The sequence below is a fragment of the Gossypium arboreum genome, chromosome 2, assembly GCF_025698485.1.
Source record: "Gossypium arboreum isolate Shixiya-1 chromosome 2, ASM2569848v2, whole genome shotgun sequence".
In the NCBI taxonomy this organism is placed as follows: domain Eukaryota; kingdom Viridiplantae; phylum Streptophyta; class Magnoliopsida; order Malvales; family Malvaceae; genus Gossypium; species Gossypium arboreum.
This window is the reverse complement of record NC_069071.1, coordinates 95,455,938-95,528,026: the sequence shown is the minus strand read 5'-3', so window position 1 is coordinate 95,528,026 and position 72,089 is coordinate 95,455,938. Positions and strand designations below refer to the sequence as shown.

Here is a 72,089-nt window from a genome sequence, read left to right as displayed (position 1 = left end):
GATTACGAGTAAGACCACATTTAATACGTTGGCATCGATATGTGATTTCGATGTGTGTGTGAGTAAGACCACGTTTAATACGTTGGCATCGATATCTGATTTCAATATGTGCGTACGAGTAAGACCACGTTTAATACATTGGCATCGATATGTGATTCCGATATGTGTGTGCGAGTAAGACCATGTTTAATACGTTGGCATCGATAGGTGATTTCGATATGTGTTTACGAGTAAGACCCTGTCTGGGACAGTGGCATCGATATGTAATTACATGTAAGACTACGTCTGGGATGTTGGCATTGTATGATATGTGTGACTATGTAAGTATCCTATTTAATTCCAAGTGATTCAATAGGCAATGTTAAGTAAAGACTGAATGCAAAATTGAATTAAAAGGTACAGATTTTGGAGACTAGTTACTGGCTCGGGGATTGTCAGCAAAGTCTATCACACTATCGTCTGTTTAGCGGTATTTTTAAAAGCTAAATTTTGAACCTATGGTATGTATAGGCTATACTAATTTTTGGATATGTTTGAAGTGTTGTATATAATATGCCATGCGAAAATGGCTAATTTGATATATAAGTATTTGTTATCTTGATCATGGTTCTTGTGTGTGCTAAGTTTGGTTTTATTTGGTTTGGTTGAATCTGCTATGATATACATATAAGTATGAATTATGCTTGATATGTTACCTATTATTTAATGATTTGGCTATGTCTTATATTTGATAGTAATGATTTAATTTGGTTGATGAGTGTATTCAGTTAAATGTTGAATTTAGGTAATGAAATTATTGAATTGATGATATGTGTATATATATATGTGAAACATGTTTTATTTAGTTTTGCGATGTATTTTGGTAACAAGGTGATTCGGTTATGGCATGTGATAAAAGTGAGTTCAATATGCTTTCTTTAAGTGAAGAAATGAATATGAATTATGTTAGTAAATTAATCATGATTCGGCACTTATATATATATATATATATATATATATATAAGCATATGATGTGTTGGTTTGATATATATATTTATACGTGCTTATCCAAATATGTAATCATTGAATTGGTATTGAATATAACCTTTGTTATTTTTCAAGATAACTAATAGTAACATGTTTAGATTCGATTTTGGTATTTGAAAGTATTAAACAAGTGTTTGCTATGTTACATGTATATATACACATATTTGTGATGTGTTTGATGTGAAATGCAAATTATGGTTAATATATGGATTTGATTCTATGAGAGATTACATGCATGTAATGTGATTGAGTAAAGTTGAAAGTGGACATTAAAATAAACATAAGTAATAAGCATGATTACATTCGGCTAAGGCTTTATAAAATGAGCAAATGAATAGTAATTTAAGTTATAAGGAATCATGATTGTTTTTATGCAAAATAGATGAATGTGAATGGTTATATGTACTTTGATGGTTAGACCATTCGATGTTCTTTTAATATATGTGTAAATTGATATAGGACCTTTTAGTCTTGCGCAATCTACTTAGATGAACTTATAAGTAGACTTGTTTATGATTTAGCCATTTGAAACCATATATATATATATATATAGTAATGTACTTATGCCTTGAATGATTTGGTTAAATTTATTATATCATTATTGTGCGAATAGAGTTTTGCTAAAAATGATATGTATTTAAAATGTATACTTTATATAATTCATGTTTGTAATAATTGATTGAATTATTTATAATATCTTTGATAAGCACATATGCTATGTGGTAAAATGATATATTTGGCACTATTTGCTTATGAATTATATAACTAGATATATGTTTGAAAAATGTTATGATATAATTAAGTAAAGAATTTAAATTAGTTATATATGTTAATATTTGATTGTTTTAAGAGTTTGAGCAAGTGTACGTATACGATTGTTCGAAATTTGTGTCTTGTCCGGTAATATCTCGTAACCCTATTCCGGTGACAGGTACAGGTTAGGGGTGTTACACTTTCTTTCACGTGCCATAACCCGGTTATGGTCTTATTAATCGATTGGCATATGTATATTTAGTTTGAACAACTATTATTCATAACTCACATAACATTCAATTTATACTTCATTATAGTCAAATAAACACATTTTGACATGAAACATACTTATACACAATTCTTTCTTATTTAATATACATAATACAATATGAACTCAACAATTTACATTCATTTGATTCTCACATAAGTTTTGTACGTACTTGTATTACTTATTCTGACCATACTGTAATTCTCATCTTGATTATGCCCATTGAACCATTTGGAATCGCTAAGGATACTTGGATATAACATAAAGCTCATACAATGCCATATACCAATTATGGTCTTACATGTTATCACATATTGATGTCACTGTCCCAGACAGGGTCTTACATGAAATTGATTAACGATGCCAATTTCCCAGACATGGTCTTACATGTAATCACATCTCAGTAACATAATGTCATGACATTTGTATCCTATGCTATTCCTAAGGTTCGTACGGGACTTTAGAACGTTGTAACTCAGTCAATTTTGGCTCGTAATCATGACCATTCAACATTCAATTCAATTCAATAATAAATAAGCATTTATAATACAATTTAAGTACGTTTATTAGCATACAAACGTACCTCGTTCGTTGTAACGACGAATTAAGTCAACTAATCCAATACTTTGTTTTCACCCATTCTAGATCCGAATCTCATTTTTTTCTCAATCTATATAATAACATAATTTACTTATTTAATCATTATGTTATTCAATTTAACATAATTTACATATTTTGTCAAAATTACTCTTTTGCCCCTATTATTTCATTTTTTTTCTGCAATTTAGACCTTAACACATAAAATATAAAATTTATGAAATTTAAACAATCCCATGCTTAGCCAAATATAACCCAATCATGTATCAGCCCATATTTTCATTTTATTCATACTTTTAACCACAATTTCATAATTTCAAAATTTCACAAATTAGCACATAATTTACATTTTTACACAAAATGACTTTGTAAAATATGTAAAACTATCATCTAACTTCCATATTTCATCATAAATCACCAAAAATCAAGAATATTCATCAATGGCATCTCATAAAATCTTTAACAGTTTCAAAAACGAAGACACGGGCTAGCTAGATTACGAAGCAACGATCTCAAAAACGTAAAAATCATCAAAAACGGAGCTAAAACCATACCTAATCAAGCATTTGAAGCTTGGCCAAACCAAAAGCTTCTCCTATGGCTGATTTGAGGTTGAATTTTCGGTGGGGATGATGATAGAAATAAAATATGGCTTTTTTTATATTAATTTTAACTTTAATTACTTATTTACCTATTAAACCATTTAAAACATTTCAAATTACACCAAATGCCACTCCACTATCATCCAATAACTCAAAAATCAGATATTTGCCACATAAAGACCTTCACTTTGAAGTTCTATAGCTATTTGACACGTTTAGCTTATAGAACATAACTTTTGCACTTTATGCAATTTAGTCCTTTTTACCGAATTAACCACTCAAACGGTAAAATTTCTTCACGAAAATTTCACACAACTCTAATATCATGCTGTAAATATTAAAATAATAATAAAATAAATTTTTTGATGTCGAATTTGTGGTCTTGAAACTACTTTTCTGATTAACCCTAAAAACGGGCTATTATAACTCTCCCCCTTTAGGGATTTTCGTCCCCGAAAATCTTATCAGAGAATAGATTAGTGATTTGCTTTCACTAGCCTCATCAATTTCTAACATAGCCTCATATTTCTCAACTTTTCAATTTCACGAGCTAAGATTCTGATCTGTTCTTCGCTATACGTCATAACAAGCTGCGTTCCTACTTCTGAAAGAGATACTATAGATAAAGGATCGTATTTGTATCATCACATCATATATATAAGAAACACATTATGGATCTTCGCAAGTTTTGACGGTAATATCATACAACCGGATAAATCACGAACTCAACTTCTCTTTATAGCTAAATCGAAAAAAATTATTCCCAGTATAATACTTTCACAAATACTCAATTTTCTAATTGAAAATCAATGCTTTTACGTATCAAGCCCACATATTTTTTTTGCCAATCTGAAACAATTTCTACTCAGATATCAACACATGCTGTAACAATTTCGAAGACACTTGATAATCAGCTTTAACCTGTTGAGTAATCAGACATTTGGATACAAAATTAGAAGTATCACTTTTAATACTCATTCACCAATAAAACTGTCTCAGATTATTGTACATCTTAATACTCCCCGAATGGACAGATAATAACCAATGTGTTAGATGTCACAATTGTTGTAAAATCAATGGGTTTCTCGGTACACGAACTCTATCTCGACACAACGAATAATTGTTGGTTCCAATCTGAAATTCTGAATCAGAAATCAATTTACGTTTTACCCTTTTTAACTTGTACTTCACTAACACACTTCTTAGCCTCACAAATTCGCTGATTAGACATCAATTTAGTTTCTAGCTCAGCCAATAACTACTCATCATCTGATAAGATCAATCGCATCTTTATCGTCATAAAACACAGAAAGATTTCTGGCTCAGAACATCAGAGACTATAATCATTTGCCTAGAGTGATAATCAATCACTGACTCACAATATTTCAACAGTTCAAGCCATCTTTACTATTTCAAATTTAGATCTCTTTGTAACATTAAATATTTTAAACTCTTGCAGTCTTCAAAAGGTTACATTACTCACTAAACAATTTATGTCATTAACTATTGAACACAAATACTATGTCAACCATCTCTAATTCTTGTGTCGAATAACTCTTTACCCAATGCAAGCTAAACTTGAACTGATGCAGTTAATGTTTTCAACTGTTTACCACTTTATTAATAAATATCATATCATGCAGACTTCACAAGCGCGATCTACAAAAACATTTCTCGATAAAACTATTCAGATGGATATAATTCTGTATAAAGTCTTCTAGAATATGAATTCTGCATTCAGAATATTCATCTATTTACCTGTGAACCTTCAAAGTCTATTTCCACCCTGTGGACAGATTCAGATACAAGTAACTTAATTAATTCTTCAAGCAATTAATCTAATCAAACTAGACAACTGAATAGATCTCGACTGTCAAGCAATAACTTGTCAACTATTAACCAACGAAGCTTTAGACCATACTGAAGCCACAACCATTTGATAAATTAAAATCATAGTACCATAATAAGGTCGACATCTCAACTATATAGATATATAATGTCCCAGTTATCAATAATACATTTTGAACACAAAAGAAATTTTGAATATGATTTCAGTAGCAACCAGTGTAGAAACACAACCTCTATAAATCTGATAAATATTCCACTGTACTTCCAGGATCAAGCCAAAAAATTTAAATCATATTAGATATGGTCATCTCCGTCAAAAGAATATCTCTTGCAGACAATCACATAGAACCATAAGAAAACCAAGATAGTTTAATACCAAATATAATACTATACTGAACTTTTTGAGAAAGCACCCATATCAAATGGTAAATATCTCGATGATGTCTCAAAGGAAATCTAGAAGTAAAGCATCATTCATATGCACTAGAATCAACGGTAACAGAAGCATTGTAATCTTCATGTATATTTAGCAGAACAATAACCAATAGAAACAAAATACTAACATCATACAGATTTTATCGTCGACCTTCTAACGACACAATGTAATAAAATACCAGAGAAAAATAGAATAATGCCGATCATAACCCGAACAACCCAACAATGCTTTAGTATAACAATATATATAACTAGCGTTCTCATACGATAAGAATTTCATCTGAAAATATACAGTTACACATACCTTTAAGGATAAATGTACACATAGAATTCCTAGAAAAAACCATAGTAACTGCCCGAATATAAACACTGCATTGAACTATCATTTCAATTCAAATATTATTCCACTGTCTAATTCTATCATCACTGATTTCACATTATCCCATTACTAATAGAAATCAATTCAGAAGAACTTCCAGTGGATACGTTCTTTAGACATCATACCTGAATACTTTCATCTCATCAAATTCAACTTCTTCTTGAACAGTGACATTGCATAATCCGAATGGCCTTCAGAATGATCCGATATCTCTTCTAGTACTATCTTTACTTGCTGACTCATTCTCTTAACTGATCACAGTATCAACCCTTCAATTACGGAACTTTGTAATTCCATACTTGCGAGCTTATTCAATCTAATATTACAGATTTCATTGTAATACTTTACTGGTAAGGGGGTAAGGGTCGTAAAGCTTCAAACTTAACTCTCACATATACATACCCATAACATAACATTTATAGTTAACATACTTTTACAATCTATCATTCATACTTTTATGGGTTTCAACTCATCACCAACACATTTTCACTCAAACGTTTGAGTATAACATTCTGTACTGTTGGAAAGTATATCTGTCTAATTCAAACAATTCTCGTTAGAATCGGGAGATATCACACTATCAAGGGTTAAATATGGCATGTATAGCTAGACTCTCACTTGCTACGTTAGTTCTAAAATTGACTAAACCGTAGCTCTAATACCAATAAATGTAACACCCTTAAACTGTATCCAATGCCAAAATAGGGTTACGAGGCATTACTGATCAAAACACAACATATAATATACATTTCTCATACCTGATTCAATTTCACATAAATTGTAACACCCCTTGCCCGTGCTCGACGCTAGGACAGGATACGAGGCATTACCGGATTTAAACGTACATATACATGTAAAACCAGGCCATAAAATTTCAACCAATTTAAAAACATTCAAACACATGCATATTGTCCCTTATGTATGCCTACGAGGCCCAAAAGACACATCGGGGATGATTTGAGAATAAACCAAGAACTTACGAACCCTTTACAACACTTAAAAAATTTTCTAGTTTTGGGGATTCATACGCATGCGTGGGTAGGCCGTGTGGTCACACATGCCCATGTGGTCACACACGCCCGTGTGGCTCGGACACGCCTGTGTCCTCAGCCCGTGTAACTCTCTGTTTATGACGTCATCAACAAATAAGGGTCACATGGCCAAGTCACACGCCCGTATGCTAGGTCGTGTCCACCATATGGTTGAGACACACGGCCATGTCTCTGCCTGCGTGGCCGACACTTTGGATATTTTCCAAGCCTTTTTGTTGCCTTAACCCTTCACACACTTAAACACTTCATAAAAATTTGCTATAACACCGATTTAATGATTACAAATCCTTTATTAAAACTCAAAAATAGAATTTGCATGGCTACATACATGTGAATCACATACTCGTATAATACCAAGTTTAAACACATCTATTCATATTCTTTTTGCTTTGCCCTTTCAATCACTCCTTATATTCTTATACTATGTTCAATGGTATACCATTTAAATCTCAACATAACCATCAAGCATGCATATCCTGATCCATCTAATCATAGCAATCAAACCAAAACATATAACCAATTTACTGGGTAATAACACATAACTTGGATAATTAGGCTTACAAGCCATAATTATTATAAGCCATATCTCATGGCTATACAAAAATGATCTAACGCAAACCAATATTTTGACCAAGTCATAAGAACACATATCAATAACTAAGTCCCTGTACATGCCACTCAGTTGAAGACGTTTAAGATTCATCAATACCCCAAAGGTGATATCTTGATAGTGTAATGCTGCCTCCGACGATCTCCAACCCCGAGCTGACCTAAAAACACTAAAGAAATGGAGAGGAAAGAGTAAGCTTAAAGCTTAGTAAGTCCATGTGAAGATAATAAGCAATATGTTATTATGTTTCTCAAGGTAATACAACCATAACCATACTTTTACTTATATTCTAGTCATGCTATTTTCTTAAGTCATAGTTACTAAATCATTTAAATCTGGAGCTACAGAACTCCAAATTTAAATTTGTTAATTTTCCCTAACACTAGACTCATATATCTTCTTACCATAAAATTTTTAGAATTTTTTGTCTAGCCAATAAGTATATTTTATTCTTTAAATTATCCCCTATTTTGCGGTTTGGTAGTTCCAACCTCTCTTCACTAAAAGTTAATTATCTCTTAACACGGGGTTCAGATAATGTTCTATCTGATTTTATTGAAAATAAACTCATTTAGGGATTATTAATATAAATATTAACCCATAATTATTTTTGTACAATTTCTGGTAATTTTTCAAAGTTGAGACAGGGGAGCTAGAAAGCACTCTGACTCTATCTCACAAAAGTTAAAATATCTCATAATCTGAAACTCTTTTTCTTACAACATTTCCTCTATGTGAAACTAGACTCAATAAGCTTTAATCTCATATCTTATTAAATTTCTAATTCAATTTCCACAATTTTTTGTGGATTTTTAAAGTCACATAAGTGTTGTTGTCCAACATTGTTATAGTGCAAATTCATAATATCTAACATAAGTTCATTGTCACATTGATCATGAACTCATCATTTCATGGATCCCCTATTCAATTACACAATGCAAGTTAACATGATATTGCAACAATCTCATAATCATAGGCATAAGGATGGTTCACCATTCAACCCTTTTCACTTGTTTATCATATATATACACATACATATGCTTCCTTATCACAAGTCATCATTCACCGAAGTATTACTCATGAATTTAGTGTACATACCTGTGCTCATTGTAGTACATCATATAACCATACCTCTTAAAATGCTCTTCTTGGGACTTTCATCACATTCATTACATGTCAATACTCGTTGAACACTTGGAATACTATTAGATACATGGAACCTTGCACATATAGTAACTGATCTAGGTGTAACTACACGGGTTGCTCACAAATGGTGATAGGTATCCGACCGCTCAAGGATTACCTAGCCACTGGTAGAACACACAAGACTATTACCCAGAACTCAGTCACAGGCATCACATCCATAATGAACTCGGACCACTCAATGAGCTCGGATGCTCACATCCATAATGAACTCGGACCACTCAACGAGCCCGGATGCCACATATCTCATGAACTTGGACCACTCAACAAGTTCGAAATCTCATACATATCACGAACAAGGACCACTCAACAAGCTCAGATTGCTTAATTCCTAGTGACATGTCACTTGTATCCTAAACTATTCCTAAGGTTCAAACGGGATTCTTTCTCAGTTGCACATGGCATACTTGCTCGTGATGTCGTATTTAATGGCCATATGTCATTCAGGCTTACAATAGTACCAATTGCCCATTCATAGCATCAACCTCATATTCATGGGATAATCAAAACACATTCCATAATAAAATTTAAGCATTAAACACATGGTACAACATTACATTAATTATGTATACTCACCATAGTAAAAGCTTTCATTTCATTTCACTTTTTCATATTCTACTCAATTCATCACAACTAAGTTAACATACCAATTTAGATTTCAGCCATAAACAACAAGAACATTAACAACTTCCTTATTTCATCATATGAACTTACCTCAGGTTCGAGTACAACTACTTATTCCGAATTAGTCCATAACCTGGTTCAACTTCGTTCTAAGCCCGAATCTTATTTTCCTTGATTATTGAGCTTGAAAGCTTGAAAACCCTAGCCATGGCTTCCCCTTTTCTACATTTTGCCAAAAAAGAAGATGGACAAGGGGTTTTGGCTTGATTTTTCCCTTTTTAATCTTTTAATTACAAAATGACTAAAATGCCCTTTTTACTATTCTTTCAAATTTTAACATACAACCCCATTTTTGTCCAAATTTTTAAAACTTGGTCATATCACTCTTTAAGGACCTATAATTAATAGTTCAATTCAATTTCATGCATGAAGCTTCTAGAACTCAAGTTTTACAATTTATTCAATTTAGTCCTTAAAGCCAAATTAAGCACTTTAGACATAAAATTTCCAAATGAAATTTTTACAAAAACATATAAACATATCATACGCCTTATAATAATCATAAAATAATTATTTCCAATTCAAATTTGTGGTCTCAAAACCACTGTTCTGATTAGGCCCTAATTGGGGATGTTACATAAATATCAATCTAATAGATTCACATTGTTCCTTATAAGGATCCACGAGACTTTAAAACATGCTTAGAAAAGGTTCGAGACTAAGCTAATAACATTTGAAAACTTTGGGAAACATAAAAAATTTTCTAACATTTAAGGGCCACACGCCCGTGTGAGGGACACGACCACCAGACACGCCTGTGTCACAGGCCGTATGAAAATAGGGCATACATACTGACTTACACCACACGACCGAGGACACGTCCATGTGCCATTACCGTGGGAAAATTGAAGGGGTTACTGACATAGGTCACACGCCCGTGTGCCAACCCGTGTCCCACACACGGTTAGTAGACACGCTTGTGTGTCTAAGTCGTGTAACTCACTAACTTTTTTTAATTAAGCATCATGGGTCACACGGTCGAGTCACATGCCCGTGTGCTCAACCGTGTGGCACGAAAATAGGCTTGCTATAAGCTACTTTTCCCGCTTAAGTCACATGCATCCTAAGACATCCAAATGGTACCAAATATACAACCAAATAAGCAACCAAAAGTGACCGTTTCCAGCATAAATCATACCATATTGAATTATTACATTTCACTTCTCAAATCTCAACCATTTCTTAACCAAAACACATACCAAAACTAGCATGAATCATTTATCATCTTTAACATTTTTCATATGTCTCAAATTCTGACTAAATAACCGAACCAAAGCTTATCAATGCATCATCTCAAACTCATACCAATACATGCCATTTCTTAAACCACATTATTACCACATTTGCATTCCAAGCCAAAACATAAACACATAACATAAGTCAAATACACATTTTATACCGATTATGCCAAATCATAAGGCCACATAATAACCATCAACCAAAATTATTAATAAGCCATTTCAATTGACCATATACATTTCTGGCAACCATATCAAAAGACCATAGCTTATACATGCCATAAAACCAAGCCACACGGTGTAAAATACCAAAAATAAATAGTTGGATAGTGTGATGTGATCTCTGTTGACTCTCAACCCGAGCGAACATCTGGGACACTATAAAACATAGAAAAATAACACAAAGTAAGCTTCACAACTTAGTAAGTTCGTATGTGAGCCAAAAATGATGACAAAATTCATATAGAAATTTGAAATAGATAAATCATTAACATTTAAAGCATCAATTGATGAGCTAACATCAATTTATTCATGTCCTCCTTCGTAAGTTCTTAACTTCATATAACTCGATACTTGAGTATTTTTTCGTACATACCTGTATTCATACCTTTCTATTTATCACCTCTACTCTTATCAAACCTTTCTGGTTTATAAGTGCTTATAATATAAATTTATCGATTTTTCGATTCCATAGACCAACTATAGTCTTACACATACATTGCCAAGGCCCTGTCGTGGTCTTTTTGTAACAGCCTAATTTAGACCCTATTCGGAATGGTGGTTTTGGGACCACGAATCCGAGTCAAAAAAAGTTTTAGAAATTATTTTTTTATTTATTATGTGTTAATTTATATTCATGAAATTTTCATGTTTTAATTTTGTTGTTTGACTGCCCGATTTAATAAAAGGGCTTAATCGTGTAAAATAAAAATTTGATGGTTAAATGTGAAAGGGTCGAATTGTTGTTGTATTTTTAATTTGAGGTATTTATAATGAAACATTACCATAGTTAAAGTGATGGACGGTTTAATACATGGTTTATAATGGTTTATTATTTTATAAGAAAGGTTAAATAGGTAAAATGATAATAATTTTCTAATAATAAAACATAAAAAAATCAAAACCATGTGTTTGTCTTTCCTACTTGACCGAATATGCATAAGAAAGAAAGAAAAATAATGCTTTAAGTTAGACCATCGTTGAAGCTTGATTAAGGTATATAACTAGCTTGGTTTTTGATAATTTTTACGTTTTTAAGATCGTTGCAGTGTAATGTACAAAGCCCATGCTTGTGTTTCTGATTTTGATGAATATTTTGAGTTATGCCATTGATGAATAATTGCGCTTTGTGACGTTAGATGATGAATTATGAAAGATATGTTTTGGATTAATATATTTTGTATTGGAATTTTTGATGAATTTGAGTAATTAGGGTTGAATTGCAAAAATAATAAATTGAGGGACTAAAATGTGAAATAAATAAAATGTATGGACTTGTATGAGCACGGGTAACATTTGGCCTACGCATGGTGTGTGCAAATTTTTCATATTTTGTGTTTTGTGCAATTTGGACTAAATTGTAAAAAGTGTAAAATGTTAGGGGAAAAATGGTAATTTACCCATTTATGTGTTTTTGGACTAAATTGAATGAAATTATGTTTGAATGAGTTTAATTTGAATATGTTTAGATCAAGAACCAAAGAAATCAGATATGGATCAGGGGAAAACCAAAGTTGTCGAATAATCGTTCTGTTCCGATTATCGTTGTCCGAGGTAAGTTTATAAGCAAATAGATGTTGTAAATTTTAAATAAATACGAGTTATATATGCTGAAATGAATTATGTGAAAGTATATATGTGGTAGCCGAATGTGTATATGCTTGGAAGCTATGTTTATGAACTCGATTAGATCGAGATATGACGTCCAAAAGGCCCGTACGAACCTTAGGAATAGCTAGAATATGTATGTCATGACATAGGATTTCTTATATGTGATTACGTGTAAGACCACGTCTGGGACGTTGGCATCGATATGTGATTACGACTAAGACCACATTTAATATGTTGGCATCGATATGTGATTCTAATATGTGTGTGCGATTAAGACCATGTTTAATGCGTTGGCATTGATATGTGATTCCGATATGTGTGTGTGAGTAAGACCACGTTTAATACGTTGGCATCGATATGTGATTTCGATATGTATGTACGAGTAAGACCACGTTTAATACGTTGGCATCTGTGACACCCCTAATTTGACCCTAGTCGAAAGTGGTTTTGGAACCCCAAAACCGAGTCACAAAAATAATTAGATGTTATATTCTGTGCTTATTGTATGTGGAATTTGTATGTGTGAATATTTCGTGCCTTGATTTTATCAAGGCGGTGTTAATTTATAAGAAAGGACCCATGTGATAAGATTTGAAAATGTGATAGGTGAAATTTAAAGTGGCCAAATAATGCATGAGTTATTGACATGAGGGACTTGCATGTCAAATGGACCACTTTTAATTAGTGGCCGGCCATAATGATAGTTGATAGATATTATATGCATTTTATTTTAGCATGATAATAGTTAATGGCTTTATATTATGAAAGAAAGAATAATTAAAAGAAGGAAAGAGTGATAGAAACAAGGTATGTTCATCTTTCTTTTCCCCATTGCCGTAACTAGTGAAAGAAAAAAAGAGAAGAAGAAGCCAAGGCATTCGCCATGGTTATTTCATAAATCAAAGGTATGTTAATGTGATTTTTATGTAATTGTTTATGAAATTAAATTGATAAGTGTATTGTATAGTTAACCCATGGTTTAAATTCATGAATTATTGAACATATGTGCATTCGGCAATTTCTTAAATTGTGATAATTTGATAGCTTTTGGAAGGTGTTGTTTAGATGTTAAATTTGCTTGTATAATGGCGAATGAGTGTAATGTTAATGAATTGATGGAGTTGTGAGTGTATTAATTTCCTTAGTTGAGGCAAAGCATGTATTCGCCATGTGAGTAAAATGTTAGATTTTGAACTTTTGAAGTTTTAAATTATAAATGGTTATTAGATGAGCACTAAGCTTGTTAATCTTTGTTTGTGAAGTTGTCAATTGATATCTTAATTAGGGAATTGAATATTGTTTATAATTTGAGGTTATTGAAAGTCGAATTAGATGATAAATAACGATCGGCTATTGTGTTTATGTGAATATATATATATGCTGAATGTAGTCTTGGATAAGTAAATTTTGATGTATTAGATTGGTAACATGGTTTTGCCGATTGTGAAAATGTGATAAAGGTGCCAAGAAATAATTTAGTAAAGTAAATTGAAATGAAGTTTTCTTGAATGTGTTTATTGGTGTGTGAAAATTTGAATTGTAACGTTAAATCGTTAGTATGTGTTCTATGATTTCCGAATGTGAATTAAGGTAAATAATGTGGAGAAGGATGAGTTGAGTTGTAAAATTTATGTATATGGATTAGTGGTTAATGGACAATCGGTCAAAGTGGTTAATATGCATTTGTATATGTTATAATGGCCGATTGTAATCAAGAATAAAGATGTGAATGAATGGTTGTTAATGAGTTGTCGATGTTTCTTATTAAGAAAAACTATTAATGTTTGAATCTAAATAAATTAGTTAAGTAATTAAACAAACCAATTTATTTTACCTAGCTCAAGAGCGAAAGGAACTTAACTCGGAAAAAGGGAAAAGCGAAACAAATGGAATAGTCGATTCGTAGTTGTCCGACGACATTTAAGGTAAGTTCTTAAGTATTTGAGTTTGATTCCTTTGTAAGTCTTAAGTTTTAAAACGGGATGAATATGAATTATGTATATCGTTAAGGTCAATGACTTTTCTAAATGACGGCATATATGATATTATGTTTTAAATATGTGAATGAGAACTTTCTGAGTAAATTGTATAAATCTGCAAGGGACAGCAGCAGTAGCGTGTTTTGGAAAAATTACCATAAATTGTGGGAGTTGATTTAAAAGCTGGATAAATTATGTAATTAAAGCTTGACGCGTCTAGTTTCGTATAAAAGAAATCGTGTAAGTAAAGGGGTTGCCGATAATGAGATTTTCAAAGTTGTGTGAGACAGAGTCAAAATGGCTCCGAAATCCTCTGTTCAGTATTTGGAAAATCATTATAAATCGTACAAAAATGATTATAAGATAAAATTTTATGCTTAGACTCCTTAATGAGTATAGTTTCAAAAAAAATAAACCAAAACATATTTTGAATTCTGTACAATGAGAAATTGAATTCTTAGTGAAGAGTAGTCAGAGTAGTCAAGCAGTAAAATAGGGGAAACTTTAAGAAAAATCTGGTATTGATTGGCCAAACCAAAAATTCTGAAAATTTTGTGGATAGAGGGTATACGAGTCTATTTTCAGGGAAAATTAACGGCACATAATTTGGAATTTCGTAGCCCTAGTTACAAATAATTTAACGACTATTGCTTAGGAAAACAGCTTGTAGAGAAATTGTGGTCATGTTGTAAACATGGATAAAACTTGTTTTAGTTGCTCATAAGCTATTGATTAAACCCATACGTGAATTCTAAATTGTGATGTTATAAAATGATATATGAGTGTTAGATGGATCTTTGATATTCAAATTTGTGAAATTGTAAGTTTATAAGTATTCGAATATGAAATGATAGTATGGCTTGAAATTAAATTATTCATCGGAAAATGATAGATGTAGATTCAGCCAAGACAAAGTGTATACATGAAAGTATATGTGGTATGTGAAGTATATTTGGATAATTGTGATGTGAATACATGAAAATTTATATTTTGATTTAGGATTTTATGTGATGAATGTGAACATGCGTATGTGTGATAAGGCCGAATGGCCAATGTGATGAATGTGAAAGTGTATGTATATGTGATAAGGCCGAATGGCAAATGTGATGAATGTGAAAGTGTATGTATATGTGATAAGGCCGAATGGCCAATGTGATGAATGTAAAAGTATATATATATGATAAGGCCGAATGGCCAATGTGATGGAAGTGGAAGTGTATAACTGTGATAAGTCCCGAAGAACATTTGTGTCAAGATCAGATCAGGGTTAAAACCCATGAGCTTTATGCGAGAATATTATCTGATTAATGTCCGTAGGCTTTGTGCTCATACTATATCCGAGCTTTAAAGACCCGACGGCTAAATGCTAGGATTCAAGTAAGACTTTGATTTTGAGTATCTGCAATAAGTTACTATCAAATAAGTATTATGTATTTAAGATGTTCAGGTACGTATTACTTACTCATCGGTGGAGTGATTTCGAGGTGAATTATCAGTATCAAAGAGGTAGGTAAATGTGATTAATATTATAACTCCAAATATGAGAATGATCTAATTGGTAATGGTATGCTTGTATAATGAAGTATGCGATGAAATATTCTTATGTATTAGTGCATATTCTGCCCAAAAGCCTTATGATTTGAGTATGGGTTGGGTTCAGCTAGATGTACCAGTACAAGGTAAGGATTATGTTTTGTAAGCTTATGTATATGTGATAAGGAATATGTTTGGTTCTTTATGTGCCTACGGTAATTTAGTACTTGTCATGTTGAAATACTTAATAATATGGATGTGATTATGAACAAGTGGAAAGGATTATTGAAATTTGAAAATTGATGAAGAATGTGCTTTGGAAATATTTGACCATCTAGGTCATTATTATTCGAAAGTATATATGTGACAGCCAAGTGATGTGTTTATTGATATTATAGTTCGAGATGAAGCTCTAGATTAACTTCATCGAACAGTTGAAATGAATGACCAATGATAGTGAATGAGAACACTTTGTTTTGCTTAAAACTTACTAAGCTTACAAAAGCTTACTCTGTTCGATCATGTTTTGGTTTATAGTTGTGGATTCTGACTACCAGTTCGGGGATCATCAGCACTTCGTCACACTATCTACCATTACGGCAACTATGTAATTAGACTTAGCTTATGGCATGTATAGGATAGACAATATAGTAGAATGATATTTTGACTATTGTATATAAGCCATATGAAAATGGCATCTTTTGAATGTTTACTTATAGAATTTTATTCTTCTGATCTGATTCCTAATTTCTGGTAACGCCTCATCCTATTCCGGCGACGGTTACGGGATAGGGGTGTTACAGCATCGATATGAGATTCCGATATGTATGTGCGAGTAAGGCCACATTTAATACGTTGGTATCGATAGGTGATTCCGATATATGTTTACGAGTAAGACCTTGTCTGGGACAGTGGTATCGATATGTAATTACATGTAAGACCACGTCTGGGACGTTGGCATTGTACGATATGTGTGACTATCCGAGTATCCAATTTAATTTCGAATGATTCAACGGACAATGTTAAGTAAAGACCAAATGCGAAATCGAATTAAAAGGTACAGATTTTGGAGACTAGTTACGGGCTCGGGGATCGTAAGCGAACTCTATCACACTATCGTCTATTTATCAGTATTTTTAGAAGCTAAATTTTGAACCTATGGCATGTATAGGCTATACTACTTTTCAGATATGTTTGAAGTCTTGTATATAATATGCCATGCGAAAATCGCTAATTTGATATATAAGTATTTGCTATCTTGATCATAGTTCTTGTGTGTGCTAAGTTTGGTTTGTATGCTATGCTCAAATGATGATTTTATTTGGTTTGGTTGAATCAGATATGATATATATATAAGTATGAATTATGGTTGATATGTTACCTATTGTTTAATGATTTGGCTATGTCTTGTAGTTGATAGTAATGATTTAATTTGGTTGATGAGTGTATTCAGTTAAATGTTGAATTTAGGTAATGAAATTATTGAATTGATAATTCAGCAATGTTATGTATATATATATATATATATGTATATGTGAAACATGTTTTATTTAGCTTTTCCATGTATTTTGGTAACAAGGTGATTCGGTTATGGCATATGATAAAAGTGAGTTCAATATGCTTTCATTAAGTGAAGAAATGAATATGAATTATTTTAGTAAATTAATCATGATTCGGCACTTATATATGTAAGCATATGATGTGTTGGTTTGATATATATATTTATATGTGCTTATTCAAATATGTAATCATTGAATTGGTATTGAATATGACCTTTGTTATTTTGCAAAATAAGTGATATTAAAATGTTTAGATTCGGTTTTGGTCTTTTAAAGTATTAAACAAGTGTTTGCTATGTTATATGTATATATATATACATATTTGTCATGTGTTTGATGTGATGCAAATTATGGTTAATATATGGATTTGATTCTATGAGAGATTACATGCACGTAATGTGATTGAGTAGAGTTGAAAGTGGACATTAAAATAAACATAAGTAATAAGCATGATTACATTCGGCTAAGGCTTTGTCAAATGACCAAATAAATAGTAATTTAAGTTATAAGGAATCATGATTGTTTTTATGCAAAATAGATGAATGTGAATGGTTATATGTACTTTGATGGTTAGACCATTCGGTATTCTTTTAATATATGTGTAAATTGATACAGGACCTTTTAGTCTTGCGCAATCTACTTAGATGAACTTATAAGTAGACTTGTTTATGATTTAGCCATTTGAAACTATATATAGCAATGTACTTATGCCATGAATGATTTGGTTAAATTTATTATATCATTATTGTGCCGAATAGAGTTTTGCTGAAAACAATATGTACTTAAATATGTTTACTTTATATAATTCTTGTTTGTAATTGAATTATTTATAATATCTTAGATATGCATTTGCTATGTGGTAAAATGATATATTTGGCACTATTTACTTATGAATTTTATAACTGGATATATATTTGAAAAATGTTATGATATGATTGTAAAGAATTTAAGTTGGTTATATATGTTAATATTTGATTGTTTTAAGAGTTTGAGCAAGTGTACGCATACTATATTTCAGAATTTGTGTCTTGTCCGGTAATACCTCGTAACCTTATTCCAATAACAGATACGGGTTAGGGGTGTTACACTTTCTTCCACGTGCCATAACCCGGTTATGGTCTTATTAGTCGATTGCCATATGTATATTTAGTTAAAACAACTATTATTCATAACTCACATAACATTCAATATATACTTCATTATAGTCAAATAAACACATTTTGACATGAAACATACTTATACACAATTCTTTCTTATTTAATATACATAATACAATATGAACTCAACAATTTACATTCATTTGATTCTCACATAAGTTTTGTACGTACTTGTATTACTTATTTTGACCATACTGTAATTCTCATCTTATTATGCCCATTGAACCGTTTGGAATCGCTAAGGATACTTGGATATAACATAAAGCTCATACAATGCCATATACCAAATATGGTCTTACATGTTATCACATATTGATGTCACTGTCCCAGACAGGGTCTTACATGAAATTGATTAACGATGTCAATTTCCCAGACATGGTCTTACACGTAATCACAATACAATGCCAATGTCCCAGACATGGTCTTACATGTAATCACATCTCGGTAACATAATGTCCTTACATTTGTATCCTATACTATTCCTAAGGTTCGTACGGGACTTTCGGACGTTGTAACTCTGTCGCTTTTGGCTCGTAATCATGACCATTCAACATTCAATTCAATTCAATAGTAAATAAGCATTTATAACGCAATTTATATATGTTTATTAGCATATGAACTTACCTCGTTCGCTATAACGACGAATTAGGTTTACTAATCTGATACTTTGTTTTCCCCTGTTTTAGATCCGAATCTCATTTTTTGTCAATCTATATAATAACAAAATTTACTTATTTAATCATTAATTCATTCAATTTAACATAATTTACATATTTTGGCAAAATTACACTTTTGACCCTATTATTTCACATTTTTGCAATATAGTCCTTAACACATAAAATATAATATTCATGAAATTTAAATAATCCCATGCTTAGCTGAATATTACCCAATCATATATCAGCCCATATTTTTACTTTATTCATACTTTTAAGCACATAATTTCATAATTTCACAAATTAGTCCATAATTTTCATTTTTACACAAAATCACTTTGTACAATATGTAAAACTGTCATCTAACTTCCATATTTCATCATCAATCATCAAAAAGCATGAACATTCATCAATGGCATCTCACAAAATCTTTAACAGTTTCAAAAGCGGAGATACGGGCTAGCCAGATTACGAAGCAACGATCCCAAAAACGTAAAAATCATCAAAAACGGAGCTAAAACCTTACCTAATCAAGAATTTGAAGCTTAGCTAAACCAAAAGCTTCTCCCATAGCTAATTTTCGATTGAATGTTCGGTGGGGATGATGATAAAAATAAAATATGGCTTTTGGTTTTATTAATTTTAACTTTAATTGTAACGCCCCAATTTTCGATTTTTCTGTGTTTCTGTGTTTTTTAAAATTTGTGTGTGTTCTGGTTGGTTAAAATATATATTTTAGTAGGTTAGTGGGCCTTTGGAAGGCCCAAACTTAAGTTAAATCCGTGGTAGTCTTCGAAATTTTAATTTTATGAACAGGTGATGCAATTGGCGTTTGGGCATTTAAGAGTAAAGGGGTAAAAGATGACACAAAAGGGAGTGTGGTGTAGTGGCAAGGTGGTGCCACTTAGGGGACAAGGATGTGACACCATAGAGGAAGCAAGGGGTCCAAGGTTCAAGTCTTAGCTCTTGCAATATATTTTGGTTTTTCTTTTCAATAAATCTAGAAGCAAGTAGGTGCGCTTTAAAGTTTAATGTGTTGGATTTATGACACAAATGAGTTGATGGCCTAGTGGTGGTGGCGTAAGAGGACTTTGGTTTGAATCCCTTGGCACGCAAAAGTTGATTATTTTGCTATGTTCGGATGGCAAGAGTTGGTGTTGGTTTTAAACTCTGGTGATGGAGGGATCCCACATCGAGAAGCTAACATAAGAATAGATGGAGAGCTGGCTTTAAATAGAGCAAACCATGAGGAGAGTAGGCATACCCTTCTTGGCTGATCCCTTTCGCTTTGTGACGTGCTCGTTTCGGTTGGGCGTCAGTTAAGAGTGTTTGGAGCGCGGATTAACTGCAGTCTCCTAAAAGGTGTGTATATCTCATTACTCTAGCAGTAGGACGGCTATTTCAGGCCGCGATGGGCTGAAATGGGCCATGTGGTCCCAATGGGTTCGTAGGCCCAAGTGGATAAGTTGTAGAATTACTAAAATACCCCTGTAGGGTAGGACTACCGATTTACCCCTGGAGGGTAAAATGACTATTTTGCCCCTCGTGCGTAAATGATTAACTTGTGTGATGATTGGGTTAGTTGACGTGGATTTATGTTAGTTATCGTTAATTTGTAAGTCTAATGTGTTAGTGATCGATTGTAGGATTATCGCGTAGGAGATATCGTCATTAATCGTCATCAACCAAGTGTGTAAACGACACCCTCCCTTAGACTGAATCGATAAAAGTCGAAATACCGAAACGTTGATATTTTGTGAACTCATGACGTCGCGGCTAGCCGTGAGACGCTTGTTAATGAATATGGTGCATTTGGATGATTAGAGTGCAGAGTGTGCATTTTCATGCACAACGGTATTTTTGGGCTTAATGGGCCGAAAACGGGCCAATGGGCCAACGGGCCCACTTTGGTAAAAAGACGAGGTAAGTACTTCTGATTATTTGGTAAACTTTAGAATGAGCATGAAACCTTAGCAATAGGTAATAATTCTTGAAATACCCTTATGCCCGCAAAATTACGATTTTACCCTAGGGTTATTTTTTTTCGAAAAGCATGATGTTACATTTACGTATCGTATGCCATGACATATTATTTTGTTGCATTGGACATGGGTTTATATTGATGGAGGAAGTGTTACGCGACTCTCATTGCAATCTAGTGGCCTCGCCACATATATCTGATACAGTGACTTCGTCACAATATCCGGCAACCTCATTAATCGGTGGTTTCGCCACATATATATATATATATATATCTTTTGGTGGCCTAGCCACAATATTCATATCTGGTGACTTCGTCACAATATCCGCACCTCATTGCAATTTTTGTGGTGTGTAGCGGTTGGGTGGGTCGAGTATTCTTCCCACATAGTGTAAGGCTGGTACGGGGGTGTTATGGATGGCTCTGTGTTGGGATTTCGCATTAATGATATATTTGTTCAGATCCGCTATGGGCCTATGGGTTTAATTCGATTTCATCGACCAAGGCCCGATAAGTCGACTTTGAGGTTTGATCTGTTTTGGGCTATGGTTGGGTTATGTTACACATCGAGTTTACCGAACTCACCCTTTATTTTCATCTCTGCAGAAATCTCCAACCATAGTGGGCTTGGAGCCGTGAGGATTCGAGCGCCACATCATCTCGCAAAGTTGGTTTTCTAAGTTAGTTTATTTTATTATTTTTATATTCGATTTAATTTTGGGTTGTAAGTTGTAATAAGGCCGCTATTTAAATTTCTTTTTTCCGCTATGATTTTATTTTCTAACTATATTTATACTATGACGAAACTGCTAGTGTTAGGCTGCGCGGGTTTTCAAAATTAATGAACGTTTTCAAGACTTAACAAGCACAACAAATGGATAGCCTAAAGATTGATAAACCGGCTTTTCATTCAACCGCTGTTTTTACAAAGACCACCCCAATCACTTAAACCAGCGAATGCATACTAAGTCGTAAGTCTATGTGACAAGTCAGATCTGGCCATAACGTCTGGGCCGGGTTTAAGGTGTTACATTTAGTGGTATCAGAGCCAAGTTGCAACAACTCGGCTGTAGAACGAGTCTAAATATGGAAGTTTGTAAAGAAACACTGAATAAAGGTTTTCAAAAATCATTTTTTTTTGGAACTTGATTATAAATTGTTTTCGAGAATGTTTCCAATATTTTTTCTTTACAAATAGATGATTTTAAAGATTAAAATAGGTTTTCTAAAAATTAGGTTTTTTAGAAGGTGGCACACCGAATCTCCAGCCCAAGTTTATAAGTTTTCTGAGCCTTTCTAATTGTTTCTGAAATATCTGTTATATGCTTGTACAAAACCTTATCATGGTACTTTAGTTAGGGTAACACCGAACTATAGAAACTCGATAAGTAGATCGAGATCGTAGCTAGGCTACCGCAAAAGGAAACAAACTCAAACTCTGAATTACTGTTATTCATAAGACATCTGTAATAAACACTGAAATGTTAAACTGATTCATAAAATTCTTAATCAGATAATATGAAATGAGTACACGAGTAGCTCGTGAAGAGGCCGTGGACGTGGCTGAGGTAATGCTCAGGCTGAATCTTCGTCTTCAGGACATGTACCGACAGCAAATGCACCGGTACCACCAGCAACAGAGGTAGAGTCTCATGATCGAGGTGCCGGGGACGATGCTCTGTCCCAGGCAATGCTCCAAGTTTTGGAAAGGGTTGCTGAGGTAAGTACGGGAAACGAAATTCGGGGGTTTATTTTTGAGCGACTCCGGGCCAATGGAGTAGAGATATTTAGGGGCGTATTTGGTGTAGCTCTGAATGTGGCTGAGTATTGGTTAGAAGCCACAGAGCGGGTTATGGATGATCTGGACTGCTCTGTGGAGCAGAAGCTGAAGGGAGCCATATCGTTACTCAGGGATGAGGCTTATCAGTGGTGGCTCACGGTGCGAGATGGAACTCCTGCTGACAGTGTGACTTGGGAGCTGTTTAAGACAGAGGCTTATCAGTGGTGGCTCACGGTGAGAGATGGAACTCCTGCTGACAGTGTGACTTGGGAGCTATTTAAGACAGCCTTCAAAGGAAAGTATGTTGGGGCTAGTTACGTGGACGCTCGCCGGAAAGAATTTCTGAACCTGGTCCAAGGGAGTAAGTCAGTGGCTGAGTATGAGTCTGAGTTTCTAAGACTGAACCGGTATGCTTCTGGGATTGTCGCTACAGAGTATAAGCATAGCATATGCTTTGAAGATGGTCTGGGTGATGAACTTAGGGTGTTGATTGCTCCGCAGAGGGAGCGTAACTTTGCTGCTTTAGTGGAGAAAGCTAAGATAGCTGAGGAAGTGAAGCATGCAGAAAGACAGAATCGTGAGAAAGATCAGAATCGTTTTAGGAGAGATTCAGGACTTTCAGGTGGTATAAACAGGAATGTTAAGATTGCAAGGGTAATGGAGCCAATTCGAGCAGTACGATGAATGCTGTTAGACCGCAGGGTTGTAGGAATTGTGGGAAGATGCATATGGGCAAGTGTCGGAAATGTTCTGGTGCTTGTTTTTTATGTGGATCTATGGAGCATAGGGTTAAGGATTGTCCCTAGGAACCAGATCAGGTTCAAGTTTTAGAGCAGAGGGTCACTCAACCAGTAAGGGGTGGACCACAGTTTCCGAGAGGATGTGGGCAAGGTAGATGTGGTAATGGAAATGGTCGAGGACGAGGAGCGCCTGGCAGGGGTGCTGGATTTGCTGAAGCTCGTCAGCCGGCGTTGGTGTATGAAGCTCGTTGCCGAGAGGAGGGTGATGCATCTGACGTCATAACTGGTACATTTCTAATTTCTAGTATGCCATACACTGCATTGATAGATGTTGGATCTACCAATTCATATGTTGTATGTGCTATATCTGGGTCGTTGGGTGTGTGCTCTGAGGAGATCGTGAGTGGGGTATCTGTACAAAGTCCTTTGGGTTATTCGGTTAGGGTAGATAAACTGTATAGAGATGTGCCTATAGAGAGTCAAGGAAATGTTTTCTATGGAGATCTGATGGAGCTACCTTTCGGAGAATTCGATCTTATTTTGGGAATGGATTGGCTTGTTAAGCATAGGGCTACTCTGGATTGTGCTGCTGAGCAAATAATGTTAAAGACCACAAAGGATGAGGACGTTTTTGTGATAGGCGAGTGTAGGGATTATCTGTCTAATGTGGTATCTGAATTGAGAGCCGAGAAGTGGATTCGAAAGGGATGTGAGGCTTATTTGGCATTTGTAAGCCAATCGAAAACTAAGGATCTGACAGTGGATAAAGTTAGAACCGTCAAGGATTTTCAAGATGTTTTTCCAGAGGAGCTTTCGGTTTTGCCCCCGAACCGAGAGGTTGAGTTTGGAATTGGCTTGTTTGCTGGAACGACACCGGTGTCCATTGCACCTTATAGGATGGCACCGAAGGAGTTGGTGGAGCTAAAAGCCCAAATTCAAGAGTTATTGGATAGAGGCTTCATTAGACCAAGTGTGTCTCCGTGGGGAGCACCAGTGTTGTTCGTAAAGAAGAAAGATGGGTCAATGTGGATGTGCATCGATTATCGGCAGTTGAACAAACTGATGATTAAGAACAAGTACCCACTGCCAAGAATCGATGATTTATTCGACCAACTTAGAAGAGCTTCAGTATTTTCCAAGATTGACCTTTGATCTGGGTATCATCAGTTGAGGGTTAAGAAGGTGGATATTCATAAGATGGCATTCAGAACTCGGTATGGTCACTATGAGTTCTTGGTTATGCCATTTGGGTTGACGAACGCACCTGCGGCATTTATGGATCTGATGAATCGAGTGTTCCAGCCATACTTGGATCGATTCGTGGTCGTCTTTATCGACGATATTCTAGTTTATTCTGAAACTGAGGAGAAGCATGATGAGCATCTTCGTATTGTACTGCAAGTGTTGAGGGAGAAGAAGCTTTATGCGAAATTCAGTAAGTGTGAGTTCTGGTTGAGAGAGGTAACTTTCTTCGGGCATGTTGTCTCTGTTGAAGGGATTAAGGTGGACCCTCGAAAGATTGAAGCGATTCTAGAATGGAAGCCATCGAGGTCAGTGTCGAAAATTAGAAGTTTTCTGGGTTTAGCTGGGTACTATAGAAGGTTTGTGGAAGGATTTCTGTGATGGCAGCGCCTTTGACAAAGCTTATAAGGAAGGGAGTGCCGTTAGTTTGGACTGAGAAATAACAGGAATCTTTTGAGAAGCTAAAGAAAGTTTTGACCGAGGCACCTGTACTGATTCAGCCGGAGTCTGGAAAAGATTTTACCGTATGCAGTGATGCATCACATGTAGGGTTGGGTTGTGTGCTGATGCAAGAGGGTAAAGTGGTTGCTTATGCATCGCGACAGCGTAAACCACATGAAGTTAACTATCCTACTCATGATCTAGAGTTGGCAGCGGTAATCTTTGCGCCTAAGATTTGGAGACATTACCTATACGGAGAAAGGTGTATTATATACACAGATCATAAGAGTCTTAAGTACTTGCTGACTCATAAGGAGCTGAACCTTAGGCAGCGGAGATGGATAGAGTTGCTTAAGGATTATGACTGGGTGATTGAGTATCACCTAGGGAAAGCTAATGTGGTGGCTGATGCCCTAAGTCGTAGAACTGTATCTGATCTGAGAGCTATGTCTGCTCGTTTGAGTCTGTATGATGACGGTAGTTTGTAGCAGAACTGCAAGTTAGGCCGACCTGGGTGGATGAGATTAAGGAAAAAAAGTCGAGGGATAAGTCCCTGGTTTCTCGATTCCGATAGGTTAAGAATGGGGATACTTCTGAGTTCAGACTGAACAGTGAGGGAGTTCTATGTTACCAAGGTAGAGATTGTATTCTGAAGGACTTTGACTTGAGGCAAGCAATTCTGAAAGAAGCTCATGAAGGTCTTTGTGCTATGCATCCTGGAGGGAGTAAAATGTATTGCGACTTAAAGGAGTTGTATTGGTGGCCTGGATTGAAGCGAAAGGTAATGGAAGTTGTGGGAAAATGTCTAACTTGTCAGCAAGTGAAAGCTGAACATCAATTACCTTCCGGACTTTTGCAACCAGTGAAAGTACCACTTTGGAAGTGGGAGAGGGTAACCATGGATTTTGTGAGTGGGTTACCCTTGACACCGTCGAAAAAGGACTCGATTTGGGTAATTGTGGATAGGTTGACCAAATCTGCTCATTTCATACCTGTCCACACTGATTATTCACTTCAGAAGTTAGCCAAATTGTATGTTGCAGAAATAGTGCGACTTCACAGAGTGCCAGTGTCGATTATTTCTGGTCGAAATCCTAGATTCACATCTCGGTTTTGGCAAAAGTTGAATGAGGCATTGGGTACGTGGTTGAACTTTAGTACAGCCTTTCATTCTCAGATTGATGGTCAGTTGGAAAGGGTTATTCAGATTCTGCAAGACATGTTGAGGGGATGCGTTATCAGCTTTCGAGGCAGTTGGGAGGATTACTTACCGTTGGCAGAGTTTGCATACAATAACAGTTATCAGGCAAGTATTCGAATGGCTCCTTATGAAGCACTGTATAACCGAAGATTTCGTACACCTAGTTGTTGGACCGAGTTGGGTGAACGACAGGTTCTTGGACCTAAGTTAGTGGCAGATACTGAGGAGAAGGTCAAGTTGATTAGAGACCGATTGAAGGAAGCATCTGATAGACAGAAGTCATATGTAGATTTGAAGCGCAAGGAAATTGAGTACTCTGTGGGTGATATGGTCTTCTTGAAGGTTTCACCTTGGAAGAAAATATTAAGGTTTGGGAGGAAAGGCAAGTTAAGTCCGCGGTTCATTGGGCCTTATCGGATTCTTAAGCGAGTGGGTCCAGTGGCTTATCAGTTGGAGCTACCTCCAGAGTTGAATAGGATTCATGATGTCTTTCACTTCTCCATGTTAAGGCGGTATCGTTACGCCCTACTCAAAGTTGTGCTTGGTTGCAGAGATCGAGGTCCAAACAGACTTGACTTTTGAGGAAGAGCTGTGCAGATTTTGGATCGAGATGTTAAGATTTTGAGGAGGAAATCGGCCCGCTAGTAAAGGTCTTGTGGGCGTAATCATGGCGAGAGGAAGCTACTTGGGAGCGAAGTGGCGATCGTCAACAATATCCTCATCTGTTTTATTCGTGTAAAATTTCGAGGACGAAATTTCTTTAAGGAGGGTAGAGTTGTAACGCCCCAATTTTTGGGTTTTCTGTGTTTCTGTGTTTTTTAAAATTTGTGTGTGTTCTGGTTGGTTAAAATATATATTTTAGTAGATTAGTGGGCCTTTGGAAGGCCCAAACTTAAGTTAAATCCCTGGTAGTCTTCGGAATTTTAATTTTATGAACAGGTGATGCAATTGGCGTTTGGGCTTTTAAGAGTAAAGGGGTAAAAGATGACACAAAAAGGAGTGTGGTGTAGTGGCAAGGTGGCACCACTTAGGGGACAAGGAAGTGACACCATAGAGGAAGCAAGGGGTCCAAGGTTCAAGTCTTGGCTCTTGTAATATATTTTAGTTTTTCTTTTCAATAAATCTGGAAGCAAGTAGGTGCACTTTAAAGTTTAATGTGTTGGATTTATGACACAAATGAGTTGATGGCCTAGTGGTGGTGGCGTAAGAGGACTTTGGTTCGAATCCCTTGGCACGCAAAGGTTGATTATTTTGCTATGTTGGGATGGCAAGAGTTGGTGTTGGTTTTAAACTCTGGTGATGGAGGGATCCCACATCGGGAAGCTAACATAAGAGTAGATTGAGAGCTGGCTTTAAATAGAGCAAACCATGAGGAGAGTAGGCATACCCTTCTTGGCTGATCCCTTTCGCTTTGTGACGTGCTCGTTTGGGTTGGGTGTCAGTTAAGAGAGCGCGGATTAACTGCAGTCTCCTAACAGGTGTGTATATCTCATTACTCTAGCAGTAGGACGGCTATTTCGGGCCGCGATAGGCTGAAATGGGCCATTTGGTCCCAATGGGTCCGTAGGCCTAAGTGGATAAGTTGTAGAATTACTAAAATACCCCTGTATGGCAGGACTATCGATTTATCCCTCAAGGGTAAAATGACTATTTTGCCCCTCGTGCGTAAATGACTAACTTGTGTGATGATTGGGTTAGTTGACGTGGATTTATATTAGTTACTGTTAATTTGTAAGTCTAATGTGTTAGTGATCGATTGTAGGATTATCGCGTAGGAGATATCGTCATCAATCGTCATCAACCAGGTGTGTAAACGACACCCTCCCTTAGACTAAATTGGTAAAAGCTGAAATACCGAAACGTTGGTATTTTAGAATGGGCGGCGTCTGGCGCTTCGTGAGACAGTTGTTAATGAATATGGTGCATTTGGATGATTAGAGTGCAGAGTGTGCATTTTTGTGCACAACGGTATTTTTGGGCTTAATGGGTCGAAAACAGGCCAATGGGCCAACGGGCCCACTTTGGTAAAAAGACGAGGTAAGTACTTCTGATTACTTGGTAAACGTTAGAATGAGCATGAAACCTTAGCAATCGGTAATAATTACTGAAATACCCTTATCTATGCAAAATTATGATTTTACCCCTAGGGTTATTTTTTTTCTGAAAAGCATGATGTTTTGTTTCTGTATACGTATGCCATGACATATTATTTCTGTTGCATAGGACATGGGTTTATATTGATGGAGGAAGCGTTCTACCAGCCTCGCTACAATCTGGTGGCCTCGCCACATATATCTGTTCTGGTGACTTCGTCACAATATTTGGCAGCCTCGCTGCAATCTAGTGGCTTCGCCACATATATATATCTGTTCTGGTGGCCTTGCCACAATATCTGTATTGTGACACCCCTAATGTGACCCTAGTCGGAGAGTGGTTTCGGGACCACGAAACCGAGTCACAAGAATAATTAGGTGTTATATTCTGTGCTTATTGTATGTGGAATTTGTATGCGTAAATATTTCGTGTCTTGATTTTTATTAATTAGGTGCAAATTTATAAGAAAGGACCCATGTGCTAGGACTTGAAAATGTGATAGGTGTATTTTTAAGTGGCCTAATAATGCATGAAGTGAAATAAATGGAGTTGCATGTCAATTATCCCATTTCCTAAGGTGGATGGCCGGCCATGACAAATTATGGGCAAGGGAAAACATGTTTCCAACATGTTTGGCTAGTGAGTTATGTAGGAAGTATTATAATAAAAATAAGCATAAAAAATGAAAAAAAAGAGAAAGATGAGCTTGGATGCCCTTGTTGCCGTGAGTAGAGGAAAAGAGAGGAGAAATTTTGTCCATCCATTTTCACTTCTTGGCCGAAAATACTAAGGAAAAAGGGGGAGGATTTTTGCTTCATGCTTGGTTTAGAAGAGATCTAGAAGGAGATTTGGCTAAATTGCATCAAGATTAAGGTATGTATGAGGTTGTGTTGGGAGTTTCATGCATGTTTTGGTTGCTAACTTGATGTGCATGTTAGCCATGGCTCAAATCTTTGTTATGCCATGGAAATGGTATTTGGCCAAAGTTGTTATGGTGATAAAGCCATTGCATGCTAAGTGTGAAGCTTGATGATGATGCATGCAATGATGGATTGTCTACTCTTGAGTAAGATTTTGAGTTTTCTTTTGTTCAACCATGATTGAAGTTAAAAGGGCATGATTGTCATATTCGCCATGATGCATTCATGAGCATGATTCATGCTTCTTGCATGTTAGTTAAAATTTGTGTTTTGGATGGCTATGGACACCTTGAAATTCGCCATGCTCATATATGTATATATATGTTTGCACATGATGTTTTGGTTATGAAGGAAGTGATGAATATGTTTGTTTAAAGAAGAAGATGTTGAAGAATAATTGTGAAATTGCAAGCACATTCGCCTAGCACACATATGAGTGCTTGATGCTATATTATAAGTTTTGAGCTACAATATGCAAAGCATTAACTAGTAAAATGCATGCTGTTTTTGTGAGGTATTAAGTGCATAATTGGCCTCAACATGTACATGAATATTCGGCCTTGGGTAGCCTATTGAAGGCCTTAGCTTTTCCTTGATGCTCGAATAAATTGTATTGAATTGCTTGATGTAGTATAGAATGTGCATGACCATTGTGTATTCAAGCTAAAGGGTGGCCATATGACCATTTAAACTCCTTGTCATATTCGCCATAAGCTAGCACAATGAGGTTTTAATAAATTGAATTTGTTTGAATTAGCTCAAGAGCTTAGAGGGCCACAATTGGACAAGGGAAGGAGAAAGTGATCGAATAGCCGTAAAAGCCGCTCGACAACATCCGAGGTAAGTCCTCAAGAAGTGACCCTACTTGAATTATGTGAAATGATGTATGGATGTGTATTGATTATTGATTATGTGTGTATGAGTATTTGAATGATACCCGGCTAAGTCCCAAGGCGATTATGCTAGTGATCATAATTGTGTTTGAGCCTTAGTAACTGAAAATGAAATATGTATGTCCAATGATTATTGATGTATGCGCATGAGAAATTGAATGATATCCGGCTAAGCCCAAGACGTTAATGTTGGAAATTATATCCGGTTAAGACCAAGGCAATTGTGCTAGTGGCTACATCCGGCTAAGACCAAGGCATTCGTGCGAAGTCATTCTATCCGGCTAAGACCAAGGCATTTGTGCACGTGGTTATATCCGGTTATATTCAAGAATCTTGGGCTGGAGGTGAGTGTTGGTTGCTGTAATGAATTCAATTAGTACGCTCGAAAAGCCCAAAGAATAAGGTACGTTTATATGTGCATTGGAAAGTCGACATGTTTGAGCAACATTCGCTCAATCGCCTAACAATTTCAGCTATTGAATTGATCGATACTTTGTGAAAGTATATAATGATGAAGTGTGAAGTAAGAATGACTATGTGAATGTGTATTAATGGAATGATGCATTTGGTTATGTGAATGTATTGCTTTAATTAAAGCTGATTATATTCCTTGAGACTTACTAAGCATAAAAATGCTTACCCGCTGCTTTGGCTCTCTGTTTTATAGATTTCGCTCGATAGCAATCGGATTCGGGATCAATAAAGTCGAAGTCATCCACACTATCAACGCCTCTATTTTGGTATAAATTTTGTTTGAACTTTGAAATGACATGTATAGGACTATCCCTTGTTGGTTTAAAAATGTGGTGATGTATATGTATACGGCCATGCGAAAATGGCTCGTAAAAGGAAGCATGAACTTAGACTATTTTTGGTTTGTATGTATATATATGGTGTCATGATGTGATTATGGATTGGAAATGGGAATGTTGGTCACATGATCAGCCATTGGTATGGTTAAAATGATCATATATGAACCTATGTATGGCAAGACTAGTTGGTTCATGGAGACTACAAAATAGGTAAGACCTACCTTAAAAACAGAAGCTGCCAGCTGCAGTGATGTGAATGTGAAAAATCACCAAAATTTGTAGGAATGGTATTAAATAGTGAATAAGCTATGTAAATGAACCTTGATGAGTCTATTTTCATATGGAAGAAACGAAATGGTCAAAGGAGTTACAGGTTAAGAGATATGAAAGCTATTGTGAGACAGGGCCAGAACAGTTTCTGGGTCCCCTGTCGCAAATTTAAAAATTTACTATAAATTATCCAGAAAGAATTAGGAGTCATGCCTTATATGTACAGATTCCATTTTGAGTCTAGTTTCATTAGAAACAAACGACACCAGTATTAAAGTCCTGTACAGAGAGATATTCAAGTTATAGCGCGTGAAGGTCAGAGCAGTCGATCCCTGTAACATGGGCGACTTTAACTAATAAACTGTACCAATTGGCCCAACCAAAAATTCTAGAAATAAATCCATGGATGGATATATGAGTCTAAATTCAGGGAAAATTTACAAAACCAGTTTCCGAGTTTTGAAACTCGAGATATGATTTTTAAGGCGACGGTGACGCAGTTTTCCAGCCTGACTGGAAATGTCAAATTGGTGGCAAAACATGTGAACTTGGCTTGTTAACCCCTCGTGTCCGACACCGGCGATGGTCTCGGGTTCGGGGTGTTACATGTATCTGGTGACTTTGTCAGAATATCTGGCAGCCTCGCTGCAATTTCTATGGCGTGTAGCGGTTGGGTAGGTCGAATAGTCTCCCCACATGGTGTAAGGCTGGTACGGGGGTGTTATGGATGGCTCTGGGTTGGGATTTCTACATTCATGATAAATTTGTTCTGTATCTGCTATGGGCCTATGGGTTTCATTCTGATTTACATGACTAGGCCAAGGCCCAGATAAGTCTGACTCGAGGTTTGATCTGTTTTGGGCTATGGTTGGGTTATGTTACACACCGAGTTCTTGAACTCACCCTTTATTTTCATCTCTGCAGAAATCCCCAACCATAGTGGGCTTGGAGCCGTGAGGGATTGAGTGGCCACATCATCTCGCAAAGTTGGTTTTTCTAAGTTAGTTTATTTTATTATTTTTATATTCTGATTTAATTTTGGGTTTTAAGTTGTAATAAGGTCGCTATTTAAATTTCTTTTTTCCGCTATGGTTTTATTTTCTGATTATATTTATACTATGACGAAACTACTAGTGTTAGGCTGCGCGGGTTTTCAAAATTAATGAACGTTTTCAAGACTCAACAAGCACAACAAATGGATAGCCTAAAGATTGATAAACCGACTTTTCATTCAACTGTTGTTTTTACAAAGACCACTCCAATCACTTAAACCAGCGAATGCATACTAAGTCGTAAGTCCATGTGACACGTCAGATCTGGCCATAACATTTGGGCCGGGTTTGAGGTGTTACATTAATTACTTATTTACCTGTTAAACCATTTAAAACGTTTGAAATTACACCAAATGCCACTCTACTATCATCCAATAACTCAAAAATAGACTATTTGCCACATAAGGACCTTCACTTTAAAGTTCTATAGCTATTTGACACCTTTAGCTTATAAAACACAACTTTTGCAATCTACGCAATTTAGTCCTTTTTACCGAATTAACCATTCAAATGGTAAAATTTCTTCACGAACATTTCACACAACTCTAATATCATGCTGTGAATATTAAAATAATAATAAAATAAACTTTCTGATGTTAGATTTGTGGTCCCAAAACCACTGTTCTGATTAACTCTAAAAATGGGCTGTTATACACAGCTCATGTGAGCAAGCCCATTTTCATAGCTTGTGTGAGCATACATGTATAGGAATCGATGGATTACAGTTATATGAGTTAGCACACTATGTGTGAGCTATCCTGGGTATCCAATGGTATTCTAAATGGTTCAACAGCATTATTCAGATAACAAACAATATGATATGTTCTATGACATGTACATATATGAACATCCTTGATATGATTATACATGAAAATTTTATAGGTTGAGATCAGTTGTAAACTCATGAGATACATGTTGTGGCTAAATGGCTATTAATGTTAATGTGCTTACAATTTATATCTTGTATGCTAACATGTTTGGTGTAAATGTTTAGGCTTTGGCCAAGTTGTGGTTGGATTAGGCAATGTTAAACTTATAAGTTATGCATTGATATGGTAAGTGCCTAAATGGAAATATGCTAGTGATCATGAAAGAGTGGTAAGGTTCAAAATATGTAATTTTTATTGAAATGGTTATCATGTGGTTAATTCCAAAAGAACTATGTTTAAATGCACTAGCTTGTGGCTATGGCTAAATGATATGATTATATCTTGTGTGATATGCAAATGAAACGGGTGTGGAAAGATAATGAAATAGTAAGTTCATATTTGAAGTGTAAAATGATGAAAAAGGGAATGATGAGTTGACTTGGTGTTGTTAATTAAGTTAAAGAAAGTAATTGCAATGGAAAGTAATGAAATACAAATGAAAATAAGAAAATTTGAAAGGGTTTAAAGTTTTATAAATTCTACTATGCTAGGAATGATATGTATATGTGATGCGGTGATTTTACTCACTTTGTGAGTTATTAAATATGGTTTCATGAATCTTGCGGTATTGGTATAGGATTATTTTTTATAAGTATAAATTTCATATTTGGAATGGATTGATATGACTAAAGTTTATACGAGCTTACTAAGCATTCATTTCTTACATAGTTATCTTTCTATTAATTTACAGATTATCAAAAGTTCGATCAGGTTGAAAGCTCGTCGAAGATCTATCAAACTATCCAACGATTATATCGATAGAGTCTGATGTCTTGGTTAAGGTTATAATGGCATGTATAGGTGGACTTATGATTGTTGATTTGTTGAATGTTAGTTGATGAGTTTGGCATGTATATGTCATTTTAGCTGATGTAGCCTTGGTACATTTGTGCCTTATTGATATGTGTTAATTTGATAATGTGTTATAGCATGTTTGAATGGCCCAAGTGATATATGATGAATTAACCTCAACATGGTCTAGATATGGTATGCTTTGGAAAGGTTTTGAATAGATGTGCATGATGGAAATATGGTTTATATACATGTTGATTATTGGAACCATCTGGGTATGGTTAGAGTTGTGTCAGTTAGATGGACTTGATGATTGGAGTTGATATGGTCATTTGAAGTTGTGTTTTGAATAACCAAATTTGTATGTTTGAATGTAATTTTGGCATGTGGTCAATTATGGTATACCTTGAAATGGAATTAAACTATATATATGGATAATTTATGGTCAAATATATATAAGTTAGACATATGTATATTTGGGATGCATGATAACTATATGATGGAAGTTCAAATGGTGGATAAAAATGTATATTACAAATGGCCTTTTGATATGTTTGAATGTGGTGAATTTGTATAATTGATATAGATGACATGTATTGCTATTGGTGCTAGATTTAAAATGGCATATTTGGTACTTTTGGTGTGAAATTTGATAGGTAAACAAAGTGGTAAGTTATGATATAAGTTTAGTTATAAGTTAGTTGAACTTTTGGCCAATTTATGTATATGGATATACATGTTTAACGGTTGTGATTGAGGTGTCTTTTGGGCACATTGGTTGTATGCTTATGTACCTTAATTGGATAGTTTATTATAGTATGGTTTGTTGCACTTTGTAATACTTGATTATATGTGGAAAACTGGTTGTAGGTGGATGCATGTTTGGGTGAGAAAAGTGACTTGAAAGTGGCCTATTTTCGTCCACACGGGCAGAGACACGAGTGTGACTCAGCCATGTGTGACACATGGCTAGGCGGCACGGTCGTGTGTCCTCTGTACCTTTCAAAGGGTTTCAAGTCAAGCTATTACACGACCTAGCACACAGTCTGGCACATGGGCGTTTGAGGCCATTTTGAAGGGTACACGGCCTAGCACACAAGCGTGTGGCTTTGTCGTGTGACCTAAGTTAGTGAGTTACAGGGCACAAACACAAGCTGGAACACAGCCGTGTGTCCCTATTTTGAATGCCCACATGGCCTGAGACACGAGCGTGTGTCTCATCCGTGTGTGTCACATGGCCGTGTGACCCCTGTAGTTTGAAAATTTTCATATTTTCCCGAAAAATTCTAAATGTTTCCAATATTGTCCCAATTGGTTTCTAATGTCTTTTTAGGGCCTCGAGAGCTCGTATAAGGGAAAATATGTATGTTATTGATGGAATTTTCTATACTTGATGTTGTGAATTAAATGATTTATATTTTTCATAGTTTTGAAATGTAAACTCTAGTAATGCACTATAACCCTATTTCAGTGATGAATACGGGGTAGGGGTGTTACATATATCATATTAGATTCTTATTGATAAACCGTAATTTATACATATTTTTACCCATGCTTAACGCATTTTATGGATGATTTTCCTTAGAATTGGTGAATCTGATGCTCCTAATGCCTTAATTTCATGTTTTATACTTAGGTGAGCATAGAAGAGCGAAAGGAACGAGAAATGAGCCAAAAATGGAGAAAATGGGCCAAAGTACGAAATCAACATGGCCTGGACCTCCTCACATGGGCATACCACACTGCCGTGTCAATCTGGAAGAATCGAAGCATGACTCACACGAGCATGTCATACGGGCGTGTCCCTGTCGAGCCATAGTTGAGTCCAATTCAGAAAAGGCCAATTTTGAGGGTTTTTAGGCATTCCAAAGCCTATAAATACACCCTAGAGGAGGAGGAAAAGGGGGAGGCACGAAGAGGAATGAAGGAATTACTCGAAGGAAGTCGATTGATCCATCTCAGAAGCCGGTCTCATCATCAAGACTGAAGATCCCCCCTCAACTTTCCTCAAGAGTTTTGGGTTTTCTTTATGTTTGTTATTTGTTATTCTTCTGAGATGTTTTCCTTTTTAGTTATGAACTAAATCCCCTAAATACCCAAGGGGAATGAAACCTAAGACGAATCTTGTTATTATTTTCTGAATTGTATGATAAATATTTAACTTGTTTTTAATTATGTGTTCTTAATTCTTATTTTGATATCCCAGGATACTGATTCAAGATAAGCTTTTATTCAGAGGAGGAATAGACCGTATCTAATAGTACATTTGTCATAATTAAGCGGAGTTGATTGTGCGCCTAGACATAGGGTGACAACATTTTGCCAGATTAGGGAGAAACCTAATAGGGGGATCCATAGATCGAGTTAATGCAACCTTAAAGTGTTAATTAGAGAAAAGTCTCAATTATTCAATCTAGGGATTAGATGTTATTAGTATTGAATAGGGATAATAACATAACTTAGGGATCTCTACGGAGCAAGTTAAATGAATAAATCATTCGATTTGGAGCCTGAATAACAAATACAGTCTAGGTAGATTTTTCCTTAGGTATTGTCTTAATTCAATCGTTTTCCAAAAGTAATCCCCCAATTCCATTCTCTGTGAATTCTTAGATTAGTATTAGTTAGTTAAAACCAAACCACCTTATTTTTAGGCTAGATAACAAAAAGACAGTTGTTACTAGTACTTTTAGTTCCTTTGGGTTCGACAACTCGGTCTTGCTAAAACTATACTACTGTTCGATAGGTACACTTGCCTACATCACGATAATAGTTAGTTTCAAGAACGATTAATTATAAATATTTAAAACTTACCTATCACAAAAATCGCGATCAAGTTTTTGGCAACATTGCCGTGGAACTAAGATATTAGGTACGCTCAATTTTTATTACTTTAGTCATTTATTCTTATTGCAATTTAATTTAATTTAATTTAATTATTATTATTTATTAATTTACTTTTTCTTTCTCTTGTCAGGTTTCTATAGTTTATGACTAGAAGAAACCCGTCAGGACCACTACTTTTTTATAAGAAATCGATCACACAGTTCGCAGAAACCAAAGAGAAATAAGGCGAAGCTTAAGATACACAGAGAACGAGCAAGAGGACGATACTCAACCCCCAACCGAAGAGATGGCTGAAAACCAAGACAATCAGCTACCTCCTATAATTGCGGTTAATCAAAATCCTGCTCCACGCACTGTGTATGATTATGCTAAACCTTCTTTAACAGGAACTGAATCGAGCATAGTTAGACCTACTGTAGCTGCAAATACTTTTGAACTAAAACCTAACACTATTCGAATGATACAACAATTTGTTCAATTTGATAGTTTGCAGGATGAGGATCCCAACGCTCACTCAACAAACTTTTTGGAACTACTCATACATTTAAAATTAATGGTGTTTTTGATGATGCCATTCATCTTCGGTTATTCCCTTTTTCATTGAGGAACAAAGCTAAACAGTGGTTGAACTCATTACCACGAGGGTCAATCACTACTTGGGAACAAATGACCGAAAAATTTCTATTAAAATATTTCTCGCCGTCTAAAACGGCTAAATTACGTAATGATATCTCTTCGTTTGTGCAGATGGACTTAGAAACTCTTTACGATGCATGAGAAAGATACAAGGACTTATTGAGAAGGTGCCCTCACCATGGGTTACCGCTTTGGTTTCAGGTTCAAACTTTCCATAATGGCCTGAATCCTTCGACTCGGCAAATGGTTGATGCAGCTTCTGGCGGAACCATCAATAATAAAACACCTGAAGATGCTTATGAGTTTATAGAGGAGATGTCATTGAATAACTATCAGTGGCAAGTCATGAGGACAAAGCCAACAAAAACAGACCGTGTTTATAACGTCGATTCGGTCACCATGCGCTCTAATTAGGTAGAACTATTGAATAAAAAAATTGATGGTTTTCTTAGTTCTTCACTGGTTCACCCAGTAATGTAGTGCGAAGCAAGTGGAGGTGGATCAAGCAATTCAGAATACCAACCTTATGGCCACAACATGGATAACGAGCAGTTAAATTAAATGGTTAATAATTCTCGATCTCAAAACAATCCATATAGTAACACTTACAATGCAGGTTGGAGAAACCACCCAAATTTCTCATAGGGAGGCCAAGGAAATTAGAGACCAACTCCAGGCTACCAACAACCACCGTACTAATAGGAAAAGAAGCCGAACCTTGAAGAGATGCTCTCAAATTTTATATCGGTGTCAGAAACTCATTTCCAGAATACAGAGACAGCACTTAAAAATCAACAACTATCGATCCAAGGGCTCGAAACTCAGATCGACTAGCTTTCCAAACTAATCTCCGAATGACCACAAGGTAGCTTCCCAAGTAATACTGAACCAAACCCAAGGGAATAGCTCAACACGATTAATGTTCAAGATGAAGAAAGATTCGTTGAGCCTGAGCCAGAACCAAAGCAATAAACTGTGGTGAGCAAAGATCAAGATGAGCTAGGTCATAATAAAAACAAATCAGTGAATGTCGAATATAAACCTCGTGTGCGATACCCCAACGGGACAAGGAAAGACCGCTTAGATGAACAATTTGGTAAATTCCTTAAACTTTTAAAAAAATTACACATTAACTTACCGTTTATTGAAGCTCTATCGCATATGCAAAACGCAATGAAATTTTTAAAGGAGCTTTTAGCAAATAAGCGGAAGTTGGACGAGGCGTCGTATGTGGAGCTAAACGCAGTTTGCTCGGCTATTCTACAGAATAAACTACCCAACAAACTAAAAGATCCAGGGAGTTTTACGATTTCTTGCTTAATTGGTAGTTTAGATGTTAATAATGCATTAGCTAATTTAGGGGCTAGTATTAACGTCATGCCCTACAAAATGTTCAAACAATTAGGTCTTGGGAAACCCAAACAGACTAGGATGAGCATTCAATTAGCAAATAAAACTATAAGATTCCCTAGGGGTATTATTGAAGATGTGCTAGTTAAAGTCGATAAATTTATATTTCCCGTTGACTTCATGGTTTTAGACATAGAGGAAGATAGCAACACTCCTTTGATTTTGGGACGGCCCTTTTTAGCAACTGCTAAAATGATTATTGATGTTGGCATAGGTGAACTCACACTCCGTGTGGGAGATGAAACAATCACCCTTCAAGCTCGCAATTCTAGCGCCATATCAGAAATTGAAGGTGATCATCTAAACCATTCTACTAAAACTGACAATATGGTACAACCTACTTTTGCAGGAAATGACTCTGAAGGAAGCACATGAGTCATTCTCAAGCAGTAGCAGAGGCCCTATTCATGAATATCAAAGGCTACAAATCGAAGAGCTAGATGAATGGCGGACGCATAAACCGAGAACATATGATAAACCAAAACTATGTCGGAACGAGCTCAACACCTTTCCACGTCAACTTAAGGTTGGAGATAGAGTCTTATTAGATGCCGCAGACCCCCACATTGTCACTACCACATAGCATTTTCCTATTCGATACAGTTGAGGTAAGTCATCCCAAGTTTGGCACTTTTAAGGTAAATAACACTGGTCTAAAACCTTATTTTGATGAGAATGATAGTAGGAATGAGGAGTATAAACTCTTTGAACCCCCATGACCATTCAATGGAGAGGTAAGTCGAGCTTAGACTATATATAAGCGCTTCTCGGGAGGTAACCCGAGCACAAACAATATTAATTTCTTTAAATTTTAGTATTTAACAGCTAACTTACTAATAGAGATCTTGAATATAGGTTTTTCCACACAGACACGGCCAAGCACACGGGCATGCTTAGGGCCGTGTGAAAACAGGGGAAAGATTTCCCCAACACGGGCTATGATAAATTGCAAATTAAGTACTTGTTGAAGGAAATCCCAAATTATATTTGTCATCATGGCAAAGTACTCATCTTCTTCAACATCCAATAGGTTAAACAAATCATTAATGGACTTATTAGTTAGGGGTGCCTTCTTTTTGCCAACAAGAACTTCAGTAGCATATGGCTTAGTCAAATTGGCGTAGAACTCTTGAACTAACTTCTCATCAGGTAATAATCCTACATTACAAAAATAATTCCAATTGAGAGCATCAATTACAAAAATAATTCCAATTGAGAGCATCAATTGTCTTTCAAATCGGCAAGGCACAACCATCTTATCATTACTTTCCAAGTTGAAACCTTTTTCCGGCATCATAGGTTGATTCTTAAAGATTGATTCAGACCTCTTTTCACTTCTTCATCTTGAATCACAATGCTATCTTCGGAAGAGGTCTTAGAAGTTAGGGGTACTTTTTTCTTGCTAACAAGAACTTTAGTAGCATCTGGCTTAGTAAAATTGGCATAGAACTCTCAAACTAATTCCTTATCGGGTAATCATTGTGTACCGCAAAAATAATTCCAATTGAGGGCATCAATCATCTTTCGAATTGGCAAAGGCACAACTTATTAGTGCTTTCGAAGTTGAAATCTTTTTCTGGCATCATAGGTTGATTCTTTAAGATTGAATCAAACCTCTCTTTCACTTCTTCATCTTGAATCACAATGGTATTTTTGGCATAGGCTTGGAAGAAATAGTTCTTTTGCGAGATGTGGACATTTTTCCTAAAAATTAAACAAATTTTTGATACAAGGAAGCGAGAAGAATCAACAATGGGTTGAGAGCAAGTTTTTAAGGTGGCAACCAGTTTACAGTGACGATAGACGTGCGGCAGCAATAAGAATGCAACAACAGAACGATTGCTTCGGGAAAATTCGTGTAGCAACAGTACTAGGGGTTTGCGATAAGGAAGAAATTTGGGGAGAAATTTTGTGATTTAGGCCCATGACTAAGAGGGAAAAGAAGGAGTGGTTTAGGGTTTAAGTTAATGGCTTAAAGGGCTGTGAAAATTATGAAGGTAGAGAGGGTTATATATAGTGGTCAATTAGAGTAATTTTGTAGCTAAAATTTAGCTAATTTAAGGTGACTTGGGCGGCAAGTATAGTTGGTGGCGGCAAAATTAAGGTTTTGTAGAACCTTATCGATGACAAAAATGGGTAAATTTCTCATCTTTACTGTTCTGGCCTTAAGCCTAAACTGTATTTTTAAACAAGACTGCTTAAAATAAATAAATTGGTTAGTACTTGGGCCAATTTGACCCCTTTTATTAAACATAAACAAATTAAAATTAAAGACAAAGACAAAGATAAAAATTAAAATAAAATAAAATAAAAAACTAAAAATTAAAAATTTTAAATTAATTTTAAATTTTCTTCTAGAAAAATTGCATTAAATTAATTCCTAGGAAAGGTTGGAGGGGTCACAACGGTCCTACTTAAGTTCCAATCTCCTTAGATAGAATTAATTAAATCTACTAATTTAAGAAAATGATTTCTAACTTTTTATTAAAAAGTAAAATCATGAAAAATTAAGAGTCTAATAATTTGAACGAGGTTTTAATTCGCAAAACTTCACCATCCCAATAGTGCTTGAGACGTTGACCATTAACTTTAAACGTACCTCCATAGTTTTTGTACAATTCTATAGCTCCATATGAATAAACTTTGTGGATGGTATAATGTCCTTTCAATCGAGATTTGAGCTTTCTCAAAAATAACCTTAGCCTTAAATCAAACAACAACACTTTCTAATCTTCTCTGAACTCACACTATCATGCCGTCTCTTATATTTTTCTTTACACATCATGGCATTCTCGTACGAAAATAACCTCAACTCCTCCAATTCATCGAGTTGTGGCATTCTTCTTTCACTAGCTTACTTAAGATCAAAATTCAATCACTTCAAAGCTTAGTATGTTTTATTCTCTAATTCAAGCGGTGAATGACATGCCTTTCCAAAAGTTAATCGATAGGGAGTCATTCCTAACGCTATCTTGAAAGTAGTTTGATAGGCCCATAGTGCATCATCGAGCCTTCGAGACCAATCTGTTCTGTTAGGGTGCACTACTCTTTCAAGAGTACCTTTGATTTCTCGATTCACCCTTTCAACTTGCCCATTCAATTGTGGGAGATAGGCAGTAGCAATCTTATGTTTCAGATCATACTTGTTAAGCAACCGCTTAAGCCACTTATTTACAATGTAAGATCCTTCATCGCTAATTATAACTGTAGGAGTCCCAAACTGTGTAAATACATGCTTATGTAGGAATCGAATGACTACCTTAGCGCCATTAGTTGGGTATGCCTCGGCTTCAACTTGGACAAATAGTCCACAGCTATCAAGATATACTTGTTCGCATAGGAAGAAGGAAACAATCTTAAGAAATCAATGCCCTATACATCAGAAAGTTCTATCTCTACAATATTTTTCAAGGGCATCTCATTCCTTCTTGATATGTTTCTTGTTATTTAGCATCTATCATTGTTTCTCATCTATACATAAGTATCTTTGAACAATGTTTCTCACCTATACATAAGTATCTTTGAACAATCTAGGCCAAAAGAACCCAGCTTGTAAAATCTTTGGTGCTGTACGTGAACCACCAAAGTGTCCCCCACTCGGAGATGAATAACAATGGTACAAAATTTTGTTAATCTCACTTACAGCTAAACATTTCCTAGTTATGTTATCTGTACATTGTTTAAACAAAAACGGGTCCTCCCAAAAAGAGTATCGACTATCGTGAAGGAATTTCTTCCTCTGTTGGTACGTCATTTCTCGAGAAATTATTCCACATGCTATGTAATTGACAAAATCAGAAAACCAAGGTGTTTCATAGATTTGTCTTACCTCGAAGATATCCTCATCAGGAAAATTCTCATTAATTGGAATAAATGAAAAAGTTACCTCATTTTGTTCCAACTTTGACAGATGATCGGCTACTTGATTTTCAACGCCTTTTCTGTCTTGGATCTCAAGGTCAAATTCTTCGAGTAAAAGTATCCATCAAATTAGCCTCAGTTTAGCATCTTTCTTTGTGAGTAATTACTTAATGGCAGCATGACCGGTAAATACTATAACTTTGGTACCTATATAATATATGAACGGAACTTGTCAATAGAAAAAACTATAGCAAAGAGTTCTTTTTCGGCTACCGTATAATTGATCTAGGCTATTGTCAAAGTTTTTCTTGCATAGAAGATAGGGTGAAACACTTGGTTCCTTTATTAGCCCATCACAGCTCTAACAACGAAATTGCTTGCATCACACATCAACTAAAAAGGTGAGTTCCAATTAGGTGTACCAATTATTGAGGCTACAATTAACTAGCTTTTTAATTTCTCAAAAGCTGCTAAACATGCCTTGTTAAAAAAAACAATATCCTTTTCTAAAAGTATACACAAAGGTTTAGAAATTTTTGAAAAATCCTTAATAAATCTATGACAAAAATTAGCATGGCCTAAGAAACATCTAACTCCTTTCACACTAACGGGAGAAGATAATCTTTCAATCAAGTCCACCTTTACTTTATCCACTTCAATTCCATACTTGGAAATCTTAAGTCCTAATATTATTCCCTCCTTAACCATAAAATGGAACTTCTCTCAGTTAAGGACAAGATTTGTCTCATCACATCTTTTGAGTACCTTAGCCAAATTATTCAAGTAAATATCGTAAGTATTACCATAAACAAAGAAATCATCCGTGAAAACCTCAACATAATTTTCAACCATATCAGTGAAAATTGCCATCATACATCGCTGAAATGTGGCAAGTGCATTACATAAGCCGAAAGGCATTTTCCTAAAACCAAATGTACCATATGGACAGGTAAAATTAGTTTTACGTTCATCTTCCAGAGCTATAACTATTTGGTTGTATCCCTAATATCCATCTAAAAAGCAATAAAGTTCATTATCTTTCAGTCGATCTAGCATTTGATCCATAAAAGGTAAAGGAAAATGATCTTTAGAAGTGGCTTTGTTCAGCTTTCTGAAGTCAATTCAGATTCTCCAACCTGTGATAGTTCTCATCGGGATTAACTTGTTTCATTCATTTTCAACGATCGTGATTCCACCTTTCTTCAGTATACATTGTACCAGACTTAACCAAGTACCATCTGAGATGGTGTAAATAATTCCCGCATCTAACCACTTAATTACCTCCTTCTAAACCATTTCTTCAATGATAAGGTTAAGTCTCCTTTGCCTATGAATCTTACCTTTTTCACCTTCCTCTAAAATAATTTTATGCATGCAAAAGGAGGGACTTCTACCTCGTATGTCAGCTATTGTCTAACCAATTGCTTTTTAAATTTTTTTTAAAATAGCAATCAATTGCTCCTCTTGATGTTCTATCAAGTCTGCTGAAATAATCATATGCAAAGTAGAATTATTATCGAGATAAACATATTTTAAGTGAGACAGAAGTACCCTTAGTTTGAGTTTAAGCAATTCCTCGATTGACAATTTGGGTTGTGTAAATTCTTGAACTTCCAACTCTAGTGGTTCAAACCGTGGTGGTTGAATATAACTCCTTAGATTGGCTTCCATCAAAGCCAAACCTTGATTACCTTTTTCATCTTCCCATAGAAACTAAGGTTTCTAATTCCTCCATTACTGAAAATTCCTCTATTGAATTGGGAAATTTCATTACCTTCAGAACGTTAAACGCTACCTTATCATCTTGAACTCGCATAATGAGTTTGAATTTTTTCACATCTATTAACGTTTTTCCTGTGGCCAGGAAAGGTCTCCTCAGGATGATCGTAACTTTTTTATCTGTTTCAAAATCCAAAACAATGAAATCAGTAGGAAAAATGAATTCATTGACTCTTACCAAAACATCCTCAATCTTTTCTTCCAGATATGCTAATGATTGATCCACAAGTTGAAGTGTTACGGTAGTGAGTCTTATTTCACCTATTCACAACAACTTGAAAGTAGATTTCAGCATCAAGTTGATGTTTGCTCTTAAGTCACACAAAACTTTACCACAATATGATTCACCAATGTTGCAAGGTATCATAAAGCTTTTAGGATCTTTCAATTTTGAAGGTAGCTTGTTATGTAAAAACACACTACACTCCGTTGTTAAAGCAATAGTTTCATGCTCACTAAGTCATTTCTTCTTGGACAAGATATCCTTCATAAACTTCGCGTAATTAGGAAAAGGTTTTAAGCCTCCACCAATAGGATGTTGATGTGTAATTACTTTAAAACATCCAAGAACTTCTTAAATTCTACCTCTTGTTTCTGCTTATTCTACTAAATTTTTTGAGGATATAAAACTCTAAGTTGATATGGACAACTTTTCTAAGGAGGTAAATCTACAAAAGTAGGTGTTAGCTTCACTAGTTTAAGGTTTACCTCATTAGATTTTTCACCATCTGATTTTTCTATTGTAGGAACTTTAACTGTTGGTTAAGTTTCCTCTTTTTTAATAGACTCATCTTTAGCTACAACCTTCTTGGGTTCTAAAATCTTACCACTTCATAATTCTACCACTTTTCAATGCTCCTTACCCAAATTTCTTTAATTTTTTGTATCGCTCGGCAAGGCTCCTAACGATCTAGTATGAAGCTCAGTAGCTAACTAACCCATCTGGATCTCTAGATTCTTCAATATTGCTGCTTGGCTTTGGATCATTGTTACTTGACTTTGGATCAAGGCATCATTTTTTTCCATGTACGCCTTCAACAAGTCCTCCAAACTGTTGATGATTTAGCTTGGGGTGGTTTTGGGGCTTATTGGTTAAACCTTTGGGTTTGGTTAAGTCTATGCTGGATTTGATTGTTGTTCGATCCATTTCTTTGGTTACTCTAAGAAAAGTTCGGATGGTTCCGCCACGAAGGATTGTAGAAGTTGGACTATGGACCTTTTCCACTTATATTTTGATATTGGCTCCTTACATAACAAACTAATTTGGGATTTGAAGGGAAATTCTCAAAAGGATGATTGTCCCCACAGTATACATAAAAAACTACTTCATACTGATTTAGTGATTGAGCAGCAAAATTATACAAACCATTAGTGGTAAACTATTTTAACATAGAGAAAATAGAATATACCTTAGCAGAGGGTGAAGTCAGTGTGTCCGTTTCATGTACTCCAACTACTCATCTTTTGGTAACTACTCGATTTGTTAGCCATTGGTAATTGTTACTTGCAATCCTTTCAATGATCTCATAAGCCTCGTTATCAGACTTAGATAAAATCACACCATTCACAGAAGCATCTACCGTTAATCCTATTTGCTCATTGAGACCATTATAAAACGTCTCCAACTAGATACAATGAGGAATACTATGATAAGGACACTTAATAAGTAATTCCTTGAATCTTTCCCACGCCTCATACAAAAATTCTTCATCCAATTGTTGGAAAGTTGTTATCTCATTACGCAACTTTGCATTCTTACTTGGTGGAAAATATTTTACCAAAAACCTTTCTGCTAATTCTTTCCAAGTAGATATTGAACTTGGTGGCAATGAATTCAGCCATGCTCGTGCTCGATCTCACAACGAGTATAGAAATAGTTTTAACCTTAGTGTTTTTAGTTACACCAGCTAACTTAAATCAATCACTTACCTCTATGAATAATCGAAGGTGTAACTGTGGATCTTCTATGGGCATACCACTGAACTGGCCTACCATTTGGAGTATTTTAAAGATCACTGGTTTCAACTCAAATTGGGTGCCTTGATATCCAGCTTTCTAATTCTCAAATTTAACTTATTGAAGAGTGGCACAGCGTGTTGCCTAATGGCACAATCTCTATCATCAGCAATAAGGATTAGGTTTTGTACTTGATTGACTCCATTACCTTGTCCATAATTTTGATTTCCAAGGTCCATCTTGGCTTGTCTTTCATCATGCTAACATGTTCGAGATTACTTCCATGGAAACTCGATCTCTTATGGGTTTAGAAACCAAATTAAGTCCTCTAGGATCTTTTACTTAGTTAAATATGCATGTTACTGATCATATTAAACTAAGGATTTCTTAGCATTTATGCAAGGTCACATGAACATTTACGTTTGCAATAGTTTGATTACATAAATCTAAAAACCATGCAAGATAATAGAGCTAAATAAGGATATTATGTACCTTAACTTAGTCGATTTTGATGACCTAAATTAGGCATTGCACTTTTCAATTATACGTCTACTAGCTGTCGTCTAGTTAGGATCACTCAGCTAATTTGAGTGCACCCAATCATGTATGAATGAAATACATCATGATATTAATTGAAAACATAAGTGATTGAAGCATAAAACATGTTAACATGAATTATATAAATCTCATCAAATTAATATAATTATCCTAGCAGATAGGAATTAAAACTTCGTAGTTGATGTCAAAAACATAAAACAAAAAAGCAAACATGATCAAAATAAATAACAAGAGGAAAGAGTAAACTCCATTCAGTTCAGCAGCCTTTTGGATATATTCTAATTGATTCAGTTCAGCAGCCTTTTGGATCTATTCTGACTGAGACGCTTGATAAACCGTAATTTATACATATTTTTACCCCATGTTTAACACATTTTATGGATGATTTCCTATTAGAATTGGTGAATTCGATGCTCCTAATGCTTTAATTTCATGTTTTATACTTAGGAGAGCATAGAAGAGCGAAAGGAACGAGAAACGAGCCAAAACCAGAGAAAATGGGCCAAAGTTCAAAATCAACACAGCCTGGACCTCTTCACACGGGCAGACCACACGGTCGTGTCAATTTGGCAGGCTTGAACACGGCTTGAAGTAATCACACACGGGCGTGTTATACGGGCGTGTCCCTGTCGAGCCCAAGTTGAGTCTAATTTGGAAAAGGCTAATTTTGAGGGCTCTTAGGCATTCCAAAGCCTATAAATACACCCTAGAGGAGAAAGAAAAGGGGGGCACAGAATAGGGAGTAAGGAATTACTCCATGAAAGCCGATTGATCCATCTCAGAAGCCGGATTCACCATCAAGACTGAAGATCTCTCCTCAATTTCCCCTTCATGAGTTTTGAGTTTTCTTTATGTTTTGTATTCTTTATTATTCTGAGATGTTTTCCTTTTTAGTTATGAACTAAATCCCCTAAATACCTAAGGGGAATGAAACCTAAGACGAATCTTGTTATTATTTTCTGAATTGTATGATAAATATTTAACTTGTTCTTAATTATGTGTTCTTAATTATTGTTTTGATATCCCAGAATACTGATTCAAGATAAGCTCTTATTCAGAGGATGATGAGACCTTGTCTAAGAGTACATTTTTCATAATTAAGTGGAGTTGATTGTGCGCCTAGACATAGGGTGACAAGATTTTTCCGGATTAGGGTGAAACCTAATAAGGGGATCCATAGATCGAGTTAATGCAACCCTAAGGTGTTAATTAGGGAAAGGTCTCAATTATTCAATCTAGGGATTAGACGTTATTAGTCTTGAATATGGATAATAACATAACTTAGGGATCTCTACGAAACAAGTTAAATGAATAAATCATCCGATTCGGAGCCAGAATAACAAGTACAGTCTAGGTGGATTTTTCCTTAGGTATTGTCTTAATTCAATCGATTTTCCCAAAAGCAATTCCTCAATTCTATTCTCTGTGAATTCTTAGTTTAGATAATTAGTTAGTTAAAACAAAAACCTCTTTATTCTTAGGCTAGATAATAAAAAGACAGTTATTACTAGTACTTTTAGTTCCCTTGGGTTCGACAATCCAATCTTGCTAAAACTATACTACTGTTCGATAGGTATATTTGCCTACATCACGATAATAGTTATTTTCAAGAACGATTAATTATAAATATTTAAAACCTATCACAAAATCAAACGATCAACGCTCCTCCGTTTTGATTGATGATTTGTTTGCAAAGTGTTTAGAAGGTAGCCGGCTAAAGAATGCTTTTGGCAAAGCTTTTAAGGCTAAAGGTGGGAGAGGGGATGGACGGCTATGCAAGGGAAAAAGGGAGAAGAAATTGAGAGAAAACTAATGTGAATGAGAGAGGAATGTTGAGTGATGAAGGATGATTGAGAAGTGAGTGATGGCAAGGTATTTATAAGTGAAGGTAAGGGTTTGATTTTACTAAAAAAAGGTTTAAATTTCCTTTATTCCCTCTCTCATGTGGTCTTCCATGCTTCAAGGAACAAGGGATGACCAAGTTTTCCCCATTTGAATTTAAAATTAAATCTAAAAATAGCTATAAAGTGGACAGTTTCAACAGATAAGTTATTGGGCTAAAATCTGATTATTTTCCAACTGTAATGACCATTAATTAATTATCCCAAAACATATTTTGGGCAGCAACCTTTAAGAGTCGAATTTGGGCTCTTAGTTCCCCTTGTTAAACGGTTCTTTAGTCCAAAACTTGATAGACATGTCCATCTTTCATCACCTTCTTTATTGGGTCAAGTAGTCAACCTCATGCCCCAAATTGCATGGTTTTGCCGTCCACATGGATAACTTGTTCATGTCTATTTTTTTATTTAAATTATGTCTCCAATAGACCTACACAGTGAAAATTACATGCATTAATAAATTAACATGAATTAATATAAAATATGTATAAAATTCATGTAATTAAGCATAATTTCACATACTTTCTAAATTCATATCTAAAATTACTAATTAAGTAAAATTCACTTATTTCAATAATAATTACTCTAGATAAACACATTTATTAAGTAAAAGGTAGCAAAAATATATAGAAAAACCCTATATAATTTTGAGTTTACATCAGTCAAGTAATATTCATTCAGGATTCTCATTTATGTTTCTCTCAGAATCTATAGACCATGAAGAAGAACAAATTATGAATTCAAGTGACAGTTGTTAAATTCCTTAAAAAGGGAAGCTGGTTATATATATGTGTGTGTATAATAGAGTTCGTTAGGAAGTTTTCTTTTTCCTTCGGTATTGCACTTTGATTTTTCTTTCTTTCTTTTAAATGCCATCTTTCCTCTTTAGACTAAAGCTAAAAAAATTTTGGGAATAATCAAAGGATGTTCTATCCTCTGATGATGTTGTAGGTTCATGAAAGGTATTTAGAATTGAGGATTTTGACCTTCAGCAAGGTGAGTCTCAGGTGAGTCCTCAATGTTGACTCCTACAAGTCTTTCTAGATAAATCTTTTGTGATCAATGTTACATTATTGGAGAATGAATAATTGAATAGTTGTTGATAAATATGTGTGAGATCTTGATGTAGTGTCCTCGTGAGTCCGATATGTAATGGATTGTATGTATGAATGCATATGATTCTATGGAGCAACTGTGTATGTGTGTAAGATTTATGTTGTGATATGTGATCGGGTGATGTGTGATGTGTGATGTGTGTGAAATGTGTACCAATCATGATTTGGTTAAGAAATGAGTATAGCCTATGTGTACCTATGTTAGACTTATCTGGTTTGATTGATAAAGATGGGGAAAGAGGGTGTAACTGAGAGATGTGAGTTTTGACACCGCAGTGGTTTTCATTATACGGCCATGGCACATTCTGGAGAGGGCGGATGAGCCGCATTTATCCACTACGATTTCTGCGTGTCTCGAGGCAATGGTGGGCAAACCTCACGCAATTGTTAGTTTAGGTAAATCCATATCACAAACACAATATTTTACTTGGGGTGCCTGGGTGGAATTTTTTTGGCCTTTGTAGCATATTTTGTATGTTGCCTTTGTGACGTATTTTGCATATTGCTTTTGTCGCATATCTCTATCTAGCCCCTATGGCATATTCTGCTAAATCTATGACAAGGATATGATCCGTCTGAAGTTATTTGGTGTGAAAAGTGTTGTGATGAAATCAAATAAGTTTTAAAGGAAGTTTCTTTGAAAAGAAGTATGAATTAGTATGTTCAATAAGGGTATCTGTCGTGGTTATCTGTCAAGTTTATTATAAGGGCATAATTAATGTAAAGTTCGTCAATAAGGTGGTAATCTGAGTTATCTAGTATTTATTATATGTGAATAATATCATGTCTTGTTTTGAGACTTGAGGGAATCTAAGTTCTACGTTAATTTGGTGGTTTTATGCCATGTAAAAAAGATATGTGGAATTCTTCTGATTGATCTAAAGTGGTTCTCATCAGTATGAATATGTATTGGGTTGAGATAGAATATAGTTCAATTTAAGTCTGATTTAGCAAGATCAGTAAGTGGTATCCGCCAAGAATGATGTTTGTGATTAACTGTTCTAAAATAACTGTTTAAAATTGTCTGAAGAGAAAAGAAAAAGGTAGTATCATCTGTTAAGATCTAGAGATAGCCAAGTAGTTAAATGAATGATGAAACTTTAAGAATTGTGAGTGGTGTATAAGTAAACGATCATTTAATTGGCAATGTGAAGGTATCCGCCAAAGACAAATATGAGGAAATCTAAATATTCAAGATGAAGATTTCAACATGATAAATTAAAAAAGGTATGTTGTGTCAAATCTCACTAAGTTCCTCTTAACTTACGAAATGTTATGTTTATATTTCACTTGTTGTTTAAATGTGGTTGCTGAAAGGGACAAGCCAGGAGTACACTAGAGAAGAGATGAATGGGGAAAATTATGCATACAGTGGACCTGTTTGGACAAGTACCGTATTGTAGGATTACATCATATGAGTCTGTTTTATTAAATTTATGTATTGTAATAAATTTTTATAAATATGATGGATGATGTTCAAATATATTTCCTTGTTTCTTTAATAATGAATTATGGTAAACATTAAAGAAAATGTCTTAAGTCAAAAGTATAAGAAGGCAGTTTCGAAATTTTGTTAAGAGAATTGTGTAAAAACACCCAAGATCCTGACTCATGGAATTAGGTCAGGTTGAGGACGTTACATCAAAAAACTAAACGAGAAAGAGGTTCTAATGGCTGTGGCTAGAGCAGTAGAATTTATAGTCCCTAAGAGGCGGTTAAGATCAGTCCCAGAGGTTTTAAGAATACCCAACGTGTAGTTGCTCTGATGCACGAATGTAGCTCCACCAAGGAAGATTTAAATTTTTATTTAGGAACTTAAGGCATCCTTCTGCCAAATTTCACCTATGACTTTCAACTAACTCGAGGGTGTCACCTAAGTGATAACACTAGGGGTTTTATTCTTCCCCTCATCTTCTGGTTGCTAGCTCCCACCCTTTTTTTTTTTATCGGTACTCAATGAGTACAGCATTGTATTGTGGCAACTCTCTACCTTATCCTGGTGGACATTGGTGGCCTTCTTCATAGATTGTTATATGCATTGTGAGCCACTGATGCTAAATGTATTCAATAAAAATCACCAGGTGAAAAAGCAAGGGGTTTTAATCGAAAATGCCAGGGTTTTAAGCCTAAAATCTAGAATTGGACTTCGAACCTTCATATTAGAAAAGAAAAATTTGTGAGGGTCATCAATAGGTTCAAAATTAGGTTTGACTTTCCCACCTTCTGGTCTCTATCTCGAAAAGATGTTTGTTCGCAAAGTTAGCATATTGACTAAGCGGTTGCATGGAAACAGTTTAAACGATTAAGGATAGGGCGTCTACTAGAATTAGGGGAGATTGTTACTGTTAGACAAGTGTTTAAGTAATGTCTGCAAGGATTAAGCCATAATGGTCACCAAGCTAATGAACTTCTATTATGGGCGAATTCTCAGAAAGTCCCTACGGTTGGAACAACTTGGCCCCATAACTCCAATGAAGATTTGGCACGAATTCTAGTGGGGAGGATGAGGGAACCCCCCTTCCTTTTCTATGAAGCTTGTGGGATTCACCCACACCACTGGAATATTATATAAGTCATGGTATATATTCTACTTCTTCTCCCAGTCAGGCTAACTCTCATGTTGATGGTGGAGGGTTTTCTTCCAATTCTCATACCACCATTACAAGGAAATAGGTTTTTAGTGGCGCTTAAATAAAAACGCCACTATAGATCGAGCATTAGCGACGCTTTTTGAAAAACACCGCTATAGATCGAGCATCAGCGATGCTTTATGAAAAATGTCGCTATAGATGGAGCATTCATGGTATTTTTTTAAAAGCGCCGCTATAGGTTGAGCATTAGCTGCATTTTTGCAAAAAAAATTAAGCACAATGCCATCATTTTATGTTGAGCTTTAATGGCATTAGTAGCGCTTTTTTAAAAACGCCGCTATAGATCGAGTATTAGCAGTGCTTTTTGAAAAATGCCGCTATAGATCGAGCATTAGCAGCGCTTTTTAAAAAAACGCCGCTATAGATCCAGCATTAGCTGCGCTTTTTGAAAAATGCCTCATGTTTATGAGTTGTAGACATAATATCAAAAAAGAATTTGAGAAGTTAAATTTTAAAATATTAAAATTATCATTATAGTTTATGGTTATGGTTTAGGCCGGTATAGTGTTTTACGATTTAGGGATTATGGTTTAGTATTTTTAGGGTTTAATGTTTATGTTTTAGTGGTTAGTCTTTTTGAGTTTAGGATTTTTGTTTATGTTCTATTGTTCTGGGGTTTATGTTTTTAGGGTTAGGGTTAGGGGTTAGGGTTTAAGGGGTTAGGGGTTAGGGTTTAAAAGGTTAAGGTTAGGGGTTAGGGATTGGAGAACTTAAGCAGATTGAGTCTTAGCTCAATTAGTATGAGCATTGTTGTCAATATGAGAGAACATGGGTTTGAGTGTGTTGAAATGCATTATCCTCCTATTTATGAGTTGTAGACATAATATCAAAAAAGAACTTGAGAAGATAAATTTTATCAAAATCAATTTCGATAAATTCTATCAGCTACACAAAAAATTAAACTCGTGGATACAAACTCTTCATATGGAAGTTTAGTTCATTTATAAAATTATTTTCGTACACAATTTTAAATTTTTACAAATTAAACATATTGTTTGGAATAAAACAAACTAATTAATTTAAATGAATTTAAGAAATAATTAAACCTTTCAAATATAGAAACAAAGAAGAAAAATAGATTGAATCTAACTAAAAACTAAAGATTTAGTACATGTGTACTTCAATTTGATCAATTTTGTTGAATTTTTAAAAATTAATAGTAGGAAAGGCATTAGCGGCGTTTTTCTTATAAACACTGCAAAAGGTAAACAATAACGGCGCTTTTTACAAAACGCCGCAAAAATTAAGTTTACTTAAATGAAAACGGCACCGTTTTGTCATGAGGACTATATTGCCATTAGCGTAGCTAGGTTAAAAATACCACAATAAGTCGGGAATTAGCAGCGTTTTTATCTAAATCTATTTTATTATGGCGATTTTAGTGCCATTAGTGGCACTATGTTAAAAACGCCGCAATAGGTTGATCTTTAGCGGCGCTAGTGAAAAAATGCCGCAAAAAATTGATTTAATTTTTCCAAAACGCTGCCGTTTTGTGTTGGACTTTTAGTGACTTTAGAGAAGCTACTTTAAAAACGCCACAATATTTTATATTTAGCAGCGCTTTATGTGAAACGCCGCAAATAGTCATTTTGTTTTATTTGAAATGATGTCATTTTTCTATCATCACTTTCATCTCATGCATATACCCGAAATCCCCAAATTTTCCCCCTAAACCTTAAACCCCCAAATTAGTTTGTTTTTTCCCCAGACATAAATCCTACCCTAAATTCCTTTCTTATTTTCCCCCATTTTATTTTCCCCAAATCCCCTTCCCCAAAATCCCTAACATTTTCCCCAAATAATTTTCCCCAAATCAGTTCCCCCATCCCTGAAATATTGTTTCCCCAAATTAGTTCCCGCAATCACCGTCAGCTGCCCTCTACATTGCCCCTCTGCTGCATCTTCGTCACCAGCCGTCTGCATCTTGTTGGAGTGCAGTGAGTCTTTATTTTTTAACAGAATATAACAACATGATACTTGTTGATTCTATAGCTTCCTGATGAAGTTGTTGAAAATTTTAAAACATCTTTCAATTTTTCCATGTATATACATGTTATAAATTAATTCAAACATCCACTATATGTTTTTGTGTATATAGATTTTTATATTAGAAAACCCAATAAAAATATTTACTTTTTCCTAGGTGTTCTTTTTTCTGCATGATTCTTGTATCTTTCATTTCATAAAATGAATTTGTGCTTGTTTTGTTGTGATAGGATAGAAATAGAACTTGTTATTTAGCAGTATCGGTGGAAGGATTCTAGACATTGAGGTGAAAAGAATGGAAACCAAAAAAGGGATTAAAAAGGTTTAAAGTGAGGGATATTGGGTTTCATACTTGGTCAAATTCTTGCAACAGTTTTTAAATATGTTTAGTGTTTATTAACCCCCAAATTTGTTATTAACCCCCAAGACAACATCATGGCCTTAGCTATTATTACACTGCTCTAGAGGTGGATTATTAAAGAAAAAAAAGAATCATTTTGGATATATATATAAATAAATAAAAGAATCAAATAAGTAAGTTTTGTATACTATTGAATTTAAATTTTTAAATTTAAAAGCTAAAGTTTTGCCAAATTAGGTTGGCTAAACATCTTTGATTTTTCTTCAATTTTGGTTGTTGAAGCCACCCTATCATTTAAATCCTTGGGTGGGAGAAAATGAATTGAAACTCCATTTGCTTAATTTTCATAACCCATGTGGACCATACGAGTAACCAGATTTCAAGTATATATCTGCCTTTCATCATTGTTTATTCTTTTATTTTTAAAATTTGATGGAATAAAATTAAGTTTCACCTCCTCCTGCAATTATTCCAAATATTTCAATCTTATCAATAGCAACATTTAATTAAAATTAGGTTTTCAATCTTATCAGTTTTTAATTGATGCAAAACGGGTTAGAAATAAAAACTTTTGTGTGTTTTCGATCTGTGAAATCTATTATTTGAGTATTGTAGGTAGCCTTAAAGACAGTGTAATCCAGTGATAGGAAGAGTTTTAGATAAAAACAAAATGTGGGATGGAAAATCACCAAAGAAACCCTGTTAAACTACTCTACTAAAAAATTAATTGGTTTTTGTATAAAGAATTTGTGTTAGTATAATTTAAGAGGGATGTGTGTTAATTGCCTAATAAGTATAGATTCTTGCTATTAAAAAATGATTCACCTTTATCTCTGATTATGCAATTTTTGCTTCAATTACAATGGATTATGCAAAACTTTTTCTTTTAATTTCTTTAATTAAGAATTAGAGGATGATTTAGTGATGCCCCCACAGTGTTGAGATTACTAATCAAATTAAGACAATGGCAATCAATTGAACTAGGATTATCTCCATTGAAAAAGAAAAGTAAAATTGAAGATGGCTCAAAGATAAGAAAGATGTATTCGGTAATGGTGGCAAACAGAATCTAGTTTACAACTGCTTTGGCTTTTGGCTGTGGTCATTAAGTTGGTGTGAAATTGTCGGTAGCCCTCTGCTACATCTTCGTCGGCAGCCCTCTGCTGCTTCTCCAATTTTTTGCCATCCAATTTTCTGCTATCTGTCATACTGTAAGTTCTTTTTGTAAAAAGTATTAGTGAATTAATATCGTCTGATTTTATTTTATTTTTTAAATTAAAGTTGTTAGAATACATGGTAAATTGGAAGGTTGAAGCTTTCCAAAATAGGACATGTTTCCTATGATTACCGAGTGTTAATGCTTGTTTAATTGGAGTATAAATACTGTCCAAAATATGGTGTGTTTTGGTTATAATGTGTCTCGCCCCTGCTATATATAGAATTATTTAATAATGGACTTTTATTTTGTAATTTTATTTAGGCTTAATGCTCAATTTGATTCTTAGACTATTTTCGATCTTTTTATTTTGATATCTATTTTTTGTCTCTATTTGATACTTAAATTATTATTATTATTATTATATTACTTGCTTAAACCCAACTTTTATAAAAGTTTTAAAAAAATCAATTAGTATTGTTTAATTCAAAATATGTCACGTGGCATCTATAACCATTTAAATTGAAACACGTACCATTCATGTTTATTGAAATATTTTAAAAATATAAAATAATTTTAAAACGTTAAGATATTTTTAAAATACCATTGACTTTGGCGGCGTTGATCATCGTTGCACAAATTTTATTTTGAATTTTAATATACTTTTTTAAAAAATCAAATTCTTCTATAGAAATTATATTTTTGCAAGTTTTTAAAAATATTTCAGTTTTTCTAGTTTTTTTAAAAAAAATTCCAAAGTTAAATCTTTTTGCAATCTTGTAATTTTTTAAAATTTAACTTTTTTGTATTTTTATAAATATTTGATATTTTTATATACTATTTTGACTTTTCAAGATTTACATTTATATATTTTTGAAATTTAAAAAATAAATATACATTTATTTGAATTATTTATATGTTATATTTTAATTTTTTAATTAATATAATTTACATAATATAAAATATGAAAAGAAAGTGGTGTGATTCATTTTAATAGCTTCACATGCTAATTTTTTCCTAATCGTATGGATTAAAATATATAATGAAATGATAGTTTAAGTATTAAAAAATTAAAATAATAATAAAATAAAAGAAGTGTTATTATTTATGTAAAATAAATAAATTTAATTCATAAAAATATATATAAATTCAAAACATATTATAACCAAAAAGAAATATATATCTAAATTTCATAACTTACATAACTTACTTAATTTAAATAAATATAATTTAATCTAATAATTTCCTTAAAAGTATATAGTTTAAAGTTTAAATTTCATAACTTACATAATTTACATAACTTACATAATACATAAATATATATCATATCATAACTTACATAACTCACATAACTTACATAACTTAATAACTTATATATATCATATCATAACTTACATAACTCACATACCTCACATAACTTACATAACTCACATAACTTACATAACTTACATAACTCACATAACTTACATAACTTACATAATACATAAATAGGTATCATATCATATCATAATTTACATAACTTAATTATACTTATAAATAAACAACTTACTCGTGTAATTTATTGTCAAGTTTAGACTTAAAGAACTACGAAATGGATAGGAGTTGGATGAAATTGTCAAGGGTAAGCAACGACTATCGAAATGGAGTACAAACTTTTCTAAATTTTGCATTTCAAAATGCAAGCCAAGAGAATATGACTTTTTGCCCATGTAAGAAGTGTGGCAACATCAATTGGCATTTTCATGAAGTTGTCTACGAACATCTAATTGTTGATGGTTTTATTCGAGGTATAAAAAATGGATTTTCCATGGAGAGTGTACACCTAGTAGAACCTCTTCAACAATTAATTTGGCTTATCCTGATAGTGCTTACCATCAGTCTGTTAGAGAAGATGACATGGAAGGTATGTTGTGGGATGCATTTAATATGCACAGTCATGGTTTGCAATTATTTCCACCTGACTTTGTTGCATCCGATGATTGTAATCTTGGTGGAAATGTTTTTACCGAAACAGGAAGAAGTGTACCTGATGAAGAGCCAAATGAAGAAGCAACGAAGTTCTACACGTTACTTAATGAAATGAATGAAGAACTTTATGAGGGATCAAAATTTTCAAAAATGTCCTTCTGCATTCGTCTTTTTCACTTAAAATGTTTGAGACGGTGGACTAGAAACTCTTTGACAATGCTGTTAGAGTTTTTGAGAGATATGTTTCCGTTTGAAAATGTCCCTTATTCATGCAAAGCTATGAAGAAACTGATTAAATATTTAGGCCTTGGGTACAACAAAATTCATAATTTCCCAAATGACTGCATGTTGTATTAGGGTGATCGGGAAAATCAACAGTCTTGTCACTTTTGCGGTAAACCTTGTTGGATGAATAGAAATACATAAGATGTGAATGAGGATGAATATAAGGCACAGTTAAGAAAGAAGCCAATAAAGACTTTGCGATATTTTCCGCTATTACCAAGGTTTTAAAGGCTTTTCATGTCGTTAAAGACAGCCGAGTCTATGACATGGCATCATGATCAACGAACCGATGATGGATTATTAAGGCATCCTATGAATTCTTTAGCCTGGAAATTTTTTGATAGTAAATTTCCAAGCTTTGCAAGCAATCCTCAGAGTGTGAGGCTTGGGCTAGCATCTGATGGATTTAATCCTTATAAAATCAAGAGCACTTCGTACAGTACTTTGCCTGTAGTGCTTGTTCCTTACAAGTTGCTTCCTTGGCTTTGCATGAAGCAATCTTATTTTATCTTATCTATGATTACCCCTGGAGAGAAAGGTCCCAGAAATGATATTGATATTTATTTACAGCCACTTATTGAAGAGTTAAAATAGTTATGGGCAGGTGTTGAGACATATGATGTATTGAGAAAGGAGAACTTTTATTTACGTGCAGCTTTGTTGTGGACTATTAATGATTTCCCGAATTTTTCTAATTTATCTGGTTGAAGTACCAAAGGACATTATGCTTGTCCTTGTTGTGCTGCGCAAACATGTTTGAAGTGGTTAAATAATGGGAAGAAGTTCTCTTATATGGGGCATCATTGGTGGTTAGATGGAAATCATAGATTTAGATTTCAGAGGACTCTATTTGATGGTACTGAAGAGTTCAGAGAAGCTCCTGAGTAGACCATTGGATCTAAAATCTTGTTCATGTTGAAAGATATCAATTTCAGTTATGGAAAGATGAATCAACTGCCCAACATGCAAACAAAAAGAAGATCGAGGGATGAATCTGATGAAGAGGATGATCCTAATGAGGCGGACTTGTGGAAAAAAAGAAGTATTTTTTTTAGTTTCCTTATTTGGAGCATCATATTTTACGACACAATCTTGATGTCATGCATATTGAGAAGAATGTTTGCGAAAACATCATTGGGACAATTTTGAATGTAGATGGAAAATCGAACGATAATCTTTAAAGTCGACTTAATTTAGTTGACATGTGAATTCGGCGTGATCTTCATCCCCAAGTACTTCCGAATGGGAAATATCGGTTGCCGCCTTATATTTTTTGCAATGTCGAAGGAAGAGAAAGAAGTGTTCTACATGGTGTTGAAGGATATAAAGGTCCCAGATATGTATGCATCAAATATATCTCGATGTGTAAGTCTTAAAGATCGAAGACTATATTCTTTAAAATCACATGATTATCACATCTTGATGCAAGATTTACTGCCAGTTGCTTTACGGTGCTGAATGTTAAAAAAAGTTGACGTCTTGTATAATTGAACTATCCAATATAATGAAAGCTATTTGTGGTAAAGTTTTGAATGTTGAATAACTTGAGAAAGTACAAGATCGAGCCGCTTTGACTTTATGCAATTTTGGGAAGATCTTTCCACATTCCTTCTTCACTATTATGGTGCACTTGCTAATCCATCTCCCTCACGAAGCAATAATTGGTGGACCATTTTTTATCGGTGGATGTATCCTATAGAAAGGTGCTAATTTATTTGTAAAGTATTCATTCATTCACCTATATACCTTTACTTACAACTTTTGATAATGTTGTATATCGTGTTTAGGTTCCTATACAAATTGAAGTCTTATTGTCGTAATGAGCGTTATCCAAAAGGATCAATTGCTAAAGGTTGCTTGGCAGAGGAGTGTATGACTTTCTGTTATAGATATTTAGAAGATGTTGAAACGAGACTGAATAGACCAAGTAGAAATGTTGGGCTTACTAATCATAACTTGGCCGAAACTTATTAAAGTTATGGAGAACCAATCGATAAAGTTGAAATTGCAAAATTAGATGATATACCTTGGGTGCAAGCACATCGATATGTTCTTTTTCATCATGATTCAATTGAACCATTATGCAAGTAAGTTCTAGAATTTGATAAATATTCATCTTTTTTATTTGTTTATCTTTTAACCAATTAAACCTCTTTTTAACATAGTGAATACAAACCAATCTTGAGATCTCATTCACGCTCTCGAAGATTACAACATCGAGAGATTAATAAGTTATTCACAGAATCTTTTCATGAATGGTTAAGTCAAAGGTATGCAACTAAAGCTTTTATTGACAAATAAGAACATTTTCTCATAACATTTATAATTACTCAATTTACTTTCAATTCAATAGGTTTTGAGTGGGAAGGACGTCAATGACGAAGTTAAATGGCTTTCCCAAGGTCCGAATAGAGTAGTAAAAAGATATAGTGTCTTCCTCATCAATGGATTCAGATTTCATACAAAATATCGCGAGAGATTAAGGAGAACTCAAAATTGTGGAATAGTTGTTAATTCTTCAATTACAAGTTATGCTAGTGCTAGGGACAGTAATCCTGTTGAGGGAAATGTGAAATATTACGGACTTCTTACTGATATTATTGAGTTGGATTACTAAGGAAAATGGAAATTTGTCTTATTTCGATGTGATTGGGCTGATGTTAATACTGCTCGCAGAATTAAAAAAGATCAATTTGGTTTTACAATGGTGAATTTCTCTCGATTGATTCACACTATACAACAATTGATAGACAAGCTGTAGGTATTTTCTTCTCAAGTGAAACAAGTTTTTTACTCAAAAGATCCAACTGATAAGGGTTGGTACGTTGTACTCCGAAACACCCTTAGAGACTTGTTTAACATGGGTAATGGAAGTAGAGATGACATCGTCTAAAGGTCAGAAACTTTGCCTTTTCCAGAACAAAACTTAAATGAAAATATCCCTAGTACTAGTACAGAATTTCAATGGGTTCGCCAGGATGTGGATGAAGATATTTACGAATTATGATGTAGTGAGATTTTACGATTTTTTAATTATATGTAATATTATAATTTAAATCTTGGTCTTGTTAAATATTTCAAATATTTTATATGTACTATTATTATTGTAATTAGTTACTAAAATTTCAACTATTTTATGTGTCTTGCAGGAAAATGCCTAGAAGAAGATTATGAAATCTAAGTATTGTTCAGAATAATCCAAATTTGGAAGAAACAAATAGTTAACAACAGACTGCTATTCGATCTTCGAATGTTCTGGAAACACTTGACGAACCTACAGAAGTTCAAAGTAAAGTTAAATTTACGTTGGTGTTGAATTTTATTATTGATTTCTTTTTCAAATTATTATATTATAATATACCATTTTTTAGCTGAAAGTGGTGGGATGCGCAGAGGTTGAGGACGTATGCTACTTAACGATTTATACGAGTTAAATCCTATCAAGCATGACAAAGTATCTAGAAACAATCTTGGTCAGCCTGTTGGATTAGAAGCTCGACTTTTAGCAAGATATTTGGGCATTATAGCACGAAATGCTAATATGTTGCCTATCAACTACAAGTCATGGCATTAAATGCCTAATAGTAACAAAAATCAAGCTCTCGATAAGATTAAGGTAACGAAACGTGAATGTAATTTATAATATTTTGGTTTACGCTTCATTTATATTTACTTTCTAAACTTGTGTTTTTTGTAGAAGAGATTTGCTTTAGAGGTCTCGGATACTTTGTCAAGAAGACATTGGGGAAAAAATGGAGAGACCATAAAATCAATTTAAAGAAAGAATATTTTAAGAAAAATATAAGCCTTGAAGAGAAATTGCGAAATGTCCCACCGGGAATGCTGAGGTATCAATGGGAAGATGCGGTTCGATTTTGGAATTCAAAGAAATGAGAGGTATTACGTTCTTCCAAACTCTTATAATTATTTCGGTTTATAGTATTTACTATATACATAATAATAATTTCATGATGTAGGACCGTGAGTGAGTTGGAACAAGCAGCAGGGAAAAACAAAAAATTACGCACACAGCAGGGTTGAAAAGTTTTACTTGTATAGTTTAAGCCGAGGAATTTTGAAATTATTAATTGTGTCAAATATTAATTACTTTCTATTAAATAATATTTTTATTACTATATTGTAGGAACGCTCGTCTAGTCAAAAAGTTGGACGCCTTCAGCTTTTTAACATTATGCATAGGAAGAAAGATGGATCTCCAATGACTTCTGAAGCTGAAGAAATTATGGTATATTTACTTAATAAAATTTAATTTATTTTAAATATTTATAATGTTTAATTATAATGGTTTAATTTGTCATTAGTAGTTTTAAATAATGTTAAGTTATTTTTCATTTGTTTTTATTATATATTTCGTTTCTAACTTTGTAACACCACAAATTTGGGCCTAGAAGTATTAGGTCTTGAGCGAGGGAGCAGTTGGGAAGCTGCTCATAAATATTTAATTTGCAAGGAAGTGACACAATTGTATGTTTGGCTTAGTGGTTGTGTGCTCTGGAAGTGTCTGGGAAGTCATGGGTTCAAGCCCTGGCTTCCACAAAATTTTGGTTTTTGAGGATAAAACCCCTATCTTTTGCCGGTAGGGTTATAAGTTTATTTTGGTAAAGTATGACATAAAGAGCCTGTTGGTCTAGTGGATAGTGGCGTGTGGAGTGTGCTAGTGGTCTGAGGTTCAAATCCTTGTTTTTGCAAATGGAGATTGATTTTACTGTTGGCTATAGGAGGTAGTAGTGTTTGACTGAAACACTACAGAGTGGAGTGGAGTTTGAATTGGTCATGGAGGGATTGTAGGAGAAAGATGAGGAGAGATATGAGAAGGGATTTTAGGAGGAAATCAAGGGGATTTGAAGTGGAAGGGAGTTGGTGACGAATTTGAATGTTGGCACAAGAAGAATTCGGTTTTGGTACTCCTTCTACTCATTTTTGGTTCTTATCAATTGTTTGGGGGTTCCTTTCACTCTGGGTTTTGGGATGGCTAAATATTGCTTTTCTCTCCCTCTCTATCTTACAGTTTTGGGCATTTCCTTTTGTGTCTTTGCTTATTCTCTTCTCCTCTCTCTTTTCTTCTGGCACTTTCGTTCTTTTCCCCTACCCTCCGGTCAGGCACTTTTCTGTTGTTTGTTGTTCTCCTTGTCTTAATGTTCCTTCTACTCCCCTCTCTCATATTCTTTGGCTTTTAACTCTTAGTGCTTGACCGATTCTCTTCTTATCTTCTCTCTCTCTCAATCATATTACATGGCCGAATACTCCTGCCTCTCTTATCCTCACTATGTCGACTTTCCCTTCGTTGTTATCCGCCTTTTTTGTGGTCATTCTTTTCACCAATATTGCAAGGGTAAGTCTAGCTCTTGTTTTAAGTGCACATCGTGTGACAGCCCAAAATTGACCCTAGTCGGAAGGTGGTCTCGGGACCACAAAACCGAGGCATAAAAATAATTAAAAATTTATTTTGATGCCTATAATATGTGTGTGCTCATGTATGACATTTTATGATGATTGATTTAGTGTTATAAGGGTGAATTCCACAAGAAAGGACTTAGTAATGAACTTTGAAAGTATGATAGGGAAATGTGTGATGACTAATTAAAGCATGCATGCAAAATAATGGACTTGCATGTCAAATTCCCCTTTATAGGTGGTGGCCGGCCATGACAAGGAGGATGGGCTAAACATGTCATGAAACATGTTTTGTTGGTGCATTAGGGTGAAATAATAAACAAAGGTGTATGGGTGATAAAAAATGAAAAAAAAAATGTGTGTGAGTGTGGTAATCCCCCATTGCCGTGAGTTGTAGAGAAGGAAAGAAAAAATTTTGTTCATCCTTTCTTTGAGCCAAAACTAAGGAAGAAGGAGGATTTTTGCTTCATGCTTGGTTTGGAAGAGATCTAGAAGGAGATTTGGCTAAGTTTGCATCAAGATTAAGGTATGTATGAGGTTGTGTTAGGAGTTTCATGCATGCTTTGGTTGCTAACTTGATGTGCATGTTAGCCATGGCTCAAATCTTTGTTAAGCCATGGAAATGGTATTTGGCCAAAGTTGTTATGGTGATAAAGCCATTGCATGCTAAGTGTGAAGCTTGATGATGATGCATGCAATGATGGATTGTCTACTCTTGAGTAAGATTTTGAGTTTTCTCTTTGTTTTATCATGATTGAAATTGAAAAGGAGCATGATTGTCATATTCGCCATGATGCATTCTTGAGCATGATTCATGCTTCTTGCATGTTAGTTAAAAATTTGTGTTTTGGATGGCTATGGACACCTTGAAAATTGCCATGCTCATATATGCATATATATGATTGCACATTATGTTTGGTTATGAACTAAGTGATGAATATATTGGTTTAAAGAAGAAAATGTGGAAGAATGCTTGTGAAATTGCAAGCACAATTTGCCTAGCACACATATAAGTGCTTGATGCTATATTATAAGTTTTGAGCCACAATGTGCAAAGCATTAATTAGTAAATTGCATGCTGTTTTTGTGAGGTATTAAGTGCAAAATTGACCTCAACATGTACATGAATATTCGGCCTTGGGTAGCCTATTGAAGGCCTTAGCTTTTCCTTGATGCTCGAATAAATTGTATTGAATTGCTTGATGTAGTATAAAATGTGCATGACCATTGTGTATTCAAGCTAAAGGGTGGCCATATGACCATTTAAATTCCTTGTCATATTCGCCATAAGCTAGCACAATGAGGTTTTGATAAATTGAATTTGTTTGAATTAGCTCAAGAGCTAAGAGGGCCACAATTGGACAAGGGGAAGGAAAAAGTAATCGAATAGCCGTAAAAGCCGTTCGACAACATCCGAGGTAAGTCCTCAAGAAGTGACCTTACTTGAATTATGTGAGATGAAATATGGATGTGTATGATTATTGATTATGTGTGTATGAGTATTTGAATTCCACCCGGCTAAGTCCCGGCGAATATGCTAATGATTATAATTGTGTTTGAGCCTTAGTAACGAAAATGAAATATGTATGTCCAATGATTATTGATGTATGTGTGCATGAGAAATTGAATGATATCCGGCTAAGCCTCAAGACAATTATGCTGGAAATTATAACCGGTTAAGACCCAAGGCAATTGTGCTAGTGGCTACATCCGGCTAAGACCAAGGCATTCGTATGAAGTCATTCTATCCGGCTAAGACCAAGGCATTTGTGCAAATCGTGATATCCGGGTTAAGTCCCGTGAGGCCTTGGTGCGGGTTACCATAACCGGGCTATGTCCCAAGGCGATTGATCGAGTAGCGACATCCGGTTAAACTCGAAGGTATGTGATTTGAAAATTATAAGCTTGCTGGAAAATTTCAGCTAATGCACTTGTGAAATTTCCCAATGACAAGGTAAGTGCGGTGTGTGCTTTTGCGCTAGGAGTAAGAGCGTGTGAATATCCGCTCCTATGATGGAACGAGTTATCGGCCTTAATGAAGCCGTTATTTGTGTATGAACATAAGAGTTGGGATGGTGAAGTAAGTATGATTATGTGAATGTGCATTAATGAAGTGATGCATTTAACTATGTGAATGTATTGCTGTAATTAGAGTTGATTATATTCCTTGAGACTTACTAAGCATAAAAATGCTTACTCCGCCATTGCTTTGGCTCTCGGTTTTCTAGATTTATTTCGATAGCAATCGGATTCGGGATCGTTGAAGTCAAGTCATCCACACTATCAAGCCTCCATTTTGGTATAAATTTTGGTTGAACTTGAGATGGCATGTATAGGACTACCTCTTGTTTGTTAAATATGTTGTAATGTAAGTATGTACGGCCATGCGAAAATGGCTCGAAAAGGGAAGCATGAACTTAGACTAATTGTGGTTTGTATGTATATATTTGGTGTCATGATGTGGCTATGGATTGAAATGGGAATGTTGGTCATATGATCAGCCATTGGCATGGTTAAAATGATCATATATGAACCTATGTATGGCAAGACTAGTTGGTTCATGGAGACTACCAAATAGGTAAGACCTACCTTAAAACAGATGCTGCCAGCTGCAGTGGCGTGAATGTGAAAAATCACCAAAATTCATAGGAATGGAATTAAATAGTGAATAAGCTATGTAAATGAACCTTGATGAGTCTATTTTCTTATGGAAGAAACGAAATGGTCATAGGAGTTACAGGTTAAGAGATATTAAAGCTATTGTGAGACAGGGCCAGAATGGTTTCTGGGTTCCCTGTCGCAACTTTAAAATTTACTATAAATTATCCAGAAAGAATTAGGCGACATACCTTATATGTACAGATTCCATTTTGAGTCTAGTTTCATTTGAAACAAACGGCACCAGCATTAAAGCCCTGTACAGAGAGATATTCAAGTTATACCGCGCGAAGGTCAGAGCAGTCGATCCCTGTAACATGGGTGACTTTAACTAATAAACTGTACCAATTGGCCCGACCAAAATTCTAGAAATAAATCCATGGATGGATATATGAGTCTAAATTCAGGGAAAATTTACGAAACCAGTTTCCGAGTTTTGAAACTCGAGATATGATTTTTAAGGCGACAGTGACGCAGTTTTTCCAGCCTGACTGGAAATGTCCAATGGATGGGCAAAACAAGTGAACTTGGCTTGCTAACCCCTCGTGTCCGACACCGGCGATGGTCTCGGGTTCGGGGTGTTACAATTTTATTGGTATCAGAGCCACGGTTTAGTCGATTCTAGGACTACCGTGAGGTGTTTGGGGTCTAGCTATACATGCCATTAAATGATGAATCGATAGTGTGGTGATTTCTGACAATTTGACTTTGAGTTTGTTTATAGCAATGGATCCCGATCCCAACCGAGCAATAGCTGATGATGTGGAGAGTGTGGCGCCTGCTCCCGTACAAGGGACAGCGCCGGCGGACTCTCAACCTATGGCCAGCAATCCGAATGATGAGGCTAGGCAAGCCTTTTATAGTGTGATGAACGAATGGTTTAATCAATACATTCGAACTAACACGGCTGTCCCACAACCTCCATTCCCGACAAATGCAACCCCCGCACATACAATACCTCCGTAACTGACCAAATAAGGTCAAGTAAGCCCCCAGTCGATAGGATTCGAAAACATGGGGCCACTGAATTTAAAGCTACGGATGATGATGATGCCGAACGAGCTGAATTTTGGTTGGACAACACTATCCGGGTGCTCGATGAGCTATCTTGTACACCCGATGAGTGCTTAAAGTGTACCATCTCCTTGCTACGTGATTCCACCTACTATTGGTGGAGTACTCTGACTTCTGTGGTGCCTAGAGAACAAGTGACTTGGGAATTCTTTCTAACCGAGTTCCGAAAAAAGTATATTAGTCAGAGATTCATCGACCAAAAGCGGAGGGAATTCCTTGATCTTAAGCAAGGTTCTATGTCCGTTACCGACTACGAACGAAAGTTTGTGAGGCTTAGCCGGTACACGCGAGAATGCATTTCGTCCCGGCTATTATGTAAACGCTCGAGGATGGGCTGAATGATGATATAAGGATGTTCGTTGGCATTCTCGAAATACGAGATCGTAGTACTTGTTGAGCGAGCTTGTAAAGTCGAAGAGCTTAGAAAGGAGAAACAAAAAGCTGATATGGGAACTGGAGAATTCGAAGAGGTCCTCGGAAAGTCTCTTCAACAGCAATCAAGAGATTTCGAGATGATGTGAACCGGTCTAGAGGCGCTTTGGGCTTTTCTAGACGAGGACGCGATCGACCCCTGTGACCACACGAGTCACTTGATCGCCGATGGTGGAAATGATCGCCGAGAGAAGGCGGAGTGTCAACATTGTGGCAAATGGCATTCGGGAGCTGTTGGTTTCGTGATCGCTCCTGCTATAAGTGTGGATCGGCCGACCACTTTAGGAAGGATTGCCCGAGGATGCTTGAATGAATGTGAGTCGAGTGGAAACTCGGGTACTACTGCTGCTCGAGGTAGGCCACCTAGAAATATGGGCAATGTCAGTGGCGGTCAGAGAGGATCTAGAGATGCTACCATCAGATCTGAGGCTCGTGCTCCTGCGAGGACTTATGCCATACGCGCACGCGAGGATGCTGCCTCTCCAGATGTCATTACCGGTGCTTTCACTCTTTTCAATACTAATGTGATTGCTTTGATTGACCCTGGTTCTACTCAATCTTATATATGTGAAACCTTAGCATCCAGTAAGACTTTTCCTATTGAGTCTACTGAGTTTGTAATTCGGGTGTCAAACCCCTTGGGTCATTACGTGCTTGTCAACAAAGTGTGCAAGAAAAGTCCCCTAGTGTTCCGAGGTTCTTGTTTTCCGGCGAACTTGATGCTTTTGCCGTTCGATGAGTTCGACGTTATTCTTGGTCTGGATTGGTTGACCATGCACGATGCGGTTGTAAATTGAAAGAGCAAGACTATCGATTTGAGGAGCTCGAATAACAAGATAATACGGGTTGAGTCTACGGACTTAAAGGAGTTGCCAGCTGTAATATCAGCGATGTTGGCCCAGAAATATGTAAGAAAAGGGGGCGAAGCGTACCTTGCGTACGTGCTCGATGACAAGGAATCAGAAAAGAAACCCGAATCTGTGCCCGTGGTTTGTGAATACTCGGATGTTTTCCCCGAAGAATTGCAAGGCTTACCACTGTTCGGAAGTAGAATTTGGCATCGAATTGGTACTGGTACCATTCCAATTTCGATAGCTCCGTATCGTATGGCATTAACGGAATTAAAGGAGTTGGAAGCTCGGTTGCAAGAATTGGTGGATAGAGGTTTTGCTCACCCGAGTTTTTCGCCTTGGGTGCGCCGGTGTTGTTCGTGAAAAGAAGGATGGAACCAGCGGTATGTGCATCGATTATCGTCGACTTAATAAAGCGACAATAAAGAACAAATATCCGTTGCCACGTATCGATGACTTGTTCGATCAACTAAAGGGGCCTCGGTGTTCTCGAAAATAGATTTGAGATCGGGCTATTATCAATTGCGAATCCGAGATTCGGACGTACCCAAGGCGCCTTGAGCGAGATATGGTCACTATGAGTTCCTAGTGATGCCGTTTGGGCTCACTAATGCCCCTGCGGTGTTTATGGATTTAATGAATAGAATTTTCAGACCATACTTGGATCGGTTCGTAGTTGTATTTATCGATGACATTTAGGTCAATTCGAGAGATGAAACTGAACACCTGAGGCTAGTGTTGCAAATCTTACGAGATAAGCAGTTATACGCAAAGTTCGGTAAATGTGAATTTTGGCTGAAAGAGGTTAGTTTTTTTTGGGGCATGTGGTGTCCGCATCGGGTGTCAGGGTGGACCCGAACAAAATTTCGGCCATAGTCAATTGGAAACCTCCAAGGAATGTTACCGAAGTTAGGAGCTTTTTGGGGCTTGCCGGATACTATCGACGATTTGTGAAAGGTTTTTCGATGATAGCTGCGTCGATGATGAAACTACTCCAAAAAGATGTTGAGTTCGAGTGGTCGGAACGCTGTCAAGAAAGTTTCGATCGACTAAAAACTTGTTTAACCGAGGCCCCAGTGCTAGTACAGCCTGAGTCCGGTAAAGAGTTTGTCATATCTGATGGACGCATCCTTGCTTGGGTTAGGTTGTGTGTTGATGCAAGAAGGTCGAGTTGTGGCTTACGCGTCGAGACAACTAAAGCCGCATGAGAGAAACTATCCGACCCATGACCTTGAACTAGCAGCCATAGTGTTCGCCTTGAAGATATGGCGGCATTACTTGTTTGGAGAAAGGTGTCATATTTATTCGGACCACAAGAGTCTAAAATATTTGATGACTCAGAAAGATTTAAACCTGCGACAACGACGTTGGCTTGAGTTGTTGAAAGACTATGAACTCGGCATTGATTATCACCGGGAAAGGCCAACGTGGTGGCGATGCTTTAAGTCGCAAGGCTTTATGCGCTTTGAGAGCGATGGATGCTCATTTATCCGTTTCACCCGAGGAGGTGCTAGTAGTCGAATTAGAGGCCAAACCATTATTGATTCATCAAATACTTGAATCTCAAAAGGTCGACGTTGAATTGGTCGCTAAGCGAGCGAATGTGTTTCGGATGAAGAATCGAATTTCAGATTGACGACAATGACCGCTTGACGTTCAAGGGTCGATTATGTATTCCAAGGGATTGAACTTGTTTCGATGATTTTGAGCGAGGCTCACAGAGTCGAATGTCAATCCACCGGGTAGTACTAAAATGTACAATGACCAAACGCCAATTTTGGTGGCCCGGTATGAAATAAGATATTTCGAATTTGTTTCAAGGTGTCCGATATGTCAACAAGTGAAAGTGAACATCAAGTGCCATCGGGATTACTTGACCAATCATGATACCGAATAGAAATGGGATCGAGTGACAATGGATTTTATATCTGGATTACCGGTGTCGGCAAGTAAGAAAGATGCGATTTGGGTCATTGTTGATAGATCGACCAAGTCGCTCATTTTATCCTGTCGCACGGATTTTTCGCTCGATAAATTGGCGAATTATCGTCTCCCAAATTATTCGATTGAATGGGGTGCCTATTTCTATCGTGTCGGATAGAGACCCAAGATTACGTCGCGATTTTGGAAAAAAATTACAAGAGGCTTTGGGTACCAAGTTGCATTTCAGACCGCCTTTCACCCCCAAACCGATGGTCAATCCGAGCGGATAATTCGGATACTTGAGGATATGTTAAGATGTTGCGTCCTCGAGTTTAGTGGTTTATGGGAGCGGTATTTGCCATTGATTGAATTAAACACAACAACACTTTCAATCAAGTATTAAGATGGCACCCTACGAGGCCTTGTACGGTCGTAAATGCCGTACACCATTGTTTTAGACCGAGCTCGGTGAAAGCAAGATTTTCGGGTGGATTTGATTAGGGATGCTGAGCAGAAAGTGAAAGTAATCCGTGAAAGTCTGAAGATAGCCTCCGATCGTCGAAGTCGTGACGCGGACTGAAGCGTAAGGATATCGAGTATCGGTGGGTGATAAAGTGTTTCTCAAGGTATCGCCTTGGAAAAAGATACTCGATTCGGTAGTAAGGGCAAGTTGAGCCCGAGGTTCGTTGGGCCATATGAGATATCCGGCGAGT

The 72,089-nt window shown here is 35.5% G+C and overlaps 2 non-coding genes across 2 annotated transcripts; one reads left to right on the top strand and one right to left on the bottom strand.

Annotated features, from left to right (window-relative positions):
• Positions 1-38,117: 38,117 nt before the first annotated feature.
• LOC128290033 (small nucleolar RNA R71) lies at positions 38,118-38,224 on the bottom strand. The gene has a single exon (XR_008279674.1). It is a non-coding gene; the product is annotated as a small nucleolar RNA R71 (small nucleolar RNA).
• An 8,506-nt stretch (positions 38,225-46,730) lies between these two features.
• Positions 46,731-46,837, top strand: LOC128289772 (small nucleolar RNA R71). Its single transcript, XR_008279416.1, has one exon. It is a non-coding gene; the product is annotated as a small nucleolar RNA R71 (small nucleolar RNA).
• The last annotated feature ends 25,252 nt before the right edge of the window (positions 46,838-72,089 follow it).